Here is a 72089-nt window from a genome sequence, read left to right on the forward strand (position 1 = left end):
TCCCCCGAGTTTGCAGGGCTGGTGACGGGGAGGAGCAGGCTTCTCCCCCCTGCCAGCCTTCTAACCAAGTCGGGGGACAGCAGGAAAGGCGCGCTGCGCCTCCCGCTGTCCCCCGAGTTATGCAGGGCTGGCGACGGGGCTCTCCTGAAGCCTGGAGAGCACTCTCCAGGCTTCAGCGAAAGCCTGCATTCGCCCCATAGGACGCACACACACTTCCCCTTCATTTTTGGAGGGGAAAAAGTGCATCCTATAGGGTGAAAAATACGGTAACTACTGGCCAGTTGCTAATCTACCTTTCCTGAGCAAAGTTCTGGAGCAAGTGGTCACAGACCAGATCCAGGCACTTTTGGAAGAAACTGATTTTCTGGATCCATTTCAATTGGGGTTCAGGCCTCATTTTGTTTCCAGTCATACTTGGGTGGTCATTCCCAGAGAGTGTTGCTTGGGGAATGCTTTTCAACCCCATAGAACCTTCAATGTGGGGTTCCTCAGGGCTCAGTCTTATCCTCTACATTGTTTAACATCTACATGAAACTGCTGTGTGGAGTTATCTGGAGGTTTGGAGTACGTTGTCAGCAGTATAATGATGACACACAGCTCTATTTCTCTATTACATCTGCAGGTGAGGCAGTGGAAGTGCTGGACCAGTGTCTAGCCTTGGTAATGGAATGGATGAGAGCCAACAAACTGAAACTCAATCCAGATAAGACTGAGGCACTGTTAGTGGGTACTTCCCTAAACTGGATGGGTTGGGGATCCCCTGCTCTTGGTGGGGCTACACTTCCTCTGAAGGAGCAGATTCATAGCTTGGGGGTCTTCCTGAATCCTTTGCTGTCACTCGAGGCTCAGGTGGCCTCAGTGGCCCAGAGTGCCTTCCATCAGCTTCGGCTGGTGGCCCAGCTATGCCCCACCTGGACAGGGATAGCCTAACTACTGTTGTCTATGCTCTGGTAATCTCAAGGTTAGATTAGTGCAATGCGTTATACGTTATACGTCTGAAGATGGTTTGGAAACTTCCAGTAGTGCAGAATAATTCAGCATCCAGGTTGCTCACTGGAACAAGATGGTTTGAACATATTACACCGATCCTGGTCCAACTGCACTGGCTACTAATTAGTTTCCAGGCCCAATTCAAAGTGCTGGTTTTGACCTATAAAGCCTTAAATGGCTCAGGACCACAATACCTCAAGGACCACCTCTTTCCATATGAACCTACCCAGACCCTGAGATCATCTTCTGAAGCCCTCCTTTGTGTGCCTCTTCCTCAAGAGGTCCGGACAGTGGCAACGTGAGAGCAGGGCCTTCTCTGCAGTCTATGGAATGCTCTTCCTTCATTATACACCTTTAGGTGCCAGGCAAAATCATTCCTTTTCAACCAGGCCTTTGGTTGATTTGATTGACTATGCCCTTTTAAAATGTGGGGTGTTTTTTCGGGGGGGGGGCGTTATTGGGTTGTTGTTTTCATTTTGATTATTTATTTTGTGGTTTTAGAATTTGATTTTATACCGTGAACACCCCTGAAACCTTCGGGTATAGGGCAGTATATAAATTCATATACTACTACTACTGCTGCTGCTACTACTACTACTAAAATCCCCTTTATATGCCAAGCTTCTAACTCTATCAAAAAAGACATGTGATTGGTCTGGCATGACTTGTTTTTGAGAAAACCATGATGGGTTTTAGTAATCACAGCATCCTTTTATAATTATCCTTTATTATCCATGAATCTGTCTTCTCAGAATTCCCATCCTTCCTTCCATGATGATTCTGTTCAAATCCTTTGTCTACTGCCTTGAATGTAATGCTTACTTCCATAACATACAGGTATATCCTGCATTACATTCCTTTATCATTGTCATTCCTTTGCTTCTATTCCCAGTCCTGTCTGCTATTTCAGTTGACTATAATATTGTCTCAGATAATCCACAAACATCCTTTCGATGTGACATTCACTCGCTAGTCTGCACTGGTCCACACAGTGTCTTCCAACACTGAGTGACCTGGGGCAACATCCTGCCAGGCCTCATCTGCCTCCTCATGATGGGGGGGGGGGAATGAGTCCCCCCAGTGGCATGTGGGGGCTGTAGAGACCTCACCCCCATGGAGTTGGTGCGCCTGATCAGATGGCAACTCTAAAGGGGCTTGCTGTAACCACCAACCATCTGATAAGCAGTTATAGCAAACTGCTTTGAAGTCTTTTTGCAGGCATGGTTTAGAGTCAAGCCACACCTGCAAGCAGCTGAAGAGGAAACAGGCTCATTTGTAGGTAAAACTAGAACCTGATAGGGAACACCCTGGTGCAGCCAATACCACTGGGACTTGCTTTCAAAGGTTCAGGAGCTCTCCTTAAGCTCTGTGTTGTTCCTTTGGAGCCACGCCCTTAGCTACTCCACACCTCAACATCACATATAACATCAGGGACTCAGCTAGACTGGTAAAGGAAAAAAAAGAAAAACATTTTATATGTGTTGTATATGCCAAAAAGGTCCATATAGTTAAAGCCATGGTTTTCCCAGTAGTGATGTATGGAAGTGAGAGCTGGACCATAAAGAAGGCTGATCACCGAAGAATTGATGCTTTTGAATTCTGGTGCTGGAGGAGACTCTTGAGAGTCCCATGGACAGCAAGAAGATCAAACCTCTCCATTCTTAAGGAAATCAGCCTTGAGTGCTCACTGGAAGGACAGATTGTGAAGCTGAGGCTCCAATACTTTGGCCACCTCATGGGAAGAGAAGACTCCCTGCAAAAGACCCTGATGTTGGGAAAGATGGAGGGCGCAAGGAGAAGGGGACGACAGAGGACGAGATGGTTGGACAGTGTTCTTGAAGCTACCAGCATGAGTTTGACCAAACTGTGGGAGGCAGTGGAAGACCGGAGTGCCTGGCGTGCTCTGGTCCATGGGGTCACGAAGAGTTGGACACGACTAAATGACTAAACAACAACAACATATGCGATATAACACTGTGACACAGGTGGCACGGTGGAGTCCCATCTTTTGCCTACCGCATTTCCCTGTATGAGTTTACAATGCGTTTAGCTGGATCGCTTCTTTGACATGTCTATATCCAGCCCAGGTGTGAGGTGGGTAGGCATGATTGGGGGGGACACACAACCTTGTGGGCCAAATGGAAACCTGTGCCAAGTCTACTTACACCAGAGGTTTCCCATCCCTGTCCTGAGCTGATAAGTCTGTTCTGATGGCGAAGACAAACATTACATTGCATTTGCTGAGCTGTCTCTGTTCAAGCAGGAAGAGTGTCCATCTACTTGGACCAGTTTTTGGCTCACAAGCCACCAGGAACAATTCAATTTGCTTAATGTGGACCACCCTCATTGCAAAAGGAACTCATTAGCTCACCCAGCTGTCTGACAGTGGCAGACAACAAAATCTGAGGCTTGGCAAAGGGAGATGGGATCTGGCAGTTTCTGTGTGGAAGCTGCAGAAATCAAATTCCTAAAGAATCCCTACTCAAGGCTAAGGAAACGGGGTATATGCTGCTGCCTTATGGAAGATGCCTGTTGCTTGCTTCCACCAATCATTACCTCCACACTTAGAGCCTATTGCAATTAAGCAGTATCTTTTTTTAAAAAAATAAATTGTATTAGTTTTTTAACATATCATTTTCAACAATAATTAAACATACTTTTATATATTATACAGGTTTTTTTTGACTTCCATCAATCACATCTGAAAATTTTCCAATCTATTCCCTTAATTTACATTTCTTACTTTCACTATTACATTTAAATCTCATAATTAATATCTCTATTCTTTCTCTACTTTGCAATGTTTCATATATTTCTCCTTACAAAACTTCTTGTAGTCCTACTAGCGTAATTTGTTGATTACAGTTGCTCTTCAAATAGTTCATATGGTTCCTCCAATCTTCTGTGAATCTCTGGTCCCGCAGGTTTCGAATCCTTCCTGTCATTTTATCTAATTCTGCATAGTCTATTAATTTTATCTGCCATTGTTCTGCAATTAAGTAGTATCTAAATCATTGAAACAAACAAATAAATGTGTAAATAAAGGAGCTATTACAAAGATGCCATACATTCCAGGATAGGGAAACCTTCTTCAGCCCAAGGGACATGTTCCCTCATACAGAATTTTCTGGGGCTACCTGCCAGTCATGGGTGGGGCGATGGATGTGACATCATTGTACAGTCAGCTACATTCCAGCCAGGCAACAACGAGACGTTTCCATGCACACACAATATCCTGTTTTATTTGCTGTGCTGTTTCAATGAGATTTTTTTAATTGTCTGTTTTAATTAAGGATGCCTATGTCTTAATGCTTGCGAGACAGATTTTTATACTATGCACACCACATAGAAGCTGATTTCGGCATTAAGCAGAATATACTGTTGCAAAAGGGACGCGGGTGGCGCTGTGGGTTAAACCACAGAGCCTAGGACTTGCCGATCAGAAGGTCGGTGGTTTGAATCCCCGCGACGGGGTGAGCTCCCATTGCTCAGTCCCCACTCCTGCCAACCTAGCAGTTCGGAATCACGTCGAAGTGCAGGTAGATAAATAGGTACCGCTCTGGCATGAAGGTAAACGGCGTTTCCGTGCACTGCTCTGGTTCGCCAGAAGCGGCTTAGTCATGCTGGCCACATGACGCAGAAGCTGTACGCCAGCTCCCTTGGCCAACAAAGCAAGATGAGCGCCCCAACCCCAGAGTCGGCCACGACTGGGCCTAATGGTCAGGGGTCCCTTTACCTTACTGTTGCAAAAGTTGGGTGCCACCCTCACTCTTTCCTGGGAGGTGGCAGGAGCTCATGGGGTTCCTGGGTCTGTGTTCCTCTGGAGAATTGAGACACAGCGGAGACTGTCATAACTTTGAGAAATATGGTTTATTCACCTATTTATACCTTCAGTCTGTATGAAGGAAGTCCATATCTTACAGCATGGGTAGGCAAACTAAGGCCTGGGGGCCAGATCCGACCCAATCGCCTTCTAAATCCGGCCCACAGACGGTCCCGGAATCTGCATGTTTTTACATGAATAGAATGCGCCCTTTTATTTAAAATGCATCTCTGGGTTATTTGTGGGGCATAGGAATTCACTCACCCCCCCCAAAAAAAATATAGTCCGGCCCCCCACAAGGTCTGAGGGACAGTGGACCAGCCCCCTGCTGAAAAAGTTTGCTGACCCCTGTCTTACAGCATGGGCATTTCAAGAGGGGCATGACACTCACAGCAGCTCAGCCACAGAGACCAAGGCATTTCTCCCAGCCTGCCTGCAGCCAGCCTACCCAAGATGAATTCCAGTCTTTTCTCTTCCAGCTTCTTCCTCCCAGAACCTCCAGCTAAAACTCTCTTTTCTGGTCACCTCACAGCCAGTTGGTAACCTTCCAAACCCCAGTCTCTGTTTACACTTCAGGGCAAGATGCTGTCTTGCATTTCCAATGGCTCTCAATGTCACTGTATTGCTTCTTAATGGCCCTAGCTTGGCCAGGTCGTTTTACAGAGGCTAGCCCATGAATCCCTCTGCAGTTTGTATTTCCCCCTTCACACCCTAAATAATCAAAATCCAGGACTTCTTTTTCAGCTAGAACTTGCTGGAACTGAGTTCCAGCACCTCTCAGGTGGGCACCATTGCTATTGTAGGAGAACAAGCAAGTTTTTCATGTTGAGTTCTGGCACCTCTTTTTCTAGAAAAATAGAACTGCCAAAATCCTACTATTTATTAATTTCTAGGGTTTGTGGGGGAGTCCCCCTCCCACATCTATAACAAGATGATGATGATGATGATGAATTGAACTAATGAGTCTCCTCAGGGGAAGATCTGCACAAAGACTTCTGCTTGAGAGGGGATTTCTTCCCCTCTCCTCCCTGTGAAGCCTCCCAAAAATGGCTTGGGGGCTGGGAGAACCCCTGGAAAAACACATGGGGCAGTGAGGAGAGGAGAGGAGAGGAGAGAATTCCAGCCAGCAATACTGACCTTCATGGAACAATTGCCTTAACACAATGTTGAATGAGGTTCCCCACCCCAGCTGTAAGTCTTTGGTGTGCTCTCTTACAAGGAATTCTAGCCCAGCTAGTATTGTCTTGGTTACACACTGCATGCAATGATGCAACATGCAGCAATACTTTACATCAGTGTTTCCCAACCACTGTTCCGCGGCACACTAGTGTGCCGCGAGATGTTGCCTGGTGTGCCGTGGGAAAAATTAAAAAATTCGAAAGATTTTTTTTAAGTCAAATTTTCGATTGGGGCGCCGTCACTAGATGACCCCTGGGGTTCCCTCCCTCCCTCCCGCTCTGCGCCTCCCTCCTCCTCCTCCTCCGGGGAGGCCCTTCCTGGCTCTCGGCCAAGGCTTGGCGGCTGCCACTCACTCACTCGCTCGCCCACCCGTCCCTCCATCCCTGCACCCGGCCTCTCCCCCCTCCATCCCTGGCGCGGGGGCTGCCGGGATGCGTAGTCCCCTCGCCCTTGGGCTCCCCTCACCTGCAAAACCTGGGGGCCCCTCACCTGCAAAACCTGGTCGCCTCTCATATATTTCGTGCATTGCATTCATCGCCCGCTTTCTCCTCCAAGGAGCTCCCGGGGGCGCGCGTGGTTCTCCCCGTGTTATCCTCGCAACAACAGCCCTGCGAGGTGGGTCAGGCGAGTGGCCCAAGGGAGCACCCAGGGGTTGTCCTGGCCAGGTGGGGTGATTTGAACCCTGCTCTCTGCCCGGTCTTCGTCCTCATTTAGCCCCCACATGTGCATGACTGTGCATGACTGAGGTTTCCCCCCCTCGTCTTGGCTATGGTGTGAGTCTGTGCTGTTAATTAATGGGAGAAGATGAGCCAGCCCTCAAGGAGGTGATTATGTAATTTGCTAACAATTCATGTCCCTCCCGGCGTGACGCTGCGCGCTGACGTCACGGGGCTGTAATGGTGGTGTGCCTCGAGATTTTTTTCATGAAACAAGTGTGCCTTTGCCCAAAAAAGGTTGGGAAACACTGCTTTACATCATCTGCATGGTGCAACTGAGGGGTCACCTTGCCCTGCCACCATACAAAGACTGAGTAAATTGCTAAACTTAGCTTTAGCTCAGAGGTGGGTTACTTGCCTTGCATGGAGATGGCCATAGGTTCAAATGCCAGGCAGGCTGTGAAAGGTTCTTCTCTGAAACCCGGGAAAACCACGGTCAATAATACTGAGCTAGATTGTCCAATGGTCTGACTTGGTGTAAGGGGGTTTCCTTTGCCGTAGAACTGACATCCCAATTAATGCTGAGCGGTTTAAGTGTGGCAGATACTGACTGAGCTCACAAATATCAGACTCTGAGGTCTCTTCTGGTCAATTCTGGCTAAGTATTCAGTGCAGCCTCCCGATATCCTCTGGCACCAATTAGACAAACATCCTCCTCTTCATCTGGCAATAGACACAAAGCTGCTGATCTCATATTTTCCTCTCCTCCTGATTCTGAGTCACACTTTGATTTCCACCCAGCAGGGCAACTGAATATTTGCACTGCAGACTGGTAATTAGAAATGTCACTTTGGCCGCAGCTAACGAGGAGCATAGCTCTTTTGTCTTTGCAGCAGGTAACATTATGAAGGTTACAGAAGGGGCTGATGGATTGTTTTGATGTGAACTGGGAGAATTGAGTAGCAAAAAACAGGGGAATGACATTTTCTTTAACTCTCCCCCCCAAAAAAGAACCCCATGGAAATTTACCATGCCAAAATCTTTAAAATTACCAGATGAAAAATGCTTCCCTACCCCAGTTTGATTTGGAATCGAGTTTGACAAACATAGGTTTGCTGTCGCTTTTTAAAATAAAAAATCAAAAAATCAGGTCATCTAATTCTGCAGATCATTTGGAACCTCCCAATTCCCCTGATAACATGGCTGTGAGTATAACAGCACCCTTCTCCATCCCTCAGTCTTCCATAAGCTCCAAACCTTCTCCCTTTTCTGGCTTCTGCAGTGGCTTCTGTATCTTCTCCACCAATAGTGTGTTAGCACAAGCATCTCTCAATTTCTCCATCCCTTCCACTCCTATTTCTCTTTGGTTCTTGGCAATGGCAGCATTTCAGGCACCAGAGATACTTAGAAAGCTTGCTCTCCCAGTGCTACATGAATCTGTGATATTGTCAAGTTGGCATTTCAAGCGCCAGGGTGGGAGTGAGGACCCCTCCTCATCAGCACCACATTCTGGCAAGTGGGTGTGGGGTGGACTGAGACCTATGGGGTGAACTGAGAGAAAACCATGGATCATTCTGGGTAAACTGGTACCGGTCTGGAATGCTGGCACTTTAGAGTTTCTCATTCTGAACTGGGTCCTTACAGCATTTGGCCATTTTGGACACAAAGACATGACACTACAGATATCTGGGGGACCAACTTGTCCATCCCTTATGCTCAGGGCTGTCTTAAGTATGCTGCCCCAGGGTGCAAGGATCCGCCTGATGCACCCCCCCCGGTTGCCCAGTCCCAGGTGTGCAGGAGGGCAGAGCCGGCCGGCCTCCTCAGCATCTCGCTGGCTCGGTCGCCCCTGAACTCACGGCGCAGAGCCGCCCACAGCAGAAGAGCCTATCGCAGTGCTCTGACCAATGGGTGGACTCAACTCTCAGGCCCCGGATTCTCGGCCTGGCGCCCCTGAGAGCCCAGCGTCTGGGTGCCCTGCACCCCTGGCGCCTATGGGTAAGACGGCCTTGCTTATGCTCTTCTGATTCTTTTGGTACTGCAAGAGGACCAGAGTTTTCCTCCCATCATAGAAATGTCCCCAACCTGCTGCCCTCTAGACATTGCTGGATTATACTCTCACCATTCCTGGCCATTGGTCCTTGTAGCTCATCCTGATGAGAGTTGTAGTCCAATAATGCCTGGATGACACCTTGTTGGGAGGGTTCTATTTGTGAATGCAGGTAAAAGTTCTCTGCAGACCTTCTCTGCTCAACGTGTGAATGGGTTGAGTGCACAGAGTCTGTCCAAAGCAATTAGAGGGACAGATGACTTGCATGCACACTTCAATACCGCTGCCCTGTCCTTGGATACAAAGTTCACATGGTCAGGCAAATGCTTAAACACACCTACATTATCTTGAACTATGAATGTGCCAAACTCCAGCTTTCTGGTTCCTATTTTTTTTAGTCAACTCTCTTGATGGATAAGTTTTCCAAAAATCAGATCTTCTTGGACTTGCTAGGTAAAAATGTAGCTTGCATATTTGGGATAAATGCTTTGACCCCCCCAGTTTAAGGGAGACAAAATAAAAGGTACAATTTCTACAGTTTCCTAGTAACTGGGATGCTTTGGTCTCTCTCTCTCTCTGTGTGCCAAGTTTCAGAAATGTAGCTCATTAAGCAATACCTTTTACAATTTTGATACCCTGATGAGTGAGTGAGTGAACCCCAAATGTCAATCTCTGTGTTTGTGTGTTTAATACAGAGCACACTGAGGAATTGATCCAGCAATGCAAATGACAATAGCAGAGCCATAATTCTGGCGAATGAACTACCAACAGGGGTAATTCCTATTATGCAGAGTATTTCACACTCTTTGGGCATTGGGCAGATTAGCACAAATTGAATTTCATGCCAACCAGCTCAGGGCAATGGGTGCCCTATTTCTATGAACTGTTACTGTATTAAGATAACAATTAAGAGATATTCACACTTCTAAGTATGTGGAAATAGCAACAGTTTTCTTCCCACAGAGATAACCTTAAGGAATGTGACTACTCGCTGGAAGCCCCTACCAAATTCTCAAAACTACCCCTCCTTCTAGAGTTAGCTAGTTGTGCAGAAGCACTGGATCTCTGAGCATGTCAGGATCATGGCTGACTTGGATGCTGGAGATACCTTTTTGGTGGCATCACATAGCACCCTGTACCACTGAAGATGTCATAGAAACCCACACCAGTGCAATAGAAGAGACACATCTCAGAGAAGGCTTGCCTAGGACCACCAGTGTCTCTTGCTGGACTAATTTGGCCTGTGGGCTGGAGGTTCCCCACTCCTGGCATGGAGTTGAGGTGTTCACAAATTCATTTCAACACTACTGGACTTTACATTGCTTTATAAAGTCCCTGTATGCAGGCAGGTGGCACTTCATCCGTGTCCAACAGTTGCTCTGAAGTTTTTGCTGACCCAACCTGAGCATCAAATCTGAACTATGAACTTCACAAGGCTGTCCTTGCAGAGCTCCGGAACATTACCCCCACCCCCCATTATCCTTCCTCCCTCCCTACCCGTAGAGATTGAAATATATAAGTCCCAATAAATCTCTTTCACATATTGATAAATGGCCACTGTTTGTGAGTGTCACTGAGGAGGGAGAAAGTTTAGCTCCTTGAAAAATTGCTGTGCAAACAAGCTGTCTTCAGTTGCTGTGTTCCTCTCTGCACCTGCACTGAACAGAAAGAGGCACCTTGTACAACCTGAAATTGATGCCGTACTTTTACAACTGGCATCTTCATCCACATGGCTTTAATTGTCTCCTGTCTGTGGAACCTGCCACCTGAGGCAGTCCCCTTACATTGCCTCATGGGTGGGCCAACCCTGTCTCTGGGTACTCCTTAGCCTCTTGGCTTCCCATACCTCCTGGGGGAAAAGGAGGCTTCTGCAACATGGCATCTTCCTCTGGACTTTCCAGGGTGGGCACGAAGCCTGCTTGTTGAGCGTCTGATCACCTGAGAGTGCTGCACTTAAAAAGCAAGCAAGCAAGCAAGCAAGCAAGCAAGCAAGCAAGCAAACAAACTGAAATGACCTTCCTTTTGAATTATCCTGCCACCCCACCCACACTCCACTTTATTAGGCAATATTTCAGGTTGCTTTTTGAAAAATCTAACTTTACTCTCAAGGATGTGTCTAGTGTATGGCTTGACTCATTGCTCCGTCTTGTGCAGCCATTGTCTCCCACAACTGCCTCAAGCATAGACAGACGTTCCCACTTCAACTGTCTCATCCGCAGTTTATATGAAAACACTCGGGTCCGGGTCAGGTGTGACCGACAGGACCATTTATCCAAGGAAATCCAAACCTACCATGTTGTTAAACAAGGCTGTGTCCTTGCGCCTACTTTATTCAACTTCTATATTAACTCCTTAATATATTAAAAGCATATTAAAAAGTAGAGACATCACCTTGCCAACAAAGGTCTGTATAGTAAAAGCTATGGTTTTCCCAGTAGTGATGTATGGAAGTAAGAGCTGGACCATAAAGAAGGCTGATTGCCGAAGAATTGATGCTTTTGAATTATGGTGCTGGAGGAGACTCTTGAGAGTCCCATGGACTGCAAGAAGATCAAATGCATCAATTCTTAAGGAAATTAGCCCTGAGTGCTCACTGGAAGGACAGATCGTGAAGCTGAGGCTCCAATACTTTGGCCACCTCATGAGAAGAGAAGACTCCCTGGAAAACACCCTGATGTTGGGAAAGATGGAGGGTACAAGGAGAAGGGAACGACAGAAGATGAGATGGTTGGATAGTGTTCTCGAAGCTACCAGCATGAGTTTAACCAAACTGGGGGAGGCAGTGGAAGACAGGAGTGCCTGGTGTGCTCTGGTCCATGGGGTCACAAAGAGTCGGACATGACTAAACGACTAAACAACAACAACAAATATTAACTCCTCAGTAGGAAACATAGATAAAGAAAATGCCCACCCCCCCAAATTGGCTGGTACACCCCTCCCGGTTCTCTTATATGCAGATGACGCAGTTCTATTTTCCTTCTCCTGTGTAGGCCTAAGAAAACTTCTGAGATCTCTCACTGTTTATTGTAATGCCGAACAATTAACTATAGCAAATCCAAAGTTATGGTGTTCTCTAAAAAAAGAATGAGACACAAATGGAGAATTGACAATCAACCTATTGAACAGGTATCATTTTTTAAATACCCGGGTATAACCTTCCAGGAAAAGAGCTCGTGGCATTATCAGGTTAAAAATACTATTGCAAATGCCCAAAGATCTACCAAAGCTATTATCAGGTCTCCCGCAACTGCTAGCAGCTCACATTGAGGTCGCAGGCAAATGCCATTCCCAGACCTGTGGGTTTTTTTACACTTGGGATACTTGGATTTGAACTTGAGGTCTTGATTTATTATGCTTTATATATGCTGTAAGCCATATATTGATTTATTATGCTTTATATATGCTGTAAGCCACTCAGAGCAGCTGGGGAAACTCAGCCAGGATATAAATAATAAAATTATTATTATTATTATTATTATTATTATTATTATTATTCAGTGTGCTCTGTCTGAGATCAAGGTCATTCCCCGAAATGCTGCTGGGCTGGACTGGTCCCAATCATGGCTGGTGCTCATTTGGCTTGGTTGGGCAGAAGGAGGGGCATCAGAAGTAGGGGCAGGGGTGAAGAAAGGCTCTCTGGCACCTGGTGCAGGGTGTCGAGGGCGGGGCAAACTGCTCAGTGGTGCATGTGTGGCGCTGCTATGTATGCTGCATGTGCAGTGCTGATACCGACGGTGCCGCTTGAGCGCCGTACAGGTGGTGGCGCAGTCCTCCGCTCACAGCGGTGGCGGCGGCATCCTCCGCTTGCAGCAGCAGGATCCTCCACACATGGCTTTCGGTGCCGCAATGGCCGCAGTTTGCGCCCCCACAACCAAGGGCAGCGGGGCGAGCCCCCCATGGGGTGCCTTCTTGTCACCCTCCTCAGAGATGGCACCCGGGGCGCACCGCCCCTCCTCCCCCTTCCTCCGCCACTGAGTAGGGGGAGCCAGATTCAAGGATAGGGTGAGCTAACACTTCCTGCTTTCTTACCTATCCTCATCCCTGTTGAGTTCCACAAGGGCAAGGAAGACTATGGAGGAGGAAGATACCACTGGCAGTTCTACGTCTGGCTGAGTTGTCCGTATGAAGGTAGGCTGGTGGGCTGGAGGGGCAATCTCCCACTAGGCCTAAGGGAGCTGTCTTCATGGATTGCTGTCTCTATGGATTGCTGTCTTTCCCAGCCACTATTGCAGCTGCCACACTGCACTTTGGGGCCACTTTGGCATTATAGTATATCTCCAGAATAAGGAAGACTGACAAGTTCTTTCCCCTAAGAGGTTGGCTAAGTTCAGCTTCGGATGCAAAGCAGCGCCGCACAGCTCCAAATGCAATCATCTGACAGCATGGTTCAAAGTCAATTGAATCAAAATTCAAGATAAGGATGTGAAATATGGATGCTTTTCAGCTCTTGGCATGTTTCCTAAATGCCAAGGATCAGATCAGCGAGAAGGTGAAGGGAATGTGGGACAAGCAAATCTACTGGGCAAAGTAGTGGCTTTCACAAAGAAGCAGCACTGGGAGAAAGGAGAAGAACCATGAGGATCAACAACAGAATCTTGGGATTCAAACTCAAGTTAGTTTCTTAGAGGTGGCATTGAAGAATAATGATTAATCTATGGAGGTTGCTGGGTTGTGTCCAGAATTAGTCATACTCAGAGTAGATCCATTGAATTTAGTGGGCACCACTAACTTAGGCCCATTAGTTTCAGTGGGTTTACTCTGGGTTAGACATAGTTGGAGATAACCTGTTATTTATAAATTTGAAATAAAAATGATTCTCCATAATGTGGCTTCCATGCATCTAAAATCATGTCCTAAACATCTAAAACCAGAAATAATAAAACAAAGGGAGGGATATAATCTATAACTAAACAGAAAACAACCTTAAGTAGAAAGCAAAGACAAAATAACTTCTTTCTTAAAACTAAGTTTTAATTTATATATTTTTTAACTGTTGCTATATCTGTATTGTCCCTGTTATACCTAATTGCAAATTCAAATGTATCCCTATTGTGTTTTATGACTTCCTTGATATTGTATTTGGGCTGGAACTGGTCTGTGACCGAAATAATAAAATTCATTCATTCATTCATTCATTTGAAATAACTTCAATGCACAAAGTCCCCAATGTGCATTACCCGATACAAGCCACTGGAAAGAGAGAGGTCTTCAAAGCCCTCTTAAACATTTCCAGGGATGAAGCCTGATGCATTCATAGGAGGTGGAATTCCACCACTGTGGAACCACCACTGTAAACATAACTGGTGGGTACCTATACAATGCCATTAGGCTTATCAATGGCATCCAATCATGAAAGCTAAATGTAAACTCAAAGTTCAGGTGCAGTATATCTCTCTACAACAGATGCTGTGACCAGCCACTGTTGGAAACTAAATGCTAGATTGGAATGGCCCTTGCCTTGGTGTATGAGCCAGCAAATTGTATTCACCCACTCTACAGCCAATTCTGTAGCTGCCCCCTTATGCCTTTTGTTTCCTGAATGGATAAACTTTCAAAAACTCCTCGGCATTTCACTGTAACTCTAATTCCAAGTCCCATTAGCTTTGCCCTCAGAGCGGAAAAGTTATTGGTGCACGATGAACCCCTGGCAGGAATTTGCTCATGAAATTTCACCAGACTTGTCGAAACTCATTTTGCTTCCTTCAGAATTCATTGGAAGTGCTGGCATTTTCCCACCTTGGGGTGGGAAGAAAGAGTTTTAAACCAAACCAAGAGATTGCTTTGAATTCAGAGGGAATTTCTAATTATCCATCCACCTGGCTAGACTATTGTGTCTTCTTCATTAAAGTGCAGCAGAAACAGTTTACTGGGCACTCTTGGCAAAGAAGAAATATTTCCCAGGGCCAATGATGCTGCATGTTTTCAAATCTAACCACACACGGAGAATCTTCCTTTTCTTAACATGCAAGTAGTGTCAAAGATGCAAATTTTCTGCCATGTGTCCAACTATGCAAGGGATTTTACATGCAGAGAGCACCAGAAGGCAAAGACCCTCCATCATACAGACCAGGAATGAGGAACATTTTCCAGCCTGAGAGTGGCAAAACTTTCTGTGAAACTACCTGAGGACCTTACACCAGTGGTGGCTGGGGCCAGAGACAAAAGTGAGCAGAGTAATTAATCCCAAATTTTCTTTTGTATGGTAGGCTATTTTCATCAGAGCAGAGGCAGCAGAGACCCAGAACAAATCATCTGAGAAAGATGGTATCTGTGCTGGGCCCAGGGGTTAACCCGAGCAACACGGTCCAGGTCCGGTCCCAAATCCAAGGATTCCACGAGGAGTCAGTCCAACAGGGCCAAGGCAGGAAACCGGGCTAGGTCAGGCACAGGGTAACAGGCAGGTAGCAGCAATGTTGCTCCTGCAACCTGGGGTGGGGTCCGGCAACCTTTTATCTCTGACGGGATAATGGTCGGTCCTGATCCCCCGGTGACTCACCTCCCTGTCTCGCCCGAAGGCGAGCACTCTCCTCCTGCGAGTACTCAGGTATCTCCTTCTCTCAGACCTCAGTCTCTGCAGCTCGGGAGATGTCGGTGGGTCACTAGACCCAGGGGCCGCCTCTGCCTCTCCTGACCCAACTGGTAGTGGAGCAGCTGTAAGTGATGGCCCAGCAGAAGGCAACAAGGTAATCCCCGCATCTGGAGCCAGGGCAGGCTCAGGCCCCTGACTCGGCTCAGCTGGTGCTTGTTGCAGGGGAACCTGTGCAGACTGGGGCTCTTCAGAATCAGGCCCCAGACTTGGTTCAGATGCCACCTGAGGCAGAGGATCCGGTGCGGACTGAGACTCCCCCAGTTTCCCGAGTCCCAGGCCATCACAGTATCTCCCTTGGAAGATAGTCAATGAACAAATACCTGCAGGGATTTAATTGCTCATTTCCCCCCATCATTCCTCCAGTCAAATTTGGAGTCTCCTGCCTCTCAGCCTAGCCTACCTCACAGGGTGGTTGTTGTGGGGATTAAATGAGGAGGTGGGGGAGGGGGACCAAGTCCACGACCTTGCACACTTTGGAGAAAAAGGTGGGATATAAATGCAATTGATAATAATTAAATAACAAATTTAAAAATGTTGAGGTACTCTTGGTCTCTCTGCATCATGTCTTTTTTTGCATTTAATCTTTATTGATTTTTTTTAGTATACATCACAATTATCATTCTCCATCAGAGATATACATAAGAAGAAGAAAATACTTAAATGTTGAAAATGAAATAAAATTATGCAACCCCCCCCTATTCCCTCCACCCGAACATGCATCATGTCTATCTGGACCTTCAACCCTCGGCAAAGTCTCTGCTTCCAGGAATGGAAACAGTAAGTCGCGTTTCCAGAAGCCTGGCAGAAAAAGTTGTTGAAAGAGAGCAAGGGGAGGCAGCAAGGAGATTATTATCTTTGGCTCTGATGAACTGCGGCATTTTTTTCACAGCTGCATTTCCTCAAGCAAGCATTTAGTCAGTGGGAGTTGTGGAGCAAGTCCCCCTTATCCACTGGATTACCCCAATAATTAAAGTGACAAGTGGGGACATCAAGTGCTTTTGAGTGGGGAAAGGCGCAACGGAGGGGGAGCAGAGGCACTCTACATCAAAGAGCAGTGTGACTGTCTCCAGGGTTAAGCCTATAATTTATTTTATCTTAATCATTGTGTTTACATAAGGCCTTGCTTGGAACACACTTTTTTAAAAAAAAGTGTTTAAGAAAATACTTTTCTGTATGTTATGTTTTAAAATAACACGGGCATGATTTAACCACTTATCCTTTGTCCCTGTGATTTCTGAGAATCAGTTACGTCAGGAATTGGTTGGCATTCTATTGGAGGCAATGGAAGAGTGTGCTTTCAGGAGTGAAGTGTCCAAACATTGGAGAAATACAGCTCCTGCTGTGGCTTTAGAGACTGATACAGGAGCGAAATGTTTTGTTGCATCTGGGGCAGATGAAGGAGTCTGGTTGTGCCACGGCATTTCCTCTTTCTTCTCCCAGATGTTATTCAGCATCATGAATTATTTCCCCCCTCTCTGTATTCCAGGTCTAAGCTTCAAAGTGTTCAGCTGAATCGAAGAAGGTTGGTTGGTCATTCTGGGATCTACTTGGAACTAGGCATCTGCATTTGAGCACTTCAGATCGTTAACTGTGTCCCCCACACATATATTTTCTTACTTTTTTTATCAGGACAAAAAAATACTTCTCCACAAGGTAAAGTTAAAGTAAAGGTAAAGGACCCTGGACGGTTCAGTCAAATTCAGCTATGGGGTATAGCGCTCATCTCCACTTTCAGGTCGAGGGAGCCGGCATTTGTCTGTGACAACTTCCCAGGTCATGTGGCCAGCCAGTGGCAGAGCTTCATGCTCTGGCACCGAGAGGCGGAGAGCAGGCGGGGGTGGGGCTGGCGCGTGTACCGGGGGTGTGGTGCATGTCCCAGGGGCTTGGCACCCAGCACGGGCAGGGGGAAGCCACAATGGCACCCCACCGGGATTACGCTGCCGGGGGCGGTGCGCTCCCCCCGCATTCCTCTTCCTTCAGCAGCATGACTAAACTGCTTCTGGCGCAACAGAACACCGCGATGGAAACCAGAGTGCACTGAAATGCCGTTTACCTTCCTGCTGGAGTGGTACCTATTTATCTACTTGCACTGGCGTGCTTTCGAACTCCTAGGTTGGTAAGAGCTCACCCCATCGCACAGATTCAAACTGCCAACCTTACAATCGGCAGGCCCAAGAAGCTTGGTGGTTTAGACCACAGCACCACCCGCGTCCCTTGACTTCTTCACGAAGTGCATTGTTGAACTATGTAACTCATTCCTTTGGGAGGCAGTGATGACCACCAACCTAGAGGGCTTTGAAAGAGGATTAGACAAATTCATGAAGGAGAGGGCTATCAATGGCTGATAGCCATAATGACTATGCTCCACCACAGTTGCAGGGAGTAATGCTTCTGAAAACCTGTTGCTGGAAACAAGAGGAGGGGAGAGTGCTGTTGTACTTGAATCCTGCTTGTGGGTTTCCTACATCTAGTTGGCCTCTGTGAGAACAGAATGATGGACTAGATGTGTCCTTGACTTGATCCAGCAGGGTCTTCCTATGCTCTTAATCCTTACAACACATCCATAAAGAAGTGAGCTTTTCCTTCTTTCCCCCTGACCAATAATACAGATGGATAGACTGTGACTGATAAGCTTTGAGCTGCCATGCAAAGAGATGCGTTTGGTTGCTCCAGGAATCCTGAATTCCAGACACAGGGGGAGCAGGTCAAAAAAAATAACCTGTCAAAGTGGTTGGAGCTATAGCATCTGTCTTGCTTGAGGAAGATCTCAGAGTCAGTCCCTGTCATCTCCATGTACAGTATATCGGAAGTAGGGAAACGACTCCTGTTTGTAACTCCTGGAGAGCCAGTTGACAATACTGAGTGAAATGGCCCAATGGCAGCACAAGGCTGTTTCCACTTCTCCTAGGTTTCAGCACAAAACTAGTTCAAATTATTGTTGTTGTTGTTGTTTAGTCGTTTAGCCATGTCCGACTCTTCGTGACCCCATGGACCAGAGCACGCCAGGCACTCCTGTCTTCCACTGCCTCCCGCAGTTTGGTCAAACTCATGCTGGTAGCTTCGAGAACATGGTCCAACCATATTGTCCTCTGTCGTCCTTTTCTCCTTGTGCCCTCCATCTTTCCCAACATCAGGGTCTTTTCCAGGGAGTCTTCTCTTCTCATGAGGTGGCCAGAGTATTGGAGCCTCAGCTTCAGGATCTGTCCTTCCAGGGAGCACTCAGGCCTGATATCCTTCAGAATGGCTAGGTTTGATCTTCTTGCACTCCATGGGACTCTCAAGAGTCTCCTCCAGCACCATAATTCGTTCACCTTATTCTTTCAATATGGGGATTTTTGTTAGCTTCGACTGTAGCTTCTAGATCAGGTGAAAAGAATAATGAATTTGCTTTCTGTAGGGGGAGGTTCAGTGGGATTTTGGTGCAAATTGTAAAGAAGCATTGCTCTTTTTTATTATTCATTCATTCCTTTATGCAAGGCAATAGCTACCCTGCCATTAGGACCCCAAAAGGACACCCAAGGCAGCTTGGAGACCATAAAAGTAGATTAAAAACAAACACCGTAAATCCATTCAAATCATTAAAACAGCAATACACAGAAGATCATAAAACAACTGGGCGAGTTTTAACATTCACCACCACAGCAGAGGGTTAAAAGAGATAATTAAAAACATGGCAGAATTAATTAAATAAGTAAATCTTAAAACTCAGCGGAGAGAAAGCCAACTGGACCTCTTTCAGGAGGTTCTGGCTTCCACTGCTGAAAAGTCTGTGCCAAAACAAAGCACAGAGCAGGGGCTCAGATGCTGACTGCAGTGTGTGAGCAGGTTCATGCAGAAGTAGGCAGTTCTTCTGGTCGACAGGAAGGTACATTAGTAGGGTCTAAACCACTGAGCCTCTTGGGTTTGCTGATCACAAGGTTGGCGGTTCGAATCCCCGCGACGGGGTGAGCTCCCGTTGCTCTGTCCCAGCTCCTGCCAACCTAGTAGTTCGAAAGCATGCCAGTGCAAGTAGATAAATAGGTACCATTGCGGCAGGAAGGTAAACGGCATTTCCATGCGCTCTGGCTTACGTCATGGTGTCCTGTTGTGCCATAAGCAGTTTAGTCATGCTGGCCCCATGACCCGGAAAGCTGTCTGTGGACAAACGCCGGCTCCCTTGGCATCCCAAAAGCGAGATGAGCGCCACAATCCCATAGTCACCTTTGACTGGACTTAACCATCCAGGGGTCCTTTACCTTTTTACCTTTACATTAGTAGGTAGCCTTCATGGGGAAACTCAGCATTTTAGTGAATTCTAGCCACTTCTCCGACAAAAGAATATTGTAGAGTGGGAAAAGGTATAGAAGGCAGAGAAAAGTTTTACTCCCTTCTCTCATAACACTAACACCAACTCATGGACATCCAATGAAGCTAAAAGTTGGAAGGCTCAGGACTGATAGAAGAAAGTCCTTCTTCATGTTAAACTATGGAACTCACTCCCACAAGAGGCAGTGATGGCTGCCAACTTGGATGGCTTTAAAAGAGGATTGGACAAATCCACGAAGAATGTTCTTCTGAAGTTCTTCTGATGTTCTTAAATAACTACAGGTGGCTCTGAAATATACCCAGTCCAAACTTCCTCAACTGCTAGTTTAAAAAAGAAAAAGGTAAAAGACCCCTGACAGTTAAGTCCAGTCACATACGACTCTGGGGTTGCGGCGCTCATCTCGCTTTGCTGGCCTAGGAAGCCGGCATTTGTCTGCAGACAGTTTTCCCGGGTCATGTGGCCAGCATGACCAAGCCGCTTCTGGCAAAACCAGAGCAGTGCACAGAAACACTGTTTACCTTCCCACTGGAGCAGTACCTATTTATCTACTTGCACTTTGACATGCTTTCGAACTGCTAGGTTGGCAGGAGCTGGGACCGAGGAATGGGAGCTCACCCTGTCGTGGGGATTCGAACTGCCAACCTTCTTATTGGCAAGACCAAGAGGTTCAGTGGTTTAGACCACAGCGCCACCCGCGTCCTTCCAACTGCTAGTTAGTCTTGCCTTATTGCACACATTGCCAGTGTGGTGTAGTGGTTAAGGGCGGTAGGCTCGTAATCTGGTGAACTGGGTTCATGTTTCACTCCTCTACATGCAGCTGATGGGTGACCTTGGGCTAGTCACACTTCTTTGAAGTCTCTCAGCCCCACTCACCTCACAGAATGTTTGTTGTGGGGGAGGAAGGGAAAGGAGAATGTTAGCTGCTTTGAGACTCCTTCGGGTAGTGATAAAGCGGGATATCAAATCCAAACTCCTCCTCCTCCTCCTCCTCCTCCTCCTCCTCCTCCTCCTCCTCCTCCTCCTCCTCTTCTTCTTCTTCTTCTTCCCATCTGCCAGTGCGAGAACAGGCTGCTGGAGTAGACAGGCCAATGGTCAGATCCAGCAGGGTTTTTCTTATACACTTATGTTCTTATGAAGTGACATTGCTCTTCCTTTTTCTGGGATAGAGCATGAGACTCTTAATCTCAAGGTCGTGGGTTCAAGCCCCACAATGGGCAAAAGATACCTGCATTGCAGGGGGTTGACCTTGAGGACCCCTTTGGTTCCCTTCTAACTTCCCAATTCTATCATTCCTCCTCTTCATAAGTGTTATAGCTCAGAGGAAGAGCACCTGCTTTGCATTCAGAAGGTCCCAGGTTTGCTTACCAGCCTTTCCAGGTAGGTCTGGGAGGGACTCGTTGCCTGAAATCTTGGGGTGCTGCTTCCTATCAACATGACTGAGCTGGATAGATCAATGGTCTGACTCAGTGTAAGGCAGATTCCTGCGTTCTTCTTTCCCAGCTTAGAGACTAGAGCTAAAAAATCTTTAAAAGGCATGTTTGGTTGCTCCCCTTTTTGAGTCATGTTTGTTCTACTGCCTCAAACCTGCCTCTTTGTTTTTAGCAACGGCGAAACCTAGCAGATGACAACGTTAATGTGGAGAGTTTGATGAGAAAGGCTAGAGGAGAAAAGAACAATGCCGAATGATTAAAGACTTGGAGAGTCTGGCATTAGGTGCTACAAACTCTGATTGGATTTGGTAACCAAGGAGTCTTTGAAACATATTCCATTGCAGCAATGGACGAGGCATTCCAAAACATTTGGCAGATAAGCCGGAGAAATTAAGTGTGGATGTGTTTGTAGGGTGGGGGGAGACAATCTTGAAGAAAGGACAGAAAATAAACAAAGAAGGATCCCGATATTAAGTGTGAATGGTGGTTTTGCCAACACCGAACAGAATGTCCCTCCTTTCCCATCAAGGAGAAATCGAGCTCACAGAGGAGAGCAGAACAGCCTTGTTTGTTAGTAATCAGAAGCTATTTAAAGCTCAATGTGGAGCTGCTAGGAGGACTTGCTGGGGTGACATTATGGTGAGCATTACAGACAAGAATGGTGGGGGAGTTCAGTGCAGTTTGCATTTAAAGTCGAACCTATCTCATTCACATGTTCCGAAGCAGTGCAAAAACCACCCTTCAAATTCAGCCATCCTTTGAATTTTGCACTTCTCCAAATTTTGCATTGCTGTTCCTCAGCCAGGTAATCTGTACTAAGATGCATTTACTGAAGTGTCCGTTCTTTAAAAAAGTGTATCATTGAAACTAACATACAGCTATGCATTAATTTAGGGAACAAATGTGATGGTGTCAGATTTTCTTGGCTATTGGCTAGTTACATGTATATTTAATCTAATAACACTCCGGCCACTACTCCCAACTGGTTCAAGAACAGAAATCTCACATCAGGTCCTGGGCTGCCCTTCTGCTGGTCAGCTCTAGGACTGGTTGATATCTGGTTTCTGACATCATGATACAGATCACCAGCTAAACATCATGATATACCAGTATATCACAATGTCTGAAATAAGGATGGAGCTATGTAGAGGCATTGGCTGGCTTCACGGTTTTCCCCGTGTTGTGATTTTTGCTGGCGTCTGCTTTTGTGATTCTCTGCCCCCTGTAGGAGGCAGGGAAGAGCTGAGCTGGCAGAGTTAATGGGGGCTGCAGGAATCAAGAGAAGCATTGGCTGGCTTTGTGGTTTTCCCCACATTTCCCCACATACACATCATGATTTGCAATATATTGCCAGGTCAAAATTTTTGTTACTGATATTACAATATGGACTTCAAACTGGTTTTGGTTGATACATCAATAAAGTACCCACTCCTAGGTAAAGGTAAAAGGTAAAGGACCCCTGGACAGTTAAGTCCAGTCAAAGGCGACTATGGGGTTGTGGTGCTTTCAGGCCGAGGGAGCCGGTGTTTGTACACAGACAGCTTTCTGGGTCATGTGGCCAGCGTGACTAAACTGCTTCTGGCATGACAGAACACAGTGATGGAAACCAGAGTGCACAGAAACACCGTTTACCTTCCCCCCGGAGTGGTACCTATTTATCTATTAGCACTTTGAAGTGCTTTCGAATTACTAGGTTGGCAGGAGCTGGGACAGAGCAGCGGGAGCTCACCCCATTGCGGGGATTCGAACTGCCAACCTTGTGATCAGCAAGCCCAAGAGGCTCAGTGGTTTAGACCACAGGGCCACCCGCTTCCCACCTACCCCATATCAGCTCTATGGCCAACTGTTCTAGCGCACAGTCATTTAGGGTATCTGGAAATGTCATCTCTTTGCACTGACTGGAACAGTCAACCAGTACTACAACATTTCCCCTTTTGGATGCTTTGTTGTTGTTGTTTAGTCGTTTAGTCATGTCCGACTCTTTGTGACCCCATGTACCAGAGCATGCCAGGTACTCCTGTCTTCCACTGCTTACTGGTTTTCATTAATTCTCTACTAAATCTCTGTTAATTCAAAACTAGTCCTCGATTCCATTCTCTGCTGGCTGCTTCTCCACATTTCCTCAACCCACTGATGGAGTGTTCCTTTCCATTGGGGAAAAAAAAGCAACTCTAAGAGGATGGCAAAAATAAAAGCATGGAGCTTGTGTTGCTTGTGAGCAGAAGCCCTGAGAAAAGATCTCTTCCTTGGCTGAGCTAACACTAGGTGACAAGAAGCTGAACCACACTTGGTAGGTGAGTAAGCAGAGGATCGTTCTGGGCTGTCGCTTCCGGTGGATTGCAATGAAGAAAGTGACGAAGGAGAGAAGCTCGCCAATTGAGTCAGTGGGATTATTGGAGAGCTGCATTCGAGAGGCACAGCTCCTAAATCTGCTGGGCCTTGCGATAATAAGTGGGAGCCTGAGGACCTCGTATTGTCACTTGTCAGGAAGAGTTTGCTCCTTCGTTTGCGATGGTTGCCTTTGGCTTGCATTTATTCAGCGCAACATATATCATCTCGGGAGAGGAGGGCTTTGTGGAGGAACTGTAGCACTTCTCTGTTCCGTGGAGAAGAGATTAAAAACAGAAATACCCCCCTCACTCTCTTTTGCACACACTCACTCACAGGGAGAAAATTATTTTTAGCCCACAGGTCGCTCGATCTACAATCCAATCTAACTACAATCCAATCTAATAAAAGTCCCCATCTCAAAATAGCAAGGTGAACGGCCCTGAAACTTTATCACTCTTCGTAGCACTTTGGACTAGTTTTGTGCTGAAACCTAGGAGCCTAGGAATCTGCTTTCTACTGAGTCAGACCACTGCTCCATCTAACTCAGTGTTGTCTGCGCTGACTGGTAGCAACTCTCCAGGGTTGCAGGAAGGAGATATTCCCAGTCCTATGTGGAGGTGTTGGGAACTGAACCTGGGAGTTTCTGCACGCAGAGCAGATGCCAGACCTTCCAACATTTCTCTGATGAAAATAGTTAAAGGTAAAGGGACCCCTGACCATTAGGTCCAGTCGTGACCGACTCTGGGGTTGCGGTGCTCATTTCGCTTTATTGGCCGAGGGAGCCAGCGTACAGCTTCTGGGTCATGTGGCCAATATGACTAAGCCGCTTCTGGCGAACCAGAGCAGCGCACGGAAACGCCATTTACGTTCCCTCCGGAGTGGTACCTATTTATCTACTTGCACTTTAACATGCTTTCGAACTGCTAGGTTGGCAGGAGCAGGGACCGAGCAACGGGAGCTCACCCCGTCACGGGGGATTCGAACCGCTGATCAGGTCGGCAAGTCCTAGACTCTGTGGTTTAACCCACAGTGCCACCCGTGTCCCATTATTCCATGATGAGGATGAGGTTGATACTACTACTACTACTACTAATTTTATTATTTATATATCCATCCACCCACCTGACTGGGTTACCCCAGCTCCTCTGGGCGGCTTCCAACATGTATAAAAAACAGAATAAAACATTAAACATCAACAACTTCCCTATACAAGGCTGCCTCCAGGTATCTTCTAAAGGTTGTTATAGTTACTTATCTCCTCGGCTTGGGATTGCATTACTCCATACCCTCCAACATTTCTCCAATGAAAATAGGGGTGTTTTAAGGCAAAGCGGGACATTCTGGAATCAAATCAGAAACCCAGATGGCTTCTGGTAGAATTGTAGCATTGGAAGGGACCCTAAGGGTCATCTAGTCCAACCTCCTGCAAGGCAGGAATCTCAACGAAAGCATCCATGACAGATGGCTGTCCAACCTCTGCTTAAAAACCACCAAGGAAGGAGAGTCCACAGCTGTTGAACAGCTCTTACTGTGAGAATTTCCCCCCCCCTGATGTTTAATCAGAATCTCCTTTCTTTAACTTGAAGCCATGGGTTTGAGACGTAACCTCTGGAGATGGAGAAAACAAGCTGATGGTGTGTGACACTGGGAGGGTTAGCCATTGCAGACCCTTCAAGTGTCTCTGTTCTCCAGGGACAGTCACAGTTTTACAGAAGCTATTCCAGATTCTGATTTGATCCCTGGATGTCCCACTTTATTTGTTTAAATGGCAACCTAGTCAGATGTTTGTGGTATTATTATTATTATTATTGAATAGGACATCCCTATTTTCATCAAGGAAATGTTAGCCACCCCAGCTTTCCACCCTTCACTTGCAGTTCAGTAACATGATGATGATGATGATGATGATGATGATATTGTTTATACCCCACCCAGCTGGCTGGGTTTCCCCAGCCACTCTGGACAGCTTACAACACATCTAAAAGCATAACATCAATCCTTGAAAACTTCCCTAAACAGGGCTGCCTTCAGATGTCTTCTATAAGTCAGATAGCTGCTCATTTCCTTGACATCCAAAGGGAGGGCATTCCACAAGGAGGGAGCCACTACCAAGAAGGCCCTCTGCCTGGTTCCCTGTAACCTCACTTCTCGCACTGAGGGAACCGCCAGAAGACCCTTGGAGGAGGAACTCAGTGTCCGGGCTGGACGATGGGGGTGGAGAAGCAGAATTCCTGGACTGTAGGGTAAAAGAACCCGGTGTCCATTTTGATCATACTGAGGAGGCTACAAAAATAACTGGGTTCAGTAATGAGTTCATTATTCCCTTTTACTCAAGAGGCTGCCAGTGTCACTGTGTCTTGTGGGGGAGGGAAGAGAGCACCTAGTGATTTAATGTACTTGGCAGAAGGAGACAGATTTGGCTCCGTCCCAAGAGGAATTCATTTTCTTGCTGGTTTTTGTCGCCTGGTTTTTGTATTTGCTTTCCACATTTCCTGATTGTGTGGAGGAAGGTAAATCCCCAAAGGTGGCTGGCCAAGAGTAATGACAGATTCAGACAATCAAAGACTCCGGTAGCTTCACTTAATTAACTAATGGCCTGCATAGAGTTGTAATGGGATTCGAAAAGAGAAAGCTTTTAAGCAAAACCCAAAGCCAGCAGCATCTGTAATAGGAGGCAGCTGATAGCACGTCTCTCCTTCGCCCCACACCCTCTGAGATTCATGACACAGAAATCTAAAAGGATATTGCTTCTTGAATGTTATGGCTTTACACCCCCTAGCGTCCCTGTGCTGCAGCTGCATCAAATTCCACACTCAATCTTTGAAAGGAAGTATTGAGAACTGGACCATAAAGAAGGCTGGTCGCCAAAGAATTGATGCTTTTGAATTATGGTGCTGGAGGAGACTCTTGAGAGTCCATGGACTGCAAGAAGATCAAACCTCTCCATTCTGAAGGAAATCAGCCCTGAGTGCTCACTGGAAGGACAGATCCTGAAGCTGAGGATCCAATACTTTGGCCACCTCATGAGAAGAGAAGACTCCCTGGAAAAGACCATGATGTTGGGAAAGACTGAGGGCACAAGGAGAAGGGGACGGCAGAGGACGAGATGGTTGGACAGTGTTCTCAAAGCTACCAGCATGAGTTTGACCAAACTGCGGGAGGCAGTGCAAGACAGGAGTGCCTGGCGTGCTCTGGTCCATGGGGTCACAAAGAGTAAACGACTAAACAACAACAACAACAAAATCAAGGAGAGGGTTTTCAAACCTGTGTTCTCCAGTGCTGTTGGCCTGTAGCTCCCATCAACCCCAGCTAGCTTAGTCAATAATCAGGCATACCTTCTGAAATATACTCTGAGTCGAGTGTGGATTTCATGCTCTTTATTCAGCTCATAGTAGTGAGGAATGGAAGTTCCCCCCAAAATATCTGCTTTATATACATTATTTACACAACTGGCCCCACGTGATTGGCTAATTTTGGGATTCTCCTGTAGGCCAATCAGCTTGCAGATTCACTTCCACCTGGAGTTGGATTGGGTGGCTCCCGCAGACCAATCAGACTGCTGCATTCTGAATCCTATTGTTCTAGGACCAAAAGAGACAGCTGCATTTTGGATCCTATTCAACTCAGTAATAATAATAATAATAATTTATTATTTGTACCCTGCCCATCTGGCTGGGTTTCCCAGTACATAACACCTTCCAACATTTCTCCGATGAAAATAGGGACACACCATTCCATAATGATAATTTTACTATTTTTATCCCACACATCTTACTGGGTTGCCCCAGCACTCTGGGCAGCTTCCAGCATAAAAACAACAACAACATAATAAAACATTAAACGTTAAAAAAAACCTTCCCTATATAGGATTGCCTTAAGATGGCTCAGGGGTTGGATAACTCCATACCCTCCAACATTTCTCCAATGAAAATAGGGACATCCTAAGGAAAAGCAGGATATTCTGGGAACAAATGAGAAACTGGGACGGCTTCTTTAAATCAGGGACATCACTGGAAAATAGGGACACTTGGAGGGTCTGGTCAGGAATGATTGGAGTTGGGGATCCAAAATTGAAGAAGACCCACCTAGGCCATGATTTCTGATCATTTGACCTCCACATTTAAAAATACTCTGACCTGTTTTCTAAACTGTATGAGAATCACTTGCCTCCAGTAGACCTCTATTTTTTCTTTGTTTCTGCATGAGTGGCTGGTTCTGGACATGTTTTCTTCTTTCGAAGAGGCATGCTCAGACCAATGACTCATCCAGAGACTCAATGGTCTCCTTAGAGATCTAGTTATTCTGCTGCAACTCTGCAGTGAAGTGAGTGAAAGATAAACTTGCCTCCTTCTAGTTAGCAGGCACACCCAGAACAGTGGCTCTTGCAGTGAGGTCTGCCCCATAAAGAGCCCAGAGGAGAGCAGGCAGTCATGTAGAGTTGCACCAGGCATACTCCATGGAAGAGCTCTTTGGGTTCACAGAAACCCTTTATTAGACCACTCATGACACACAGACACTATTTCACATGCCAATTCCATTATAAGACTTCTTTAGCCCTTATTTAACTGCATTCTGCAGGAGAGCTTCTCAGTGACATTCAAATGATACTAGAAGCCTTCTCTATACCCTCCAACATTTCTCTGATGGACAAAACAAAAAAATTCCTTCCAGTAGCGCCTTAAAGACCAACTAAGTTAGTTCTTGGTATGAGCTTTCGTGTGCAAGCACACTTCTTCAGATACACTGAAACAGAAGTTGCCAGATCCTTCTATATAGTGAGAAGGTGGGGAGGGGTATTACTCAGAAGGGTGGTGGGAATGGGTGATTGGCAGATAGCTGAGATGAGCCTGTTGACGACTCTTAACGACTGCAATAGGTCTTACAGGAAAAAGCAAGGGGTGAGAAGGTGAGAAATGGCTTTGTCATGTATAATGAGATAAGAATCCAATGTCTTTGTTCAGGCCAGGTCTCTCCATGGTTTTAAGTTTGGTAATGAGTTGTAACTCAGCAGCTTCTCTTTCCAGTCTATTTCTGAAATTCCTTTGTAGTAAAACAGCTACTTTGAGATCTTGTATAGAATGTCCTGGGAGATTGAAGTGTTCTCCTACTGGTTTCTCTGTCATGTGATTCTTGATGACAGATTTGTGTCCGTTTATTCTTTGGCGTAAGGTTTGGCCTGTTTGTCCAATATATAGAGCTGAAGGACACTGTTGGCATTTGATGGCATACACAATGTTAGACGATGAGCAATTAAACAGTCCCGAGATGGTATGTGTGATGTTGTTGGGGCCAGTAATGGTGTTGTCCGGGTGTATGTGGCAGCAAAGTTGGCATCTGGGTTTATTGCAGGCTCTGGTGCCAGTGTCCGTGTTAAGTCTGGTTGTAGTATTATTGTGGGTTAGGAGTTGTTTAAGATTGGGTGGCTGTCTGTAGGCAATGAAAGGTCTTCCTCCCAGAGCTTGAGAAAGAGAACTGTCATTGTCCAGGAGAGGTTGTAGATCTCTGATGATGCGTTGCACTGTTTTAACTTGGGAGCTGTATGTGATGACTAGAGGTGTTCTATTATTTTCTTTTTTGGGTCTGTCTTGCAGCAAGTTCTCTCTGGGTATCAGTCTGGCTCTGTTGATCTGTTGTCTAACTTCATCTGCTGGGTATTTTAGTTCTAAAAAGGTTTGCTGTAGATCTCTTAGGTGATGGAAATTGGGATGTCCTGTTCCATAACAACAACAATAATAACTTTATTATTTATACCTCACCCATCTGACTAGGCTGCCCTAGGCACTCTGGGCAGCTTCCAACATATATAAAAACTTAACATTAAACACTAAAAAGCTTCCCTATACAGCCCCGTGGTTTTCCACGGATCTGAGGGCAATGAAACAATTGCTGAGACGGCTAGAGCGCTGGTGGCGGATAACTCATCCTGAAGCTGATCGGACATGGGTTAGAGCTCAATGTTGAGCCTACCAAGTGGCGATAGCAACAGCGAAGAAGACTTACTTCACTGCCTCTATTGCATCTGCAGAAAACAGCAGCAGGAGACTCTTTCAGGTGGTTCACAATTTAGTGGAACCACCTGCTCCATCGGGGCCCAGTAGTGGCCACATGATCTCCTGCAATGATTTTGCAAAGTTTTTTGCCGATATAGTCGCTCAGATTCGCCTGGAAGAAGCGGACCATTTGGATCCCTTCCAGTCGGGATTCAGGCCTCACCATGGGACTGAAACTGCCTTGATCGCACTGGTCGATGATCTCCGGCAGGCTAGGGACAAAGGTGAGAGCTGTTTCCTAGTTCTGTTGGATCTCTCAGCAGCTTTTGAATACCATCGACCATAACATCCTTCTGGACCGTCTAGAGGGGCTGGGAGCGGGGTGCACTGTTATACAGTTGTTCTGCTCCTTCCTCCTGGGCTGTGTTCAGAAAGCGGTGGTGGGGGATGAGTGTTCACACCCCTGGGCTCTCACTTGTGGGGTCCCTCAGGGTTTCTGGCCCCCATGCTTTTCAACATCTACATGCAGCCGCTGGGAGAGATCATCAGGGGGTTTGGGCTGGGTGTTCATCAGTATGCGGATGATACCCAGCTCTACCTCTCTTTCAAATTGGAACCAGTGAAGGTGGTGAAGGTCCTGTATGAGTGTCTGAAGGTGGTTGGAGGATGGATGGTGGCTAATGGATTGAATCCTGACAAGACAGAAGTACTGTTCTTGGGCGACAGGGGACAGGCTGGTGTGGAGGACTCCCTGGTCCTGAATGGGGCAACCGTGCCCCTGAAGGACCAGGTGCGCAGCCTGGGAGTCATTTTGGAATCACAGCTGTCCATGGAGGCACAGGTCAATTCTGTATCCAGGGCAGCTGTCTACCAGCTCCATCTGGTACGCAGGCTGAGACCCTACCTGCCCATGGACTGTCTCGCCAGACTGGTGCATGCTCTGGTTACTCTTGCTTGGACTATTGCAATGCGCTCTACATGGGACTACCTTTGAAGGTGACCTGAAAATTACAATTAATCCAGAATGTGGCAGCTAGACTGATGACTAAGCGCAGCCGCTGAGACCATATAACACTGGTCCTGAAAGTTTTGTTTTTTGTTTTTTTAAAAACCTCTGCTTAAAAACCTCCAATGAAGGTACCCCACCTTCTGAAGTAGAGCATCTTGGCTATGAGACCTGAAAGACCTGCCAGTGTGGTGTAGTGGGTAAGAGCGGTGGACTTGTAATCTGTTGAACCGGGTTTGATTCCCTGCTCTTCCACATGCAGGTGCTGGGTGACTTTGGGCTAGTCACAGTTCTCTGAAGTCTCTCAGCCTCATTCACCTCAAAGAGTGTTTGTTGTGGGGGAGGAAGGGAAAAGGAGATTGTTAGCCGCTTTGAGAATCCTTAGGGCAGTGATAAAGCGGGATATCAAATTCAAACTCCTCCTCCTCCTCCTCCTCCTCCTCCTCCCTGCCTTGCAAGCCTTTTTCCACCTGGGCTAAGAGGGCAGAGCCCTGATTGACTCCAACTACAAAAGCTGAGGCTGCAGAATAGATTCTTGGACTGGTGAATTGTTTAGGTAGATTGGTGGAGGATGGTTGCTGCTGTTATTGACATTTATTTTTGTATCTTTATTTTGGATGATATTATGATTTATGTGGATTCCCCCCCCCCCCCAATTTGGTTGCAAACTTTTGATGTTTTATTGTTTATGTTGTTTGTGACCACTTTCGTTATAATTGTAATTATGTATTTTTTTTTCACATTGTAAGCGGCCTTGAGCATGGTTTTAATTATGGAAAGGTTGCATATGAATAACAGTATGTATGTATGTATGTATGTATGTATGTATGTATGTTGTGCGTTTCATTGTAGAACAGCTCTGTAGAAGGCATCTGAAAGAAGGCAGGGAAGGTTCCTGCCAGACGTCTAGGCTCCACACGTCAGGCTCTGCCACAGGTCAGGGTCTGCCACAATAAATATTCCCTAGCAAGGGCTAATTGAACTTCAGGGCTGTGGGGAACTACAAGAAGTGCCCATCAGAGGTGAAGCATAAGGGATCAGATGGTCCTTTCTGCTTGGGCTGTTTGGGGCTTTGGAAATTCACACAAACACCTTGAACCTGGTCCAGAAAAAGAAACTGGCAACCAGTACAGCTGCCACAGCAGAGGAGCAACATATTGCCAGTAGTTTAGTCATGTAATTAGTTTGGCTACTTCATTCTGCACTAGCTGCAGGTTCTGAAGCAGATACAGGGGTAGCCCACATAAAGTGCATTGCAATAATCAAGCCTCGAGGTTACCAGTGCATGGACCACTGCGGTTAGACAATATACTGGCTCATGTCTGCATTCCATTATATAACTTGCATGCATTGACCCTAAGAACTGCAGTCCTAGGCATACCAATAGAATCAGGCTAGTGGAATGCTCTGACTGCTCCAGGAGAATACTCTCAACTGTGAGGTCACCACTGAGTGTCTATTATGCTGTATGAAGAACCTTCCAATCTCCTCTGGGCCGTACCAGGAGGAGCCAGCAGGAGTCATGGAGGACCACCCACCCTCATCACATGCTTCCAAAGAGACAAATGAAGTACCCTTTGAACTGCATCCCCGAGCAGATGCCATCCGCTCCAAGCTGATCTACACTTTCTATCTGATTGACTATCTACGGGGGCTAGGCAGTGCTATTCCACGCCATAACATACGAGATTTCCTGGACCACCGGAAGCTAAAGAAGATAATGCTCACAGACCATCACCAGCTGGTGCGCTTCAATGTTGCGCCCAAACGGAATGTCGTGATTACCCGAGAAGCACGCTGCCGTAACCGTATCCGCGTGCGCTGCAGCCGCTGGCCCCCTGTTGCCATTTGGGCTTCTTCAGTCCTGAACAGCCAAATCTTCAAAGTCTTCATGATCTTCCTCATCTGCCTGAACATGGTGGTCCTCATGATCTTAGTAGAAATAAGGGATAAGTTGGAGGACCACTTTGTGAAAATGAAGATAGCAATGGAGGTGATCATCTGGGCCATTGTCCTCATCTTTTTGGTGGAAATTGGGCTGAACTGGGCTGTTAGCTTTCAGGATTACTTTAAGAACTCCTGGAATGTCTTTGACTGCACAGTCACCATCATATCCTTTATCCCTGAGTTGATACTCCTTGTTGAAAAGAAACACAGCAAGGCCGTCACATACTTCCTCCAAGTTTGCCGTGTGCTGCGATGCTTAAAGCTCTTCCCTAGACTCCGGCAAATCCGGATCCTCATTATGGCCCTCTTCAAAGCAATGAAAGCCATGAGCTTCATCCTGGTGCTCCTCGTCTTCTTCTTCTATATTTTTGCCGTATCAGGCATTTTCTTCTTTGAGAGCTACACTCGCTCAAACCTGGACGACCTAGAGTACAACATGTATTTTCAAGACATGCCCAATTCACTGGTGACCATCTTCATTCTCTTCACCATGGACCATTGGTATGCTCTGCTGCAGGACACGTGGAAGGTCCCAGAGATAAACAAAGCAATCAGTGGCTTGTTTATCTGCTTGTGGCTCCTCATTGGGGCATTCATCTTCAGAAACCTCATGGTGGCCACCATGGTCACCAATTTCCAGACCATTCGGAATGAACTGAGTGAAGAAATGAAGCAGATTGAGACTCAGCAGAAAGCTGACAAATTTAAGATGGAATTGCTGGAAAAGAAGTACAGCTCACCCCAGGGACAGGACAAAATGAGCATGGGGCCATCCACAATATACAGCATACCAGAAGTCGAGGCTGGGCCTCTGGATTGGGAAACATATGTCCACAAGAACCTGCCAGGGCTATACGAGGCTACTAATGACGAGCAGGTCATTTGGCCGCGTCACGCCCTCTTCCGCTACTTTGAGCTGCTGGAGAAGCTGCAGTATAACCTGGATGAGCGCAAACAATTGCAGAATTATGCCGTCTTGGCTCTGTCAAACCTGGAGGACAAGGAGTGATGGCTTCTGAAGGAACAAGAAGATGCAAGTGTGGACTTCTGCTTCTATTAGACTAGAACTGCAAGGAAAGATCACAAAACCACCCGGTCTGCAGGTTTTGGACACTTTTTGATGTCTCTAGGGTTTCATAGCATTGGTGAGCAAGGCACACCAGGGTGCACCCTCAAATGCCACATTTTCCTGTGGGCCAGACAGACATCTGTTGTGCACATATGTAATATTTGCTCTACAAGAATAAAATCTTCCATACCCCAGAAAGTTGGCCTAAGACACAACAATGGACTAAAGAGCCAACTTTTTATTAATTTACCATAAGTGTCTTGCAATAAGCTAGGAGTGACCTGCTTGAACGCTGGGGATATCCTTCCTTAGGGGAGGCAATGGAATGAACACCTCTGTTTCCTGTTGAGGAAACCTCACTCTGGCTTCTGGATCAGAGGATTGACTGGTCCATGCCCTTCCTTTTCCACTCACCAAACGGTGAGCTGGGAAGTGCTAGTTTGCTCCATTTCTTACCTGTTCTATTCCTGTCAGATGGGTGAAGCTTCTTAGGAACCAAAAGTCATTTCCTTCTTCATCCACTTGAGCTGGCCGTTGATGTCTGGTAGGTGACACGGTGTCCCTTCAACATCTCAGTGAACCACAACCCCATTTCCTTTTCTCTCCTTGACCACACTCCCTACCTGTTGTTGCAAAACCAAGGAGTCCATCAAGCAACTGAAACCCACCATACTGAGCTCAAAGAGTATGTTGTAGCTGAAGCAATGGTACACATTTGACCAGTATGGGTGATACCAACAAATTCCTAATTAGTACCCTAGTAAATGACTGACAAATCTATCCTCCTGAAAAACATAAGGGCAGTCTTACAGAAAGGTTGCAAATAACTCCCTTATTCTGAGAACACATAGCCACATACACAATTTTATTGCAAGTTGATAGAATCAGTTACATCCGTAGTAGAAGGATGTTTGCTGTTAATTAATGAAATGTTTCCAGCTTTAAAATGATTGATTATGGTATTGCCTTTCTTCCTGAATTCTTATTTTAAGTATTTATTTAAATCGATTCAATGAATTGTTCATTCGAGGCGCAAGGCAGCTTAAAAAATTGGTAAGAACAAGTCAAAATATGATGGCTTGGATCCAAAGGTTCTCTTTCTCTGTTGGAAGGAGCATTTCTTGTTCATCAGAAGGACCACTTGCATCCAAGGAAGATTCCCATTAGAAAAGAAAGTGCATCCATCAGAGGAAGGGGAACTGTGGATCCAATCCAGAAGAAGTAAAAAAAAGAACACAGGATTAGATATATTACTCCAAAAGAAAATGGAGAGGTTAATCTGCATCATCAAAGACCAAATGGAAGAAATGAGACAGTAAAGAAGGGAAATGACACCTCTAAAGGCACTGATTCTGTTCACTCTGGTTTTCATACATGTTAGAAAGACATATTTGGGCCTGGCCAGATGACCAGAGTTGGGGGGGGGCTGATAAAGTGAGAGGCAACATTTGAGCTTTGTGGGGTCCAGGTCCATGGGGGCTGGTCTACAGGAATTATTGAGACACAGCCCTCCCACCAGAAATGTCAGGCAATTAAAAAAAAAACAACCATCTCAAGATCTCAAACACACTCTTGCCTGTCCCCCCCACACTTTATATTTCCTTGAATTTACTGAGGCTTTTCTACCAACCCTCATGGACCATACTGGCCAGGGCTGATGGGAGTTCTAGTCCAATAAGATCTGGAGGGCCACAGATTCCCTATTCCTTATTTATATGTTTTCATGACTTGGATGGGCGGCAGCTGATAATTCTTTGACTTGGTAGGGCTGCAATTTTCAACCTTGCTTTTCTCATCACCGTAAGACTTGTACAGCATGTGCTTAGGAAAGTGTGCCTTTACACATGTGCAGAGTGCCATTGCTTTTTCCTCTCTAACCCTCTCCCCCCGCAAAAAAAATATTCTCTGCACGTTAGTTATTGTCTACAGACAGGGAAAGATTTACATACCAGATTGACACTACACCTCTAATTTTGAAATTCAGCTATACTTCATGGCATCTGTTTTTGAATTCATGGATAAATGGGGAACCTGTGTGTGGCTTTGAGTTCATGAGAGTTGTAGTCCAGCAAATCCCATAGGCCACAGGTCTTCCCATTCTTCCTACAAAGGCTAAGACCTGCACAAGAGCCCAAGAACCTCCTTGTAGAATCTAGCACAAATGATATAATTTTGGCTCCATACTCCCATCATCTGGCCCCTGACTGCAAGCTTCCTGGTCTCCACTTCTTCTCACCCGCCCAGTCCCTGACTCTCACATTGGATGTTCCAGATGTCTGTAGGACAGTGCTCTGTTTTGGACTTTGGACACCTGGATTGACCCTGGACTGGGAATTTGACATACTGACTTACTGCCAGGTAGGCCAGGGGTTCAGGACATTATGCTTGTGTCTCCCAATGTTCATTAAAATACAGGTAGCAAATATGACTCTCAACAGCCCCAAACAGCATACGCAAGTGTCGGGGGGGGGGTGTGGAAATGTAAAGGTAAAGTTAAAGGACCCCTGGGTGGTTAAGTCCAGTCAAAAGTGATTATGGGGTCGCATGTGGCCAGCATGACTAGACTGCTTCTGGTGCAACGGAACACCGTGACAGAAGCCAGAGCGCACGGAAATGCGTTTTACCTTCCTGCTGCAGTAGTACCTATTTATCTACTTCCACTGGTGTGCTTTCGAACTGCTAGATTGGCAGAAGGTGGGACAGAGCAAAGGGAGCTCACCCCATTGCGGAGATTCAAACCGCTGACCTTCTGATCAGCAAGCCCAAGAGGCTCAGTGGTTTAGACCACAGTGCCACCTGCGCCTAGTCTTACAACAAGAGTGTAGTTTAGCCCTAGCTTCAGCAGGGCTTGAGGAGGCTTTAATTTCACTTGCCAATCAATGTCAGTTAAAATCAGGAGTGATGGCATGGTTCCACTATCTTCCCCTTTGGAAGATGACTGTGGTTTCTTTTGATTTGCAGTGGGTGATAATGGCTCTGTTATTTCACTGCCTACAGCTCTCATCTCATATGTTGACAAATAATGTCACCAATCAGCTCTTATAAGGCAGGTGAAATGCGTGACCTGGACATCAGCAAGGTTTAGATCCACCTCATGTACGACATTTGTTTGCAGGTTTTCCATTCCTTAGATGCCTGACACCACTGCTGATTTCAAGGAAGGAAGGAACACTCTGATTATTTAGTGCAGGCCCATTAATCGCAGTCTGTTGATACCTGAATTCTCATTCCGTTCCATAAACCACTTGTGAGAGCAGCTTTCATGTGCTGCATCTCAAGGCGCTTTGAAGATAATAGCCGGATGAGACACAATTGAACAACAAATCATTACCAGAGCAAAAGGGAAGCCTCATAAACCCCATCTGAAACAAAATGTGAGTGATTTAAAAACAAAGGAGAAGAGCGTGTACAGAGTCACCATCTCCAACCCCCTGTGGAGAATAGCTCCATTTACAAGGTGTGTAGCAATTATAAAGCTGATCAGCTGAAATCCTGCATGAGAAAAGGCCACGCCACGCCACGCCACCCATTAAATTCAAAATGAGATAAAAGGAGATGGACATTATGAGCTAAAATCTTATTCACTAACCATTTCAAGCAAATACTGATTATTCACATTATTATTATTATTGTTTTTAAGCAGAGGTTGGATGGTTATCTATCACGGATGCTTCTGTTGTGATTTCTGCTTTGCAGGGGTTCGGCTGGATGACCCTCAGGGTTCCTTCCAATTCTTCTTGTTGTTGTTTAGTTGTGTCCGACTCTTTGTGACCCCATGGACCAGAGCACGCCAGGCACTCCTGTCTTCCACTGCCTCCCACAGTTTGGTCAAACTCATGTTGGTAGCTTCGAGAACACTGTCCAACCATCTCGTCCTCTTTCACCTCCTTCTCCTTGTGCCCTCAATCTTTCCCAACATCAGGGTCTTTTCCAGGGAGCCTTCTCTTCTCATGAGGTGGACAAAGTATTAGAGCCTCAGCTTCAGGATCTGTCCTTCCAGTGAGCACTCAGGGCTGATTTCCTTCAGATGGAGAGGTTTGATCTTCTTGCAGTCCATGGGACTCTCAAGAGTCTCCTCCAGCACCATAATTCAAAAGCATCATTTCTTCGGCGATCAGCCTTCTTTATGGTCCAGCTCTCACTTCCATACATCGCTACTATTACTATTACTGGAAGCTGCTTTGTACTAGGGTAGCTCACGTGTCCACCCAAAACCTGTACTCTGCTGAAACCTGTTTAAAAAGTTTTCTTTTCTTGCAAAAGAGGCTTCTGTTTTGGGTTTTTTGTCTCCTTCACAGGACACTGCAGAATTTCCTTGGAAGAACATGGAGTTTAATCTGTCAAAATATGGATAGGACACTCCCCCCTCTCTCACACACACAAATCCACCCTCTCATCCATTCCTTCATCCGTTCCGCACTTCCACCTGTTCATCCATCTTCTCTCTCATGACTTGGGGGGAGGGTCAGACCAATGGAAGCGGAAGTCATGTGCAGCCTTCTGGCAATGGACTGGTTTAGGCAAGTGGTCTTCAACCTTTCCAAGCCTTGGACCCATCTTGAACCTAAATACAGTGGTGCCTCGCAAGACGAAATTAATTCGTTCTGCGAGTTTTTCCGTCTTGCGATTTTTTTTGTCTTGCGAAGCACGGTTTCCCAAAGTCTTCAAAATCACCAAAGTCTTCAAAAACCTCAAAAAAGGCTACCACACCACGTGCTATGAGTTGCTCCTCGAAGTCACCCTGGGTATTAACGGTTTTAAGAAAAAGGAAACAAACTTGCAAGACGTTTTCGTTTTTTTCGTTTTTCGTCTTGCGAAGCAAGCCCATAGGGAAATTCGTCTTGCGAAGCAACTCAAAAAACAAAAAACTCTTTCGTCTTGCGAGTTTTTCATCTTCCGAGGCATTCGTCTTGCGAGGTACCACTGTATGCATATGGGGACCAACATCTTTTTTTAAACCAACCAACCAACCAACCAACCAACCAACCAACCAACCAACCCATATATCTATATGGTTGCAGTGCTGCTGTGACAACCCACCTTAGATCAGGCTGTGACCTTGTGGTGCATCCCAACCCATCAGTTGAACACCAAGGGTGTAAACCAAGGGTGGGGAACCTGGGGTCTAGACAGGGCCATTGCTAGGGGGTGGTGAGATAGGACCCCACCAGGGGCACAAGTGAGGGGCGGGGGCACGAAATCGGCTAAAAGTATGTCCATAGATATGTCCATAAATAAAAAATATTGATTATTGCCTCATAAGAAAAGGTTTTAAATAAAGGGTGAATTGAATGGGGGGGGGTTTGGAGGAGAGGTGGAAAGAAGTGCTAATTTGTCAGTGGCTAGGGGGGTGCAATCTGGACAGTTCTGCCAGGGGCGCAAGATCACCTAGCTATGGCTCTGTGTCTCGGGCCCAAATGTGGTCTTCCAGGTCTCTCTACCTGGTCCTTCGAACCTGCCCAAGGCTACGTCCCAGCTGTGCATCCCTAACAAAATGTATTTTCATGGCTAGGATGTGTCTTTAACTTATTCAAATGCCTCTCAATTGCCTTATCGGAGCAGTGTGCAAGTATCTCTGGCCCTCTCCATCAGTGGCATGTAGTCCTCAGAAAGTTTTCCAGAAGGGACTGTGGCCCAGACCATACTGAGTTAGGCCAGCTAATTATCTGATATGGTAAAGCACAGCTTCTGATATTCTTGCATCTAGTTTATGAATACAGCGCTGGTCCTTGTGCGCTTGGCTTCTTCATCCTAGCGCAAGTGGCTTGGTTTTTGAATTGCATATGCGAGGCCCAAAAGATTTGTTATCCAAACAGCACTTGACATGTTGATTTTAATTGCCCCTCCATCTCTCTCAGCATGATCTAAATTTGCATACTATGCACAGAAGAGATTCCTTAAGCACCGCTAAAAAGCTTATTTTGGTATTTGCTATTAAAAGCAAGGTTCCATCACAGTTAGTTGCCTTGGTTACTAATTATATATATTTTTAGTCACATGTGAAGCTCTGTGTTTAAACATAGCATTTATGTTCTGGCACCAGAGGCAGCAGTTCACATGTGGCCACGGTTATGATTGCAATCAAGGTTGTTTGTGTGTGTGTGTGTGTGTGCTTTAAAGTGATATTTATAGGGGCATAGGGAGTTGCCGTGATGGACAGGTCTAGCCTTTAATCATAGTGAATTATTTCCCCAGGGCACTCCAATCACAGTGATTTGGAGAACTTAAAAACAGTGATTATTTTTTTTTCACATGGATCTATGCCGTTCCCTGCGAAAATCAATTGAAAGAAGCTCCCCACAAACTCCATTGCCCACTCTTGGGGTAACAAGGTTCTTGCTGGAAGGGTGAGATTTTCCCCACCCTCAGTCTTTCCTGTGGGTCTTTCTATAACCCCCTATGCAAGTCAATGGACATATATTTCTCTCCCATAGGTTGGTGGAAAACAAGCACAAAACTTTGGCATCAGTTTGGAGGGGATCCAAAATTTCAGAGTTAATGAAGCACTTTTCCAGGGAGAAGAGACTGTATCCCCCAAAATCCATGAAGGGGAGGCAGAAGCCTGTCCCCATCGATGGCCCTGGAAGGATTATTCCTGCGGTGGGGAAAAAACCACCCCACCCCGTTTTTCCTTGAGAATTTATTCTCTACTCCCCCATGCCCTGCCCCTGCCCTGATTCCTATGTTACCCACCCCAAAATGACATAATCTGCCCCTGAAGGAGAACTGATTCACCTATTCTTTCTGACATTTGGCAGACTGTCCCATCAGAAGGGGCAACCATGCAATGCATTATCAGATGTTGTTGAGCTGAATAAAGAGCATGAAATCCACACTCAACTCCGAGTATATTTCAGAAGGTATGCCTGATTATTGACTAAGCTAGCTGGGGTTGATGGGAGCTACAGGCTAACAACACTGGAGAAAACAGGTTTGAAAACCCTCTCCTTGATTTTGTTGTTGTTGTTTAGTCATTTAGTCGTGTCCGACTCTTTGTGACCCCATGGACCAGAGCACGCCAGGCACTCCTGTCTTCCACTGCCTCCCACAGTTTGGTCAGACTCATGTTTGTAGCTTCGAGAACACCGTCCAACCATCTCATCTTCTGCCGTCCCCTTCTCCTTGCGCCCTCAATCTTTCCCAACACCAGGGTCTTTTCCAGGGAGTCTTCTCTTCTCATGAGGTGGCCAAAGTACTGGAGCCTCAGCTTCAGGATCTGTCCTTCCAGTGAGCACTCAGGGCTGATTTCCTTCAGAATGGATAGGTTTGATCTTCTTGCAGTCCATGGGACTCTCAAGAGTCTCCTCCAGCAGCATTATCAGATACCAGAGACACAAACTTTGTGGGCAACTGTGTATCATCTTCGCTGTTCATCCTCTATCCAACCATCTTCTGCCATCCCAGTGCTTCACCACCTCTCATCGAATCACAGTCCATGAGATACAACCATAGCTGTCAACGTTCCCTTATTTGGCGGGAAACTCCCTTATTCCAGCGCTTTTCCCCGCTGCTATCCCGGATTGTTGATATCCCGTAAATTTCCCAGATTTCAAAAGAAGCAGCTCCTCTCCCTCCCTGCCGGCCAGGGAGGCTCCTCAACTGCGTTGCTTGGCTGCCCAATAAGGAGTCTGAGAATGACTGGGGGGTGGAGCTTGCATGCCTTGTGCCGATCAAATCAGCCGTGTTGCCTGGGGGCTTGCCTTTGCTTCAGTGCTTCCCAGCGGAGAGGTGACAGTGTGGTTTTCCTTGCTGCTGTATCCCTTTGCCGGGTTGCTGTGCTGTGGGAACCACCGCTTGAGGCTTCGTTTGGCTGCTGGCTGGGCTTTCTGCCTTTGGGCCTTTGGCTCGGAGGGGCTCTACTGTGTGTGTGTGTGTGTGTGTGTGAGAGAGAGAGAGAGAGAGAGAGAGAGAGAGAGAGAGAGAGAGAGCGTGAATGTGTCTCTTAAGCTGATAGCAGGAGTGCTGTAGCTTCACAAACTTACCTTCACACAATGTGTAATTAACTTGGGGAATTTTTTTACCGCAGGATGTGGTGAGGTCAGTACTTTAGATTTACAAGGGGATCTGAGAGATGAATGAGAGATACGGTTTGTCAGTATTAATGGACAGCTAAATAGAAACTTAACCCCAAAAGTTAGGACCAAGATTCAAATCCACACTGGGTAACTTTGCTCACTAGTAACATTGAACCATGAGGACGAGATAGTTGGACAGTGTTCTCGAAGCTGCCAGCATGAGTTTGACCAAACTGCGGGAGGCAGTGGAAGACAGGAGTGCCTGGGACAGGTGAGGCTGCTGATCCCTTATTTTGGCTGCTGATCCCTTATTTTGGCTGCTGATCCCTTATTTTCAAATCTGAAAGTTGACAGCTATGGATACAACTTACTCAACCCATTTTTACTTTAGATGTCAGAACCCTCCTTGTACCTTCCATGGAGTTGCTTTACCCTTTAGCAATCAGCCACTAATTTCCTCTTCAACTGGTTCTTACCAGAATTGTATTCATGTTGTGTTCTTGCATATGTGACCCTCGGCCTCACTAATGATGGGTCTAACAGTAATCCCACCTCATTTCCACCGCTGAAATCCAGCAATCTATCAACTAAGCCACCATGACTTGATTCAATTTATGCAGCTCATTATAAGGTTGAATTTAATGGAGTCACTGCATGAACAGAGAGACATGAATTAAGAGTTCATGCAACAGAACTTCCACTTCCTTTCCTATTTCCTGGTGCCAGTTCCCCAACTGCTACAGAGGGTTTGGGGAACCCCCAGAGCACAGATTTGTGAAGTGGGGGGGGGGTTTCCACAGGTGGAAGAGAGGTAGGAAAGTTTCCACTGCTTGATCAGAAGTCAGTTTGCTTGCAAAACGTCTTTGCTGGATCTAACCAACAGTTCCTTAATATGAATGTTTCACTTTCTCTCAAAACAGCAGTGGTAGCAGCGAATTATTTTAAGAAAGCATGCTTAGAGTAGTAAAAGGATTTGCATATGCACCAGAGAGGAAGAAAAGTTGGATAATAAATCAGTGTCAAACAACCAGGTAGTTAATGCAATAAGGAACCTGGAGTTACAAATATTTTGAGCTCAAAAGCTCCTATCAGGGTGCTATTCTCCTTCCCACTGCATTATTATAACTGACAGGAGCAACTGTTTAAGTACCATACACAGCCAAGATCAGGCACTAATTCCTAATTTTTTATGCGTGCACAGGTAAGTACATAAAATTCAATATGCTGGATTGTATCTTATTTAGAGGAGAGGATGTGTCTGAAGAATGCGAAGAGTCTCTTTCTCTGTAATTCATTAGCCGGGGTGGGTGGGTGGGGAATCCAGTCTCATTGCATGTAATCTGATTGTTGTCCATCAATGAGATGATTTTGCGTTTTATATTCAAACTGTGCACTTCGTTCTAAACAGTCCTACCACGACACAGCAGATTGCGTTCCTGCGTGTCTCCTGAGAGCCGGAGGGAAGATGTTATTATCCTGAATTCCTTGTTTCTCTGTAGTGTCTTTTGAATAGGGGTGTATGTGTGAAATTGCCGATTCCACTGTGTTCTTAAAAGAAGCTTTGTGTCTCCCATAAAATGGGGGTGTCAGCAGATTAAGGCCCAACTGATATTTTCCAGTCATGGGGACCTCTTCTCAGTGGCTTCCTCCCATTACCACTTTGGAAATCATATGAACAAGGCCAGTTGTTATAGATTCTTGACTTATTTATCCTGCCTTCCCATATATGTCATGTTAAAAGCAGTTCACAAGGAAGAATGGTAAAACCAAGGACGAAATCATGACAGTCAAATTCCGCCTAAGTCAGGGGTCTACAACCTTTAAGACAAAAAGAGCCACTTGGACCCATTTCCGAAGAAAAAACAACAACTGGGAGCCGCAAAACCATTGCGACATTTAAAACAAATATATCTCCGGAGCCACGATCTGACAGCGGGCGGGAAGGTGACGTCGGGACGGTGCGTGACTAACACACGCACCACCCCCATGCGACGTCACAGCCAGTACAGCGCCTGCCACAGTGAGGAGTGTCGGGGCGCACAATGCGCCTCCTCCCCTCGCTAGTATCCACCCCGGAGCTGCAGCAAAGATGTAAAAGAGCCACATGCGGCTCCAGAGCCGCGGGTTGCAGACCCCTGGCCTAAGTCATATTGAGAGCAGACCTGCTGAAATCAATGGATCTAAGTTTGTCATATAAGGGTGGTGACCATTTCAAACTCATTTTAAGTGCCTCTATTCTTGAATAAGTTACCACACCAAGTGCTGCGGACAAAGGGAGGAGTGTACCCAACCAATTCATCAGAAGCATTGGCCTCTTGGGCCAGCATTCTACTCTGTAAGGACTTGACAACAGCTATAGCTCCAGAATTTGAAATTTGAAATACTTTATTGTCACTTGTACAACTTGTATACAGTGAGATTACACGAGCACCCCCCACTCAGCTCTCTTAGTCTTAATTCCCCTCGTTTACTGACACACACACACACACACACACCAAACCCAAACGTCAGTTGCCCTGTTGTTATCTTTTCATTCAGCAGCCTAACAGCCCATGGATAGAAGCTATTCTTTACTCTGTTGGTACGACTAATCATGCTTCTATATCTTGTGCCCGAGGGCAGGAGATCAAGAAAGTGCCGGCCAGGGTGTGAATCATCCCTGAGAATTTTCCTCACGCTCCTGAGGCAGTGTTCTTCCATGATGTCATCCAGCAGATTCACGGGGCAGCCCATAATATCTTGTGCTGTATTCACCACCCTCTGTAGGCACTTCCTATCAGCTGATGTCAAACCAGTGTACCACACCGTGATACAGTATGAAAGGACACTTTCTGTTGTGGACCGGTAGAAGGAGATCATCAAAAGTTGATTGACATCATTCTTTCGCAATACTCTGAGGAGATGGAGTCTCTGTTGGGCTTTCTTAACCACCTGAGCTGCACTGAAAATAAAATAAAGTAAAGTAAAGTAAAGTAAAGTAAAGTAAAGTAAAGTAAAATAAAATAAAATAAAATAAAGTAAAATGAAATGAAATGAAATAAAATAAAATAAAATAAAATAAAATACGAGCTTGTTCTGCTCCACAGTATTAAATGCAAACTTATTTCTATACATTTCCCTCCATTATACTGGGCTCCCAGCGCCATCATAAGGGAAGGAAATCCCATTTTCTGAAACACAGAAATTCACCAAAAATAGCCAAATAGATGCTTTTATTTAGTTCCAAAAGGTAAAAAAAATTGTGATACCGGGATGGGGTGCGGGGGCAGAAGGGGACTCTATAATCCTCAAGATGTACCATCACATACTCAGGTTTACCACTCCCAGCTGCCAAACCAGGTGTTGACAGCCCTGACAAAGGGACCAGGCTAGGTGTTTTCAGAGTGAAATGAGACCCAGGAAGAACAATAAGGTGCCAGGGGATGCCTTCCTGACAAAAGTATTTGTAGATCTTTTCATTTACTTGTGTGAAGTGGGTACTTGAACCATGCATGATTGACAAGTTTTGTCCCTGTCACTCAGTAAGCAGGTTTACTTACTAGGCTTCACCTTCCTAACTTGTTGCCTCTAATGGCCCTGTTTGAAACTCAAAACACTCCACATGGATAAAATTAAGAGCCCTTCCAAGGAACGGGGGTAAGGTGGGGACAGGAACCTTCAGGTATGCGTTAAGAGAACATGCCTTGGGGGGACATGGCCTTGTTAACCAATTGGGACGTGTCCCGATAAAGCCCACAGGCTGATGTCATATGTGAACTTTTGGCAGCTTACAATTGTTCCTTTGCAACTGGGTCTCACTGGGAGCTTTGCTGGCTCCCGTGATAGAATCATTGTACCTTTGGCTGAAGGGGTTTGATTTCAAAATGTGCAGGCATTCTATAATGTTGAAAGTTGGCACATGAGAGATGGGGGAAATAAGGACCTGGACTATCAGTTAGGTCCACTTCCCCACACCTGGGAAGTGAGGGGCAAATGGGACTTGTCTACTGGCAAAGGAAGCCCATCTAAGAGAAAGAAAACTCTAATCCTAAACCTCTGCTGCCCTGGGGAATATCTTTGGGAAAAGAAATGGCTAACGAGTAAACCCTACACAAGTCTGAAGGAGAATCCCTATCATGTTTGGATGGCGTCTTGTATGTCTCCTTCCAGCAACTCCTGCAGCCAAGCTGGGGCCACATCAGTGAGGCCATGAGGGGGAGGGTCTTGTCAGCCAGTGTGGTGTAGTGGTTAAGAGCAGTAGACTCGTAATCTGGGGAACTGGGTTCGTGTCTCTGCTCCTCCACATGCAGCTGCTGGGTGACCTTGGGCCAGTCACACATCTCTGAAGTCTCTCAGCCCCACTCACCTCACAGAGTGTTTGTTGTGGGGGAGGAAGGGAAAGGAGAATGTTAGCTGCTTTGAGACTCCTTCGGGTAGTGATAAAGCGGGATATCAAATCCAAACTTCTCCTCCTCCTCCTCCTCCTCCTCTTCTTCTTCTTCTTCTTCTTCTTCTTCTTCTTCTTCTTCTTCTTCTTCTTCTTCTTCTTCTTCTTCTTCTTCTTCATCTGGGCAGCCTAGGACTTCCATACACACTATCTAGGCATGCACCCCAGGGAGGTTACTTTGGTGCTGTTAAGCACAGAGGTTTGGTTTCACCCCTGGAAATGCACTCCATTGTCTCTCGAGACAAGTGGAGGCCAGCAGCAGCAGCAGCAGCAACAGCAACAACAACAACAACAACAACAATGGTTTGTGGAGTAATTAGGTACGGCACACTTTGGCTACCACTCAGTTTTACCGGACGTGTAGCAGAGTAAACACATCTTGTGCCTTTCTGTAAAGGTAAAGGTAAAGGGACCCCTGACCATTAGGTCCAGTCATGGCCGACTCTGGGGTTGCAGCGCTCATCTCGCTTTATTGGCCGAGGGAGCCGGCGTACAGCTTCCGGGTCATGTGGCCAGCAGGACTAAGCCGCTTCTGGTGAACCAGAGCAGCGCACGGAAATGCCGTTTACCTTCCCGCCACAGCGGTACCTATTTATCTACTTGCACTTTGACATGCTTTCCAACTGCTAGGTGGGCAGGAGCAGGGGCCGAGCAATGGGAGATCACCCCGTCGCGGGGATTCGAACCGCCGACCTTCTGATCGGCAAGTCCTAGGCTCTGTGGTTTAACCCACATTGCCACCCGCGTCCCATGCCTTTGTGTGCAAGCGTGCAAAAAACTGTGTGTACGCGGCTTCTTTCTAATCTCTAAGAAGCTTTATTATGTACAGCAACAGAAATAAATCATCCGCTCCAGGAGCGACCAACATTGCGACTCCCTTTGTCTCGGCCAAAACCGAAAGCAGACTCACACAGAACAAAGAACAAGTTCCCGGATGTGGGAAACCCCTCCCCAGTAGGCAGGACACTGGACTCTGAGTTGTTTAACCCTGTAAGCTCTGATTCCCCTCACACGGTTATCTGTTTATTATTTATTATTCAGTAAAGGCATATTTCGCTCGATTACAGAAAAGATAAAGCAATAATATGAGCAATAAGAAAAATTAGCAAACAATAATTTAAAACTTTCAAAGACTAAAATAACAATAGACTAAAAATGAATTAAATTCACACTAACTTTCTAAACATCTGGGTAGGCTTGTCGAAAGAAGAATGTGTGCTGAGAAGAGTACAGTGAAGGCACCTCACTGATATCAATAGGCAGGGAAGTTCCAAAGCGTAGCTGCTGACACCCTAAAATACTGAGTTATAATAATAAAGGAATCAGAAATACTTCAGAAGGGGTGCTGCTTTTATCATTGCCTTTTTGGCTACCACTTTGAATCCGCTTGGTTGAAAGAGGACAGCTGTATCTAAACTCCACCCACTGGATCTCAGTTATGGATGTTTCTAATCTTTGAAAATAAAATAGCTTGAAGTCTCAAAACAGGTAATTGTTGGGAAGCACAAAGCAGCTCGAGAAAAGTATAAAACAGCATAAGTTAAGAGGCGGAGAGAATATTGATCTGGGAGCGTTTGGACACCATCGATTTTGTTTCTGGGAAGATCTGTACATGGAGCCAGTCAAAGGAACAACTTGCCTAGAGAAGTTGTTGAAATGTTGATGCTGGAAGGTGTTTTTTTTAAAAAAAAAAAAGAGAGGGAAATTACACAGATATCAGACAGAAAGTCAGTTCCCACAACTGCCTTGCAAGAAAAGCACATCTAACCCTTTGAATTCTGTACTTTTGGTGTAGTATGCAAAATGGAAATTCATGGATCTTGTCCATAAAGAGACACGTGAATTTCTGATTACCTCAGCTCTACAGCTCATTAGTGGCATCCTTTCCAGATATTATTTAATTGAAGGCACTATCCCACCTTTCCCCCCAAAAGAAGCCCAGGAAAACGAACACCAAAGTGATGAAACGATGTATTTTTTAAATCATGGAATCATAGATTCATGTTTAGTCAGAATCTCCTTTCTTGTAACTTGAAGCCATTGGTTTGAGTCATGCCCTCCAGAGCAGGAGAAGCCAAACTTGTTCCCTCTTCCATGTGACAGCCCTTGTGATATTTGAAGATGGCTGTCATACCTCTTCTCAGTTTCCTCTTTTCCAGGCTAAACATACCCAGCTCCTTCAACCGTTCCTCATATCTGGTTGTCCACTGCAAGATATGCCTGGACTAGACATGCCTTTGATCTGCTTTAACATGGATTTTATGTTCTTAAAACGGGATCCCTGATAGTTGGGGCTGAGGAAGACCCTGCCTGAAGCCTCAGCGAACTGTTGCCTATCAGAGCAGACAGTACTGATGAGAGATGGAACAATAGTATGAAATTTCAGAAGAAGGCAGTTGAACACTACAGCCAAAGTGGTTACATTCAAGTAAAAAAGGAAACCAGGGCACCTGGTTGGTCTAACTGGGGACAAACATCATTCCAGACTCCAAACTGAGTAATAAAATATAAGGGTGGTTTTGTCAGAGAAGATCTAACTTAGTCATATCCACTAATTTCAGTGAGTCTGCTGTGAACAAGACTTAGTTGCTTATTACCCTATATATATTTCTATGTCTAGTCCTCTGGCTCTCTCACTGTCTCTTACTCTTTCCTTCCAACATGTTTATAGGAAAGCACTGTGCATTACATCCAGCACTCCAAAAAATGTGTTGGATCAATGCCTCTTCTTAGCGTTCCTGCAAATTTGAATTAGATCACTTCCCCCACCCTGCTGGAAAGCTCTCGGACAGAGCTGCAAAGCTTGAGCACCAATCGGAGGATGACGTTTCTTAATTCCCTACTACTCCTGACTGCTACTCCATATGTTAGCACCATCTGCCGTTACACACACAAACTTGAGAAGGCCACTGGAGTATTCTGGGCAAAGCGGCATGCAGTTTGTATACAGGGAGATGAGTAGGCTAGATACCTTGCCGAAAGCCTGTCAAGCAGAAAAGATTATGGCCAAGGGCAAATGATCAATGATCTCAGATGGTAGATTGTCTGGAAACCAAAACACGGGGGAAGGAAGACAGCTGGTGAATTGATCCATAAAGAGCCAGCCTATTCAAGGAGTAACTGAGAAGTTCCAGAGTAATCAAGAGCAAGTAAACAAAAGGCTATGAGGGAGATCATGAACTACATGAATGATTATCCAACTTCTTGAATCATTCTGGGCTACTTGAACTAGGAACATAAATTAAGGGTGTGCCCCAACTACAAGTTTCAGTTCAGACCTCAGTTTTGTGCTTTGGAAATAGTCTGATTTGGATTAAAGCACTTTGTAGACTGCCTGATTCAGCTCTGATCCAAATATAAATCCCTGTTTTGAGTTCTGTTTTACAGGCTTTGGGTAGGTAAAAAAAGGGAATGTGAGGAGCTGTGGTCTAAACCACGGAGCCTCTGGGGATTGCTGATTGGAAGGTCAGTATTTCGAATCCCCACAATGGGTGAGCTCCCATTGTTCTCTCCCAGCTCCTGCCAACCTAGCAGTTCGAAAGCATACCAGTGCAAGTAGATAAATAGGTACCACTGTGGCGGGAAGGTAAACAGCATTTCCATGCACTCTGGCTTCTGTCATGGTGTCCCATTGCGCCGGAAGAGGTTTAGTCATGCTGGCCATATGACCTGGAAAGCTGTCTGCAGACAAACACCGGCCCCCTCAGCCTGAAGTGAGATGGGGTCCTTTACCTCTTTTTTTAAAAGTTAAAAAAGGATTCACTTGATGTCCACACAATATACTTGTGAGAGGTGTCCCTATATAAGAAACCAGCCAAATTATAACAGGCATGGAATCACAGAACAGTGGAGTTGGAAGGGACCCAAAGGGTCATCTGTTACAACCCCCTTAAATGCAGAAATTTTAGCTAAAGCATCCATGTCAGCTGGCCATCCAACCTCTGCTTAAAAACCTCCAATGAAGAAGAGTGTATCACTTTCCAAGGTAGTCCGTTCCACTATTTGCAGCTTCCTCTTCTCAACAGCAGCACTGGGGGTGCAACCAATCTGGTACAGTGCTCCTTGACTTGAACCTGTAAAAATGATGCTTCTGCTTCCATTCTGAGCTCTTTGCACCCACAGATGCCTCAAATCTCTGTTTACAGCCTTCTGCTCTACTGGCTGAGCTATGAAAAGGCCTGCTGGTGGTGGAGCTGACTCCTTGGTACTGAAGGAGCTTGCAAAGTAAGAACACTCCTTCGAGATAAGGACACTCCTTCAAGCCAGGTGTAGTCCTTCCACCAAGATGAAGACAAATGAGTGCCTCCTGAGCTTGTGTGGGAAGGGTACTCCTGCCTTCATCAGGTGCATGTAAGCATCAACCGCAGCTATTGCCCTATCTTCATTACCATCATCCTTATTGTGAATGGGGGAGACTCAAATTTCCCATGAACTTATATTTAGGCAATATACTCAGAGTGATGGGTTATTATATTCCAATTTAATCATTGTAAGAGAGGCCAATGGGAGCGTATGCCTCTGCCATAAATCATCCACGAAGCGGGAAAGGCAACTTAAGTAATATAAGAAGGATTACAGTGCCTATAAATGAAAATACAACATCCCCTGGCATACTGCAAAAAGCAGAATTTGCAGCACTTTGGGACATGAAAAGATACCTATTTGGGCTTGATCAAAGAAACATTTCAGTTTAAAGAACTGTAAATTTAAACAGGGAAAACAGGTAGATAAAAACGGGACTCCACGTCGCCATCTGGCAGCACAATGTTATACTGCACATACAAAGCATAAAAATCGCTTTTTCTTTAGCAGTTTAGCTGAGTCCTTGGAGTGCTCTGTGAATTAAGCTTATTAAAGTTTTACTTAGAGCTGGAGCGGAACCCTTCCTCAAAAATATGCAGCTCTATATTGGTTTTCATATAACATTCCAAAAATGCTTAAGGAAATAAGAACTCCACATCTCAGACCCGATGTCTCACAAACAGTTTCAGGAACAACAGTTCCTCCTGTAAATGGTGATGTTCTGGTGAAATTGGCTGGAGCTGTTAGGAGCTACATGATGCAAAGTTCAGAATAACTTGCCAGTGATTCATCTAGCCCAGAATTCTCTTACCTAAGTCAGCCAGATATCATCAGAAGATGCCTTCCCTTGTTTGTCCCATGATAAGGGGTATAACGTAGTTCCTTTTGGTATAGTTAATAGGAAATGAAAGATCTCTCACCCATGAATCATTGATAGTCCATTCCAAGCCACTGAACGAGCTGTGATGCACCATTTTGACACACTGTGAGGTCCGCTTGGATTTATGTTGAAGGATGGAGGTCAGATGGGGATGTTGCCTCCCTCCACGGCTTGAGCAACTTTTTGACTAATCCCTGGCTTTTCTGAAAGCAAAAACCGCTTGTTGATTTTACAGATGCATGCATCTTCCCAGATGCCAGTTTACAGGGCATCAGAAGGGACATCTAAAATAAGGTCCATCGTTACGGCTATTCTACTGATGGCAGGTGTAAATTCAAACGTATTTCATTTCTTGCATTGATAACCACCTAATCTCCAAGGGGCCCAATGTGGTTACATGATTATCCCTCTCCTCATTTTATCCACACAACAACCCTGTGAGGTAGTTTAGGCTGAGAGACATGAACTTTAAAACACACAAGAATTTATGTGTGTGTTCTTTCAAAAAAATAAATTGCATATGTGGTAATCCTTCGCCCCCAACTGCCCCTCCCTCACCTGTCTTTGCTCTCCGGCCAGAACAGGTTTCGTGAGCAGGCTGGCTGGCGAAGGTTTACTTTTTTCAGAAACACAGGCCGAAATAACACCGGTAGGGCTGCCACCACTCCCTTTGTTCAGGGGAACCCAGAGCCACAACCCAGGGAGAAGGGTGTGTCCCGTTAACCTGGCAATTCCCCCCCTCTACAAGCTGAATCCACAGACTTGCAGACAGAAATTCTCCCGGTAGAGCATAACCAAGCAGAAGGCTAGGATTTAGCTATTCCCCCGGAAAAGGCAGAGATACCCACAAGGCCACACTCTTTTTCTTGACCAAGGAATGATTTCTAAATATTGTCTACTTTACTACAGCATATAATTGTGGAAATGCAATGGAAAGATTTATCAGTGGACAGCTGTAAAAGTGACTCTGAATCAAAACAGAGCTGCCTCATTTCTACATAGAAAAATGGATGTGACCATCACAGAGGGGGGTGGAAAGAGCCCCCCCACACTTTGACCCACATTTTTAATGAATTCTTCAACATAATTTATTGTTGAATGCTGGACTGAATATCCGTTCTCCAATTCATTAGTCACTGTGCACTTCAGTTAATAGGCAAAGCATTAGCTAACTCATGATAAATTCAATAGATATTTTCAACATAATTTTGCTGGTACTCCCTGCCAACGTGGTACCACTTTGGAGGCTGAAAGGATGTCTTTCTTTAAATGAGAAGGAAGGCATTTTTAGGAAATATCCATTATGAATTCGTTCCAGAGCTTCTGATGGTTTCAAATCAGTCTATTAAATGAGGAAGGCACCCAGGATCTTCTTTCAGAACAAATAAGTTAAAAATGTCCAAAGGGAGGAAGATAGAGATCAGAAATACAATAAAAATGGTGGCTTCTTTCATTTGTCCCTCAACAGTAGAAAGGCCATTCGGAAGCCATCTCACACAGGGAAGCTCAGTCAACCGATGCGCTTTAGTCCATGAGAAATAATAAGGGTGTCCTTTTTCTCCCTTGTGAACTTCACTTCCCTGATATTGAAATATGCTTTAATTAATAATAATAGCAATAAAAGGAAATATCATTGTGAATTCTATTTGGCCCATGATAATTTCTTAGATAAAGAGTCCTAATTTCTCCCCTCCCTCCAATGGAATTTCCAATGTTAACTTTGGAGAAGTCAAGCTAGACTATGATTACAGTTACCAAGGTCCCATAGATCTCTAACTTCTGAATAGACATGAATACCTCACACTGGTAATGTAGGGTGTTGATTTAGTGCTGTGCATCCCACAACCCAATCCAGCAGCCATTCTAAGACTTTGGATCGGCCCTCACCCAACTCAGGGCTGACCCAACCTGGATCTAGTCCTTGAATTTACTTGGGGACCAGAGTTAAATCCTGCTGGGTATTGCTTCTCCAGTGCATTCCCTGCAGCCAACAGGAATGCTGGTGAGTGGAGGGTTCAGTCCTGCTCATTTGGCTGTGCATGGATATTCCCTTGATCGGAACAGGCACAAATAGGCAAAGCACTGTGCAGGGCTGTTTAAAAGTCCTCTTGCAAACAGCTCCATCCAGCTCTTTGCAAAGGCTTTGTGCCTATCCTTCCCCCCTGCCACTATTGCTGTGTCTCTTGCCAGTCCCAGGTCATTATCGGTGGGCCATCCTGACCTCAAGTGATCCGGGACTATCTCAACCCAATTCAGCTGAAGCCCAGATCTGCCCAAATGAGCCGGTTATGGGCTTTTGTTACTCCCTGGTGTTTATTATTATTCTTTCTCTCTTCCCACACCCCAATAGAACATGGGAAAAAATCCACCCTAAGAACTCAATTTTCAAACTAAATCTTGGAAATACCTACAAGCTTCTACAAGTAGAAAGAGGACTTTTCTAGTAACATTTGAGCTCTCTCCAGGCATCTTTCAAAATTGAGAGAAGCCAAGATAATTCCCCAAATGTCTGGAATAGCTTGGTTTATTTTCTGAGTCAATCCTGCTTTGGAAGTTGCCCACCCCTCTCACCTACTCCCCACTATGATCTTCAAAATACCCTCTAGGATGTTGGGAATTCATTCCTCCGTGCTGCAGATATGGGATTGTTTCATCACATGTCTGTGTGTTTACATTCCACAGTGTTGGATGTCATGGGAACGGAAGTTGAGATACCCTGTTTCCGTGGTACTACTTTTGCTCCCCCCCCCCATGATGAAGCTGAGAGGAGCCATGTTTATCTTTGTCCTGTAAATAAGAAATGTAGAGCTTTGTATCCACACCTCAAAGCCTTGCTTTTGCTGTCTGCTGACTCTGCTGAGACAGGGTGTGCAGATGTCTTCAGATATCTGTGGCAGCAGTGCCTCAGGAGGAGGATTAATCACCCGAGCAGCACTTTGGAGGGAGTAACACACTGGCCGTGGTGTTGATTCCCAAACCCTATGAATTTCAGTAGCAGCCACCCACTTCAACTCCCAAGGGACACCAGGGTAGAATGCCAGTGAACTTAACAGCAGGCAGGGATCCAGTCTCCCTCCTTTTGGTTTCTCTTCTCACAGCTGGACTGCTGACACTGCTTGCTTTGCCTTACTTTGCTTTAATATCAGCATCGAGCTCACAATAACAACACATTAAAAATTTAACAAGGAACATTTCCACTAAGACAGTTGTATCAAAACCTGCAGTAGCACAGAAGATAAAAAAGAGAGAAGTCACTAAACAATGACATATCTGAATCATACAAATAATTGATCAGGGATGGATGCTGAACTCTAGCCCAGCTCCAGTTGACATAACCCCTCTGAAAAAGGGCTTTCTCGCTTGGTGCAGCAGCATAGTGGCAGGCAGCAAGTTTGTCTATACTTTCAGCCCCAAGGGAGATGGGACAGGTCCCATCCAGCCCTAAATGGAGCACATGCTGCTTGCAATCAGCAGTGCAGTCCCAGGCACCTGGATCTTTCACATGGAAGGCTGGCCTGGTCTCACTCAGTCCCCCTGAATGAGTCAATTGCAAACAGCAGTTCAAATCCCTTTGCGGACAACCTCATTGCAAGCACACTCTCTTGCAGATGGCTGCACTATTTTCATCAGTGTCTTCTTTCACAGTTTCAGCCATAAGGGAAGTGGTGCTTGTCTCACTCTTCCCTGGATGGAACACAGCCTCCCAAATTCTGCTACTGCCACAGCGGGACCCATTAGGTGCAATTAAAATAGAAGACAGGAACGAGTTTTCTGGATCAGGTAGAGTAGCAAAACTCTGCCAAAAGCTAATGGAACACTATATGGCTTGCTAGGAAATTTCATGATGATATGGAGTTTGTGCCCCACCATAGGAACCTAGAAAATGAAATTCTCTACCATGCCTTGCCTGGGACTCACTGCTGGATGGGGGAAAATACACCTTTGAATGCTGGTAAGAGATTATGGCAGTGATCATTCAGTTCTGAAAAGCAGCATTGTTTGATTTCAAAAACATTAGGACCTTCTTTGCATTCATTATTATTACTGTTGTTTATTTATCTCTTATCCATGATGCTGCCCTTCTCTCTTCCTTCACATGCCTCCTGGTCAAAAGGCACCTTTTCTGTGAAGCGCTCAGAAGCTGATGGACCACAGCTCCCATCATCCCTGGCCATTGGCCCAGCTGGCTAGAGCTGATGGCAGCTGGGGTCCAGTAGTGGTGTGCAGTCAGTAGACATGGGTGAGTAGGCTAGTCCCCTAAATGTTTCCCTGCTGCCTCCTTCCCAAAGCCTGGGAAACGTCTGTCCAGCTTAGGGATGCTCATACAGGCGATGTCTCACACATGACACCATCCCCCTCCCATTGCCCTTGGCACCTCTGATCCTAACTGTTCCTCTACGGAAAATTTCATGGCACACCACTAGTTTCCTTGAATACCTGGAAAGCACTATAAACCCTTCAGAGGGATGAAAAATGACAAGAGAGGGCACTTTGACCAAAGAGAATCTCATTCAACAACTCCCCTGACTCTTGCTATTTCATTCATCATTGCCTAGACACCTGCATGAGTATTTTGACAACCATAAAAACTAAAATGTAGAGGGTTTTCATTTTTTGTTTGTTTGTTTTTTCAATGGAAGCCATGATTTTTAAGTTGAATTCTGAAGCTACTTCTATTCCAAAGCTACATTATTCAGTTTTACTAAATTTCCTGCAGAATTGAGGGGGGGGGCATACTGTTGCAGAACACGCACCACGGGAAAACTGCTTTTCGATTCAGTTGCCTGAAGCTCCTCTTTATTCTGAAGTACACCTGAGAGATGTTTCTCAACTCCTGAAAACTAGCGAGTCCCCTGGACATGTTGCAATGTGCACAATATTTATACAGTAATTGTCACAGAAAGCACAGAGACTTACTTGCTCAAATATAGTGGAATACTATAGAAAGGTTCAAGGCAGTATTTCAACATGTTCCAAAATAGTTGTGTACTCTTTAGATTCATTTTACATCATCAGCAGTTATTTCGCTTTACGGGCTGTCTGCAGTTCCATGCATTGGAACATTTTTGTACAACTTTGTGGCTAAGCAGTACATGAATAATCAAATGTCACTCTCATTCCATGTCACCTCCACTCTTATTCTTGACCAGAGCAAATGTCATTATCCTTAATCCTTGTTATGTAATGAGCATGGATCCTAGAACAATAGGCTGGTAGGATCCTAGAAGGCAGCAACTTGAGTGGCCTGCAGGAACAGCCCAATCAGGCTCCAGGAGGGGAGTTGAATCAGCTGATCATGCGAGATAAATTGTGTAAATAATGTATATATAGCCAGAGGATTTCAAATTCCCACAACGGGGTGAGCTCCCGTTGTTCGGTCCCAGCTCCTGCCAACCTAGCAGTTCAAAAGCACATCAAAGTGCAAGTACCTCCAGCGGGAAGGTAAACAGCGTTTTCATGCGCTGTTCTGGTTCGCCAGAAGCGGCTTAGTCATGCTGGCCACATGACCCGGAAAAACTGTCTGTGGACAAATGTCGGCTCCCTCGGCCAGTAAAGCGAGATGAGCGCTGCAACTCCAGAGTCGTTTGCAACTGGACTTAACTGTCACCCAGAGATTTGGGGGGGGGGGGACTCACTCACTCACTGATGACCATGAGCTGAAGTAAAGAGCATGAAATCAACACTCAACTCCGAGTATATTTCAATCCTGAAACCAAACTTAATGATTTCTCTAACAATGCTAATCTTTGACTATTTGAAGAGTTGAGTGATACTAAAGTGGTTATTATTCTATCTATACTGAAAACATTGGGAACCAACAGAGTGCTGGATCTGGAATACTTAGACCATGTCACTGCTCAGTTATGGGATCTACCAGAAATGTTAGTCCTTTTGTCGTTTAGTCGTGTCCGACTCTTCATGACCCCATGGACCAGAGCACGCCAGGCACTCCTGTCTTCCACTGCCTCCCGCAGTTTGGTCAAACTCATGCTGGTAGCTTCGAGAATATGTTAGGCCTTACTCTGCTAATTTGTTTAGTTGTTTATTTGGTGTTTACTTTGCTCCCCCCACCTTCCAAGCAAAACAACAACCAACAACAACATGCAGGCACCTATGGCTGTATCCATGGCAATATTTATCAGATCAGTTTGAATTTTGGCTCTTCTGAAGACCTCATTAGGTAGGTCAAGTGTGCCAAGATTTACGTTATTAACCCAATAAACATGTTAGCTTAGTATATGTGTTTGCATACATTACTTGGCTGGAGAACTGGACTGAAACGTTCAGAGGTGCTGTCCTTCAAAGAATGACAGACTTGTAGAGTCGTGCAGAACCACAAGGGTCATCCAGTTCAACCCCCTGCCGTGCAGGCATCCTTTGCCCAGTGTGGGGCTCGAACCCACAATCCTGAGAGTAAGAGCCTCATGCTCTACCAGCCCAGTTTGTGGTTTGTTTTGGGAAGTGCCAATTAGTTAGGGTTGCCTTTAAAGGCAAACCAAATTTCTCCCCCATTCCTAAATCTAATGTTGGTCATACTCAAGGCAGACTCACCAAAATGAATGGACATGATTCCTTGTGTTGCATTCTGCTCTTCTTATGGACTTCCAGCTTACGAACCCAGAAAACCCGGGTTCACCACTGCGCATGTGCAGAAGCGATCTGCATGCCTTGCACATGTGCAGAAGCCATCTGCGTGATTTGCTCACATGCAGAAGTGCTTGATCGTGCCGCGCACATGTGTGGAAGAGGCACTCTAGTTGTGGACTTTTCAGGGTGCGAACAACACCCCAAAATGTATTATGTCCGCAACTAGAGGTACCACTGTAATTTAGACTCATTAATTTTAAGAAGTCTGCTCTGAGTAGGACTTAGCTGGCCCTGTTGGCCCCTCTGGAACAACACTACCTTGTAAGTTCCAGGCTGAATCCCTAAGACAGCAAGCCATTTATTTTCAGCTGCTTGTTTGCTACTCTGTGTTAGAGATTTATATACTTTCTTTCTCACAATGATCTCCAGGTAGTTTGCAGCGAGCAGGAAGAGAAAGGGTGGATCGGTCAGCAGCTAAAAAAACAAGAAACAACCCAACAAAACAAGCAGTAAATTAAGACCCAGATGCTATTTGGAGAGTTTAAATATTTAGAATGTTTAAATATTTTAAAAGCTTGCAATCTTTGCCAGGTGCCTGAAAGGCAATATTGGCACCAGACATACCTACTTGCAGAGGTGCCTCTGATGGACATGGGATTTGGAGAAGGCCATTGCTGATGACCTGAAGATCTAGGCAGGTCTCTATGAAAGGTGGCATGCCTGCAAATCGTTGGCTCCTAGCAAGCTGTTCTGAGATTTGCTCTGTTTATGTGAATGAATGGTAAGCGGGAGTCACAGCTCAGCTCCCTTGCAATATTGACACCTCATGAGCGTAATCTCTGTACTGTTGAGACCTCTTTGAGTGTGAGCAAATAAAGAAAATGTTAGTGCATTAGTCAGGTAGGAGGTTGTTTATTTGTTTTTGCTGCTGCAAGGTTGCTCAATACAGGAAATGGCAGGCTACATTGGGCGCTGCAACTCGTATACAACTCTGGCAGATGTTAATTGCAATCTGCACAGCAATATATGGCATGCAAATGTTGGTTAAACAGACCATTCATGTTAATGAGTCCTTTACTAATGAGATAATGGGGCTGATTTGATATTATCCATATGCCTGCTTCAGCAGTATTGCTATGGAAATCAGACAACAGTTTCCAGGTCATTGTGTGAGTGTGTGCGCGCATGCGAATTTGAACTTACAAATAATAATGTACTTTTGTACATGAATGTTGTAGTGAAGCTGACATGAAAACAATATTAGTGGGGCTCTGGGCAGCTCCCCATATTACAACTGTTGTAGGAAACATCAGCGTAAGATCAGTTATCAGCCAATTTGCCCCATTTGTTTATTTATTTATAATCTATTCCTTGCCCACTCATTCACCCTCCATCCAATTCAAAGCACTAATACTTCCAATTTCCTTTCTTTTAAAAAAATGAAACAGTAAACATTAGCCTGAAGAATCATTAAGGTGCATCCAAGTAAGTTATATTCTGAATAGACTCAGGATCTGAGCGAAAGAGCACTCTCCCCCCCCTACTGTTTCCACTGTACAATATTTAGAAGTATACTACCTCCAGTAATGGATACAGAACAGAACCATCATGGCTAGTGGACTTACATAACCTTCTTCTCCATGAAATTTGACTAATCCTCTTTTAAACCCATCCAAGTTGGCTGCCATCACTCCTCTCATGGGAGCAAATTTCGTAGTTCAGCTATGCACTATGTGAAGAAATACTAGCTCCCCCCCCCCACACCCTTTCCATCATTCAGCTTCATTGTCTGGCCCTGAGTACTCATATTATTGGAGAGGAAGAAAAACATTTCCCTCCACTCTTTCTACACCATTCAAAGCTGTCTCACCAGAGTGGTGCATGCTCTAGTTATCTCTCGCTTGGAATACTGTAATGCACTCTATGTGGGGCTACCTTTGAAGGTGACCCAGAAACTACAACTAATCCAGAATGCAGCAGCTAGACTGGTGACTGGGGGTGGCCGCCGAGACCACATAACACTGGTCTTCAAAGACCTACATTGGCTCCCAGTACGTTTCTGAGCACAATTCAAAGTGTTGGTGTTGACCTTTAAAGCCTCGGCCCAGTATACCTAAAGGAGCGTCTCCCCCCCCCCCATCATTCTGCCTGGACGCTGAGGTCCAATGCCGAGGGCCTTCTGGCAGTTCCCTCATTGTGAGAAGCAAAGCTACAGGGTACCAAGCAGAGGGCCTTCTCGGTAGTGGCGCCCACCCTGTGGAACGCCCTCCCATCAGATGTCAAAGAGATAAACAACTACCTGACATTCAGAAGACATCTGAAGGCAGCCCTGTTCAGGGAAGTTTTTAATGTGTGACATTTTTGTGTATTTTTTTGGGTCTTTGTTGGAAGCTGCCCATAGTGGCTGGGCAAACCCAGCCAGATTGGCAGGGTACAAATAATAAATTGTTGTTGTTGTTGTTGTTGTTGTTGTTGTTGTTGTTGTTGTTGTTGTTGTTGTTGTTGTTATTCCACCCTCTTTGGGTCTCCTTTTCTGCACATTTTCCAGCTCTACAATATCATCTTTTTTCAGGTGAGGTGACCAGAACTCTGCACAATATTGCAAGTGTGGTCATACCACATTAATTTTCTTAAACTTGATCTGTTTATATGCTCGTTTGTCTGTTATGTAAATACCCCATTTTCATACTCTACAATGGAAATAGGCACACCCTATTCAACAACAACAACAACAACAACAATTTTACTATTTATACCCCTCCAATACAACTGGGTTGCCCCAGCCACCCTGAGCTGCTTCCAATATATATAAAAACATAATAAAATATTAAACATTAAAAACTTCCCTATACAGGTCTGCTTTTAGATTAGCTCAGGATTCAGATAATTCCATGTTCTTCAGCATTTCTCTGATGAAAATAGGGACATCCTACCACACTCTCCAACATTTTTCTAATGAAAATTGTGGCGCCGTAAGGAAAAGTGAGACATTCCGGGATCAAATCAGAAACTGGGACACCTCTGTAAGTCCCGGGCTGGCCCTTGAAAATAGGATCCTGGAGGGTCTGTGCTTTATCTCTTAATTCAAACAGGGACTTGGATATGAGACTTCTCCCTTAATCAATAGGTAGCACAAGCCTTATGAAATACAGTTCATTTATATTTAGTAACAGCAAGCTGAGAGGACCTAAAATTAGATTGTCTAAAGTTAGATGTCATAGTCCTACATTTATATCAACAACTGTTTCAAAGGGCCAGTCACTTAGCAATGAAAGTGAAGTCAGTTTTAGAAGCTTAAATGTGGGATTTAGAAGCCTAATTTGGGACATCTGTTCTTGGAAACCTTGACCCTTGTAAGTGTAAGTGCTGAAGCTCAAAGGTTTTGGCCTGTGAGGCTTGGTCAAGGACACACAAGGATTAAGAATGAATGGAAACCAGTTAGGCAACATTTTGAGTGGATGAACCAAAGCTCGTTTAAGATTTCCAATTGCTTTGTTATGTAACAGTTACGTAAGGATTGTAGGTGATTTTGTAGAAAGCTATAAAGGTAAAGGTACCCCTGCCCGTACGGGCCAGTCTTGACAGACTCTAGGGTTGTGCACCCATCTCACTCAAGAGGCCGGGGGCCAGCGCTGTCCGGAGACACTTCCGAGTCACGTGGCCAGCGTGACATCGCTGCTCTGGCGAGCCAGAGCCGCACACGGAAACGCCGTTTACCTTCCCGCTAGTAAGCGGTCCCTATTTATCTACTTGCACCCGGGGGGTGCTTTCGAACTGCTAGGTTGGCAGGCGCTGGGACCGAGCAACGGGAGCGTACCCCGCCGTGGGGATTCGAACCGCCGACCTTTCGATCGGCAAGCCCTAGGTGCTGAGGCTTTTACCCACAGTGCCACCCCTACAGAAAGCTATATAGAAGCTATAAAAAACAGTTTAAATATTTTGTGGGAAGGTCCAATGATTTGAACATTATGCTCATTCCGCTTACTCTAACCTTCAACTGTATATGTTTAATTCAGGAAAACAAATCGACATGACCATGAAACTTGGTTTTTATTAAAGATTTTCTAGGGTTACAAAAGAACAAACATTGTCTCCATTTTCAGGTCATAAAGCCCTTTCTACAGATCAGTTATATTCAATGTGATTTGATGTTGTATACAGTATCAGGCTAGGAGAAAACTTCGTGAACTTTCCTTGCCCACAAAAAACAGCACCCTCAGGAGTCGCCAAGGACAGCATTTGGGGAGCAAGTTCAACATTATTGATTTAATTCACAAGACCCTTAACAATTTGAATCCAATAAACCCCAAACACTTCCTGATTCCTCATACCTCTGCCTAATCACCCAGGACTTGGCAGGAGTGGTATAGAAATGGTTGAAAGAATTTGCTTCAAAACAAACGGATATTGCTGCAGTTCCCATCCCATCTGGGTTGGAAGAATGATGATGACCTTGGGTGCTCCTTCTCCTTAATATAATCTGCAGGGATTATAAAGGAATTGTGCAGGGCATAGGAGTCAATTCTTAGGGGCCATGGGGGCTTTGGTCCCCACAATAAAATATTTGAGTGGGTCAGGCCCCCACCAAGTTGATGTGCATTCCCATTCAAATAGTGAGTGTGCACTGCATCATGTGATGAATTATGTGGGATGCGGCTTACCTGGGCCCCCACAATATTTTATACAAGTTGGCACCCCTGGCACAGGGATTGGGGTGTTCCAAATTCATGTTTATTTCAGTCCATGAAATATAGGAATATAGGGAATATAGGAAATAGCATTGTGTAGTGGTTAAGAGCGGTGGACTCGTAATCTGGTGAACCGGGTTCGCTTCCCCACTCCTCCACATTCCAAATTCATGTTTATTTCAGTCCATGAAATACAGGAATATAGGGAATATAGGAAATAGCATGGTGTAGTGGTTAAGAGTGGTGGACTCGTAATCTGGTGAACCGGGTTCGCTTCCCCACTCCTCCACATGCAGCTGCTGGGTGACTTTGGTCTAGTCATACTTCTCTGAAGTCTTTCAGCCTCACTCACCTCACAGAGTGTTTGTTGTGGGAGAGGAAGGGAAAAGAGATTGTTAGCCGCTTTGAAACTCCTTAAGGGGAGTGAAAGGCGGAACATCAAGTCCAAACTCTCCTCCTCCTCCTCACTGAAATGGTGTCGCTTTGTATGGCTAGCTCTTGCACTAATAATTTCTAATTCCTCATTGAGGACCCTTGAGTCACCGGGTCAAGTATGGTGTTTGAGAAAGGGAGGATAACATATTATGCTTGCTTTCTGCTGATGTCCAACACTCAATTCTATGTTCAGAAGCAATGTGTCCTACTGACACTACCTACCAACAAATGTGTTTAGGACTGAGGTGTGAACTTCATATTTTGGCATCAAAGTGGACCGTAATTGCCCTGTAATTGCTCAACTTTGACAGGGGCATTTATCAGTCTTTCAGCTCCTGTTGTAAAATCACTGGAACAGGAAATGAATGTTCTAGGACGTAATTTAAGAACTAGCTGATCCATGGTGCTTGTCTTGGTCCAATGATCTGAAGCAATTGGTTGCTTAAAGGGGAAGGGGGTCACCTGTCAAGCTGGGGGACTTTCTATTTGTGATTCTTCATCCAATAGCACCATGCAGGACAAGCCCTTTGACCAGAGTGAAAATATGCTCTTGATCAATTTCGTCCCCATTTTTCTGCCAACTGTTTGAGTCTTTCACTTCTGTAAAGACAAGGTGGTGTAAACTGAAAGGGGAATGCAGTTCAAAACACCCTACAGAGGATCCCACAGAACCCCAGTTTGGTGTGATGGATATGGAAAGGAGAGACCTAGAATGAGATCTGTATTTGACCTATGTGCATTTAATGTTTTGTTTGTTGAGACATTAGGAAGAAAAGCAGGAAAGAGGTGGAGGGGGGTAAAGATGGGTGGGGTCAGGTGGTGATGTTTCTATTTTACTTACTATATGTAGGGTTTGGTGTCAGTGTTGCTTGTGCAGGTTCTTTGCTGTTCACTTGTGTTCCTTTGGTGGTGAGAGAGGTTGGGGTTGACCTAGGGTGTGGTTATTCATTTGTGGTTGGCTGTGGTGGTCTTTGTTTTCATGTGGGGGTGTGTGTGTGTTTTGGATCAGGTTAGCCATACTGATTTGTATGTTGTTGGTGGATTTTTGTCATTGTCTTTTTGGGCTGTGTATGTGATAAAGGGGAGCCATACCAGGGTGAAGGAGAGAGCCAGTGTGGTGTAGTGGTTAAGAGCGGTAGTCTCATAATCTGGGGAACCGGGTTCGCGTCTCCGCTCCTCCACATGCAGCTGCTGGGTGACCTTGGGCCAGTCACACTTCTTTGAAGTCTCTCAGCCCCACTCACCTCACAGAGTGCTTGTTGTGGGGGAGGAAGGGAAAGGAGAATGTTAGCCGCTTTGAGACTCCTTAAAGGGAGTGAAAGGCGGGATATCAAATCCAAACTACTACTACTACTACTACTCTTCTTCTTCTTCTTCTTCTTCTTCTTCTTCTTCTTCTTCTTCTTCTTCCACCAGTATTTGTCCCCGTGTCAGTTTCAGTTTATTGGTTAATTTTGCCTAATAAGACTTCTACAAAAATAACAAACCCTTGTCAACACAAGAAATACAAGATGAACTTGAAGACACCCAAATGCCCTGGTTAACACATCACCAATTATATGCCCTCTTAAACAATCCAGCAGTAAAATCAACAGCAACTAGGCCTCTGAAAACCTTCGAAAACCTCCTTCTAACAACAAAGGGACACAATAGAGGGATGGTATCCGCAATATACAAAATACTACTACAAAATCCCACGAACTCCCTAGATGTGCATTAAATGTGCTGTAAGTGTATACGGAGGATCTGCCCAGAGAATCCAGGTCTCTGTTGCCTTTTATGAAGCCAAGAGAAATCTTGGAGAGCTGTTGCCAGTCCGTATAGAGAGCATTGAGTTAGATGGAACAAGCCCAATGCTCTCTATGCTGACTGGCAGTAACTCTCCAGGATTCCAGGCAGGGGTCCCTCCTAACCCTATCTGGAGGCACCAGGGATTGAACATGGTACCTTCCACATGGAAAAGCATATGCTCTGCAACTTTGAGAAGTGTGTCTGGCATCTTCTGTGTGCTTCTGAGAGAGCCACGATGTGTACGTCTTGCCTGTGCTGTCTCAGAGAAGCTGGCAATGCTTTCCCCCTCGCCATGACATTGCAAAGCCCCCACTGGGCCAGGCTAAACACATCCGATGAAACCTCAGTCCTAGCAACATCTAGGCAAATTCTGCCACTAACTAATGAGTGGCTTGGTTCAGCTGAAATGAAGGCGTTCTTATTATTAAGCAATATAAGTCTTCCTGCGGCACAAAGATGGGCTTTGTGCCTCTGATAAGTATATCTACAGGGCATCACATTATTTCCCATGTTAAAAAATAAGCCCTTTCAATGAGATGCATTAATCCCTGCTATTAGCACTCTGTTTAATTCCCCCCACTTCTTTCCTCTTTATTGCTAGTCTGCTAATCCCAGGAATTGGCTGTTCTGTGGTTCCACATGCATTGAACTCAATAACATGTAAATAGAGGTGGATTTTTAAATAATGAGGATATGGAGAGCCCAGGAAGTGGATTTGGCTTAGAGCAGGGGTCAGCAACCTTTTTCAGCCATGGGTCAGTCCACCATCCCTCAGACCATGTGGGGGGCCGGACTATATTTTTTGGGGGGAAATGAATGAATTCCTATGCCCCACAAATAACCAAGAGATGCATTTTAAATAAAAGCACACATTCTAGTCATGTAAAAACATGCTGATTCCCAGACCGTCCGTGGGCTGGATAAAGAAAGGACATTAGGGTCTTAGGTTGCTACCCCTGGTTTAGAGGAATAGTGTGTGGGTGACCCCACCTGGCTGTGTGGTTAGTTTTCTGTCTTGGCTGTCAAACTGATTGGCACCGGACAGCAAAATCTGGTATCAGAAGCACTGGTGACAAAAGCTGTCATTTTGGATGATGGGATTTGTTTTGTTTCCTACAACATGTTCATCAGAAGGTTTAAACTGGATAAGGAGACTTTAGAACTGGGGCTCCCAAATTAAAACTGCTTCTTTCACAGTGTGGGGGTGGTCACATTCCAGTATAGAGAGACCAATGAGTAGACATGCAACTTCATTGAATGCTGAGTTCATCATGCCATTTTCAAATGTCTGTGTTTTTTTTAATTAAGTTTTCTCTCTCTTCCATAATAACATAAAAAGAGCCCGTTGGATGAGACCAATGGCTCATCTAATCTAGCATCCTGTTCTCACTGTGGCCAACCAGATTCCTGTGGGAAACCGGCAAGCAGGATTCAAGCACAAGAGCACAAGAACTACACAACTTTTAGAACACACCTGTATAGGCAAGTTTTAATCGTTTAATGTTTCATTATGTCCTGGAAGCCACCCAGAGTGGCTGGGATGACCCAGACAGATAGGCGGGGTATAAATAAAATGATAATAATAAATAATACAGCATTAACTTTCTGGTGAAGACATAAGAAGCTGGATACTAATGATGTATTTTTCTGTAATATCTGTATTTATTATAACGGGCTGAGCAGGAAAGGAATAGGCGTGAGCCCTTTTATTTAAAGGAATAAAAAGATGTCCCTTTTGCCATGTCATTTTGACTTTCAGAACCCATGCTGGGCCAATTTCCCTAAGTGCCTCTATAAAAGCTGACCCCAATCTCCCTCCGTTACATAGCTCTAAACCATCTTTAAGTCCTTGCTGATCCCATTTGCTCGGCACTCTGGTCTAAGCACACTTTGCAAGAAGAGCTTCAGCAGAAGCCATCACAGAGCAAGATGCAAGAAGGCCCACGATCTGGAATGATAAAGCAACGAGCTAAACTTGAGCAACCCGGCCGCCTGGTAAGCACATCTGAGGACAAGGGAGCTGAAAGTTAGGTACATCTTTTATGCTTCAAAGAAGGAGATGGGGTTTTTAGGGGCTGGTTTTGTGTTGTTTGCAAATGCACGTCGCTGCGCCTTCATAGGTAACGAAGCTTGATCTTCAGGGAAGGGTCACAGTGTTAGAGTATCTGCATTGCATGCAGGAGGTCGCAGGTTCAATTCCCAACATCCCAAGAAAGGGCTGGGAGAGAATCTAGTTTCATACAACCATGGAGCTGGAAGAGACCACAAGCATCATCTAGTCCAAGCCTTTGCAATGCAAGAATCTTTTGCCCAACGTGCAACTCAAACCCATGACCCTGAGATTACAAATCTCATGCTCTACTGGCTGAGCTATCTTCTGGAAAGCTCCTACCAGTCAATGTAGATGATATTGAGTTAGATGGACCAGTGGTTTGGCTCAGTATAAGGCAATTTGCAATGCACCTGTGCATGTCATTTTTTTAAAAAATGAAAAGCAGTTGCAGGAAAAGTGGCTTCCCCCCTTCTCAGGTTTCACACGCGTGTTTCCTCTTATGACCCATGGTGGGCAGGATGTTGGGGGTCCGTGTTTGGATTTGGAGCATGGAATGGGTAAAGCATATCACACTCCCCAAATCTCTGTTATCTTGCAACGCTGCTGATCACCAGTGTTTGCATACACTGTGCAGTTAGCAATCACAATTCCTTGGGGAAAATGACGCGAAACTCTGGCTGAGATGGAGGAGAAATCCATTCATTTTATGCATTTTAAATGTGAATTTTCCAAATGCACATCCCAAACTGGCATATGAACTGAAATGCAGCTCTCTGCGGATATTAGGGAAAATAACATTCTCAATTGCATTCTGATAGAGGGAAATGTTGGGCAAAATTGCATGCGAAAATACATACATTGGCAGTAGAGGTGGAAGGAAACGCCAACTTTGGTTCTCTTAGTTTCTCATTTTCCCCATATTAAATTTAGTTCTCCAGATTTCTGCAGAACTGTATGGGTCCCCCCCCCCCCTGTTTTAAATCCTCACGAAAACTCATCAGGATTCAGCTGAAAATTTCTCCTAATATATGCGTTATCTTTATTTGTATGCACTCTTGGCTACTGTACATATTTGGGCAAGCAGGTTTTCCCAATTTCATGCATGCTATTTTCGTTATCCCATTAATTTTAGTGCACACTTGCCTCTGTTATGTGCTTTTCGTAAGCATTGGTTGGCTGGAGAACTGCGTCACAAAATTTGTTTTAAGTGTGAATTTTAGAAGGGAGGCTGTTTTCATATTGGGTTTGGGAAGATGCAAAAGATTCGCTTTTAAATGCAAACCTAATCAAATTCCTACCCCTTCCCTAGTTAGGAGAAATCTGCACAGAAATGCATGTGAATTTTGAAGCAAACTTGTTTTTCAAACCGCAATAAAAAAAATGCTTGAGCGATAGAATTCCAAACCGCAGCTTCTTCTGTCTCTATATCCAACAGAGCCCTAGCATAAGTCCAAGGCATCGCTGCTCATGCAGTGGGTAATTCCCACTCCAACTGCAACCCATCATGTCATATGGTCCCCAAGCCCATGGAGAAGATTTCCAGCACTATTGGAGGTTGCAGAAGGAAGTGAGAAGAAGGAAAATCCCATTCCACAAGTGCAAGGTCTGCAGGCAATTAGCTCCAGGGTTGAGTTGTCATCACAAACAAAGCATTCCTCCTGGTCCTGCTTTACATAGGAGAAAGTAGCATGAGGTTGACCCAACAACTCCCGGGGCAGAAAGGGACAAGGACAGAAGATTATTTTAATGCTATTGATTTTATTATCTTATTTCAATTTATTAGGTGCTTGCCACATAAGAAGTCTCCAAGTCTGTCTTTTGGGTTCTCTGAAGATGATGATGATGATGATGATATATTATTTATACCCCACCCATCTGGCTGGATTTTCCCAGCCGCTCTGGGTGGCTTCCAACCGAATGTTAAAAACATAATACAGCATTAAACATTAAAAACTTTCCTAAACAGGGCTGTCTTCAGATGTCTTTTAAAAGTAAGATAGTTGCTTATTTCCTTGACATCTGATGGGAGGGCATTCTACAGGGTGGGTACCACTACCAAGAAGGCCCTCTGCCTGGTACCCTGTAACCTCACTTCTTGCAGGGAGGGAACTGGCAGAAGGCCCTCGGCGCTGGATCTCAGTGTCTGGGTAAAACTATTGGGGCTGAGGCCATTTAGGGCATTAAAGGTCAGTACCAACGCTTTGAATTGTGCTCAGAAATGTACTGAGAGCCAATGCAGGTCTCTCAGGACCAGTGTTATGTGGTCTCGGTGGCCACTCCCAGTCACCAGTCTAGCTGCCACATTCTGGATTAATTGCAGTTTCTGAGTCACCTTCAAAGGTAGCCTCTCATAGAGCACTTTGCAGTAGTCCACACAGTGATCTCACATGGGTCATGTGACTCGTGCAGGATCACGGACTGGAAGACAGGCTTCCCAATTTTGGGACTGAACCTGTTGGAGGGTATGTAATAATGGTCAACGTTTAGTGATAGCAGCCCTGTAAACCACAAGGGCCAAACAGAGACCACAACAGGAGATGATACATTTTCAACCACATATCCTGGTTCATTGGACTGATGTGCTTATGGCATGCCAGTTTCTCTGACTTGATACGCAGGCTTCTTTTTTCTCACTCTGACCAATGACCATCACCTTGGAATTATAATTCATACAAACCTTCACATGGGAACTTTCTGATTTTGGGAGGGGCGGTACACAGGTGTACAGCCTTCTGAAGGAGGTTATTCAGTATGGGCATGTTATTCGTGCTCTATTCCATTAATGGAAAATTGGATAATGTGTGTTCCTCTGGGTTGGTGCCAAACGTTATCGCTCAGCTCAGGTGAAAGCAGGAGGGCTGCAGCTTAGTAGTAGGACATCTATACCCAGAAGGTCCAGGTTCAATCTGGAAAGATTCTTGCCTGCTGCCAGCCAGTGTAGACAATACAGAGTTTGATGGACCAATGATTTGACTCATTGAGAAAGCCACTTGCTATGCTACTATGGCTCTGATGGCGACTTGCTTGAGATGGTATCTGCCAATGCTTTTGATGTTGAGTGATGTTTGCATGTAGAATTGATATGCATTTCAGAGAATTTCCAGCATGGAAGTCTCTGCTCATGCAGAGCAGTAGGGGTGGCATGAGATGTTGACTCTGATGGAGACTTGCATGAGATGGTATCTGCAATCCTTTTGATGTTGGGTGATGTCTGCATGTAGAATTGGACTTCATTTCAGGGAATTTCCCAGCATGGAAGTCTCTGCCCCTGCAGAGCAGTAGGGGTGGCATGAGATGTTGGCTCTAGATTAACAGTTGATAGAACATGAGTCTCTTAATCTCAGGGTTGTGGGTCTGAGTCTCACATTGGGCAGACGATCCCTGCATTGCAGGGCATTGGACTGGATGACCCACATGGTCCCTTCTAGCTCTGCAATTCTATGACTCATTATAACATTTATTTTGCCAGCTCTAGTCTTTAACAGAAGGGCCACTGGCTGGAAGTATTTCAGGGACAAAGTTGTGAAGAAATAATAATACATTTGGAACAAAGCATCTGCCCATCTACAGATATATATTCTGAAAAGTTGTTTTTGTTGCTATTTGTACACTGTGATCAAACTTATCCTCCTGTTTCTCAAAATATTTCTTCCCCTGTGAAAGAAGCTTCTATTTTTTCCTCCTGCATTCTCAGGGTACTTTAGAATTTCGGTGGGGGTGGGATTGTTCTTACTTTATTCCTTATCTTTACACTTATATCATTTCCTTCAAGGAGCTCAAGGGGGTGTACATGGTTATTTTCCTCCCCATTCTAACCTCACAACATCCCTGTGATATAGGTTAGGCGGAGAGACTATGAGAGGCCCAAAGTCAACCAATGAGCTTTATGACTTCCTGTGGAATTGAACCTTGGGTTGGTGTCCAACTAATTTGGATTTATGCTTGTGCAATGGAACTCCCTCCTCCTCTTCTCTCCCCATGTGCACCCCTCCCCAAACCTGCTCAGGATCATTGAGGGAACCCTCACAACAGATTTGGGTGTGTAGCAGGAGGACATGGGGGAGTTCTGTTGCACAAGCATTTATTGATGTTTCACAACCTTAACCTGTTACAGGATCTTAGCCAGACCCAGTTGAATATAGCAAAGCATACACAGACTTCCAGAAGCAGTCAGTTGCAGGCAGGTAGGATGAAGCAGGAACAAGATGCTGCTACCAATAACTTGATTACTTAGAGGTTTATTATTTACAGCAGACTCTACATGTTACTATATACAGGATACTATATACAGGATACAGACACAGATCTTAACTCTCTCACTGAACAAACTCCGCAAGAGTCTTAGAACTCACGCTGACCAACCAACTAACCAGCAAGGAAGGTCATGAGTTATCATGCCTATGTGGAGACCTTGACCAATAGCAGAGTTGTATCCAAGGTCCCATATCTCTAGGCAGAATAACTCCCTCTGCTCAGTCTTCTTGGCCTTCGACCAACTCCTTAATTGCTTCTGTGGGAAGCTGCATCAGATAGCACGTAGTCAAAAATCCCAACCCTTGCACTTATGGAACAAGTTAGTTGGAGACAGCCCTGGTCTCCTAGGTCCAACTCTCTGACCTTTGCACCATACTCTCCTTGTGAGATGAGGTGTGAGGTGGTCACATGAGCTTATCTTTCCATTAAATTTTTCTCCAGATTCCCTGGTTTCCTGGACGTCCTAATCCCTCCAAAAGCTCCATAACAGCACAATGTCTTTCCCTGAGCTTTAATTAATACATGGGTAGCTAGGAGGTTGGCTCTAAAAGCCTGAGATATGTGCTCCTCCTGAATTGTTTCTAATAGAAGTCTTTCCACTTACCTTATAACACTGATTTCTTTAAGAGCAAGAAGGTTTAGCAACATGACAATGCACAGCCATCAGGAGCACCACAGGCAACCTGTTCATAGAATCATAGAATCATAGAATGATAGAGTTGGAAGAGACCACAAGGGCCATCGAGTCCAACCCCCTGCCAAGCAGGAAACACCATCAGAGCACTCCTGACATATGGTTGTCAAGCCTCTGCTTAAAGACCTCCAAAGTAGGAGACTCCACCACACTCCTTGGCAGCAAATTCCACTGTCGAACAGCTCTTACTGTCAGGAAGTTCTTCCTAATGTTTAGGTGGAATCTTCTTTCTTGTAGTTTGGATCCATTGCTCCGTGTCCGCTTCTCTGGAGCAGCAGAAAACAACCTTTCTCCCTCCTCTATGTGACATTGTTAATCCTCTTCCTATACTTACCTTACTGTACTTCCTATGAGGATGTCATGGGGTTTGTAGGAAAGGTGATCACCCAGGAAGGCTGCAGAGTGCAGGCCATGAAAGAAAAAACATTTACAAACATTTATTGGCCACCTCGAAGGCACACATAAGGAGGGGGCGGAACCTTGCATCCTACTCAAGAGAATTTCATTGACCTTTTATCTCCACATGGATATTTTTAAAACAGAATTTATTTTCTCATAACCAATGGACAGTCATCATGAAACAGATGCAGGGGAAAT

General features: G+C 45.3%; 2 protein-coding genes and 1 long non-coding RNA gene across 3 annotated transcripts in view; 2 read left to right on the plus strand and 1 right to left on the minus strand.

Annotated features, from left to right (window-relative positions):
* The first annotated feature begins 31784 nt into the window (after positions 1-31784).
* On the plus strand, positions 31785-34316 carry LOC310713873 (cation channel sperm-associated protein 2-like). The gene has a single exon (XM_083518433.1). It carries the CDS (start codon positions 31819-31821, stop codon positions 33304-33306), a length of 1488 nt encoding a protein of 495 aa, XP_083374559.1. The 5' UTR covers positions 31785-31818; the 3' UTR covers positions 33307-34316.
* Positions 34317-52416: 18100 nt separating this feature from the next.
* Positions 52417-53641, minus strand: LOC310713681. Its single transcript, XR_014529402.1, has 2 exons — positions 53589-53641; positions 52417-52569 (listed from the first exon to the last, which is right to left on the minus strand). It is a non-coding gene; the product is annotated as an uncharacterized lncRNA (long non-coding RNA).
* Positions 53642-66385: 12744 nt separating this feature from the next.
* LOC310713119 (uncharacterized protein) overlaps positions 66386-72089 on the plus strand; it is a 12196-nt gene continuing 6492 nt past the window's right edge. The window contains exon 1 of the mRNA XM_083516927.1: positions 66386-66486. Coding sequence (XP_083373053.1) covers positions 66421-66486 — 66 coding nt within the window. The 5' untranslated portion in view covers positions 66386-66420. The remainder of the gene's footprint in view (positions 66487-72089) is intronic.

This window comes from Podarcis liolepis, assembly GCF_965112155.1.
Source record: "Podarcis liolepis genome assembly, chromosome: 8".
NCBI lineage: Eukaryota > Metazoa > Chordata > Lepidosauria > Squamata > Lacertidae > Podarcis > Podarcis liolepis.

Bases quoted from the DNA above. Each gene is read 5' to 3' on its own strand.
- LOC310713873 (XM_083518433.1), top strand. From the start codon at position 31,819: ATGAAGAACCTTCCAATCTCCTCTGGGCCGTACCAGGAGGAGCCAGCA.